This window comes from Phoenix dactylifera, chromosome 4 (assembly GCF_051530095.1).
Source record: "Phoenix dactylifera cultivar Ajwa chromosome 4, Ajwa_hap1_PhDact_Kaust_v1.1, whole genome shotgun sequence".
Lineage (NCBI taxonomy): Eukaryota > Viridiplantae > Streptophyta > Magnoliopsida > Arecales > Arecaceae > Phoenix > Phoenix dactylifera.
In genome coordinates, this window is record NC_143193.1 from 4,018,079 (window position 1) to 4,090,167 (window position 72,089).

Consider the following 72,089-nt stretch of genomic DNA (forward strand, 5'->3'; position numbering starts at 1 on the left):
CGAAAGATGTAAAGATATAAAGTCTTAATTACTATTTCATTTTATGTAACTTTTAGTTTAACAAGTGAAGTATCAGTTGCATTTGCATTTGATATGTCTGGAATGATCGGTTATGGTTAGGGGTGGCAAAATATGACCCGACCCACCAATCCGACCCGTGTTCGACCCGCCATAAACAAGTTTGGATTTGGCCTAAACAGATTCGGGTCGTAAACAGGTCGACCCGTTTAACCTATTTATTAATTGGATCGGATACAGATTTTAGATGTCTGATCCATTTAAACCGTTTAACCCATTTAACTGTTGGGCAGGTTCAACAGGTCTAAACAGGTTAAACGAGTTAAACAGGTTAAACAGGTCTAAACAGGTAAAGCGGATCTAAACAGGTCTAAACAGGTCGGGTTGAGCAGGTTAAACAGGTTGGATTGGGCAGGTTAAATAGGTCTAAACAAGTTAAATGGATCAGGTTGGGCAAACAGGTTAAACAGGTCGGGTCGGGTTAGGTAAACAGGTTACCTATTTATTAAACAGGTTAAACGGATCGGGTCGGGTTACCTGTTTAATAAACAGGTCAGGTTCAGGTTGTAATTTCTGACCTGTTTAATAAACAGGTCGAGTTCATGTTTATGATTTTCTGACCCGACCTGCATGTGATCCGACCCATTTGTGACCCGACCGGACCCGATTGCCACCCCTAGTTATGGTTATGGTCCAAGTTGAATTTAGCCATAGTCGATCCGTCCAAATTGCCAATCCCTAACCTACTCTCTCTCTCTCTATTGCTCTAGGGATGTCATAGGATAGTCCCCAGCTTTTTTTCCAACTAGAAATAATAAAATGTTTGATTCTTCCAATTACACATCAAATGACTACATTCTAGTCTGCTTTTGCAAATTAAACGTCATCATTGCGAGAAGATGATGCCAAGTTTTTCTCTTCATGGTAACTTTAAGATGCATAGAACTGCCGATGAAATCTGTTTGGCATCGACAAGGAAAATATTGACACTTTTTTGGCCTTGACCAACTTTTTTTGTGTCGGTGTAGATTGAGGTGGATGGCTTCAGCCCTAATCAGCTCAGAAGCCCATCAAAACGTACTGATAGTAGCTCGAACCGCACCGCACGACTACAGTCCTAGCCAAAGAGCTGACCAATACGTACCAATAAGAACCGACAGTTTGGGCAACTAGCAACTGTAGCAGCATTATAATCGGCACACAAACAGAGCCGTATGCCGCCCCACATGGAATAATTTTCTCGCCGTAATAGTACTACCGATCGTTATCTGACCATCACTGCATGTCACACTAATCTAGATAACGGCAAAATGGACCACTCCATATAAAGAGATAGTTTCGAAGACCTCTAAACGATAAGCCTAAGCCTATATCATGCTATAGTTTTCGTCTAGAAAATGCCATCCTTAGAAGCGGCTCAATGCATTTGGGGGCCTCCATGCATAAATAAGAAAAGAAACAATAAATTTTTTAAAGTAAAAGATACGTCCTAATATAAATGCGGTTGGAGGCTTCAATATATTTATAGCTATAAAGATACATAGCGTCATTTGAGGCCCCCAAATGCATTGGGAGCCTTAATACATTTTGGATGCTCACTTTAGAATTTATTATAATAAATATATTTGAGAGCCGGGGCTTATGTGTTCGTCTAAGGATTGAGCTGACTTTTACTACTTTGTTAAGAATTTTTTGTTCTACATTGTTTTTTCGCTTTTCTAACAAAAAGGCTTCAATAAATGAATTTCCTGCGCCACTGAGGTGGTAGCCTAGTGGGAGCGCGGCCTTACTTCCAACCAAGTAGTTCCGAGTTCGAGACGTACGGGTGTTGATTAAATTGTGGAGACCGGATGCTCCCTGCTCGGACATGGGGTCTGGAAGGGCGTATTGCTCTGCTGGTAGCCTCGGTGGTGCCAGGTGTGACCTACTCACACGTGGTATTCGTGCCGGAGCCCAGAGGGGTAACCGAGCCGGGCCCACGGCTGGGGAGGGTATGAGTAAAATCGGCCGGGGGTCATTTCTGCCCGCATCGAACATTTTTCTGGCGGGATGGGGGCCAGTGAGAGTTGCTACGCAGGGATGGGCTCCCCCCTTCCTCTTTCTTTAGCAAAAAAAAAAAAAAAAAGAATTTCCTGCGAGCCATCTTCTATATTTCGACTATTTCGATTTTTACCGACCTCAGCAGTCGTATGCGGCAGAAGTTCTGTTGTGCTGTCACTTCCCTACCAAAAGAACAGCTCGAAAGTATAAATCATCCAACTAGCTACTGCTGCGCGTGGGCACGCCAACGTTTTAAAAATGCTCATCTTCATGGAATCATCGTTGAAGCCAATTAAAAAAATAAATTCTTTTATGTTCCTTAGGAGGAAGAAAAGCAAAAGAAAAAATTTGCAAGGAATCCACTAATCATAGCCACCCTCACCTACCACCGACCACCGACCACCAGGGGCGGCCCAAGCCTTAGGCGACCTAGGCGGTCGCCCAAGGCCCCGGCTCGAGAGAAGGCCTCTGCGGCCCCGCGCGACGGCATCGTAGCCTCGTAGGCTACTAGGCTCCTAGCCTTTCAGCTCGGCCTCCCGCTCCTAGCTAGCTACAGTGTCACTGTCTGTAGAGTAGAGGCAAGGCCGCAGGAGCCAACGGCTACCTCGACAAGACGCGGGTGCTCCACTCCCATCGGCCATCGCCCATCATTCCTCTCTGGCTCTCTTTAAAATCCTCATCGTCTCCACTTCTCCTCCACTCCTCAGTCCTCAATCCTCTTCTGTTCTGTACTTCTGTAACTCTGTTCGACTGGGTCTCTGGCTCTCTTTAAAATCCTCATCGTGCTCCCGCGCCTCCGCCAGTCCGCCTCCCAGTCCCCGCCTCCCCGGGCCCCGGCATCCCGCGACGGTCCCCGCCAGCCCGCCTCCCCGGCATCCAGGCGGTCCCACCGCCCGCGACCTCCTCGGCTCCTCGCCTCCCTCCCGGGCCCCCGGCTCCCGTGAGGCCGTGTCGCCGTGACCCCGTCGGCCCGTCCGGCTCAATCCAGCGAGCCGGCGAGCTTGTCTCCTCCACGGCTCCGCCTGAGCGCCTCCCAGTCCCCGGCAGCATCCCGGCGATCCTGCGAGGCTACGACCTCCTCGCCTCCCTCCCGGGCCTCCGGCCCCGGCTCCCGCCTCCCGTGACCAGTGAGGCAGAGGCAGTGCCGCAGGCCGCAGTGACCTCCACCGCTCAACGGCTCCACCTCCTCTCCAGTCGCCTCCCTCCCCGGCCCCGGCTCCTGTGACCATGTCTGGCCGTCACTCCCGTCTCCCGTGAGCTGTGACCTCCTCCGCTCCTCGCTCGCCCCCGGCCCCGGCTCCCGTGAGGCGTGAGGCCGTGACGGCAGACGGCGTGAGGCTCCCTCCCCGGCCCCGGCTCCCGTAGTCCCGTGAGGCCGTGACCCCGGCGGGCCCGTCCATCCCCTCAGTCCCTCCCTCACGTCTGACGGTCTGACTTCTGAGACTGAGCCTGTCACTGCTGTCAGTCTGACACTGTGACGGTGACTCAGTGGGCATACACGGTGTGATTCTTCTAATCCCCTTTTGATTGTGATTCTTCTAATCCCCTTTTAATTATATTTTCAAATTTCAACATCCAGCATTTAATTCCCCTAATTTTGTTGCAATTTCTATAATTTTGTTACAATTTTTCACTTCTATTTTATACTTATTAAAAATTTATTATTATTATTATTATTATTTTAAAAAAGGCCTCATTTAGTGAGTTCGCTCTAGGCCCCCAAATGTATTGGGCCGCCCCTGCCGACCACCGACCACCTACCACCTCTTTATCGAGTAGTCACAACCCATGGGATATATATATATATATATATATATATATATATATATATATATATATATATATATATATATGGAGGAAGGAGAGGGTGCCAAACTAAGAGATCTCGATTAAGGAACCCTGGAAGAACATCAATGGCTATCCCGGCAGGACATGCAATACATCTCTTGCAGAATGATGCCCTTTACAAGGTCGCTTCTCTTTTCTTCTTTTTCTTCTTCATGATTTCTTTTGGGATTTGACTATGTAGTAGAGGAGGAGGAGAAGAAAAGAAAAAAGACACATAGAAGGGAGAAGAGATGCAAGAGAATAGAAAAAGAAAAGAAAAAAAATAAGGAAAAAAAAAAGGAGTTTCTCTTTTCTCCAAATTTTTTCACTTCTGAAGAGATTAAAATAAAGAGAACATTCTTTCTTCATGGAGGGTTTTTTTGCCCCCTTATTTCTAATTAATCTTTTCTCTCTCTCTTTTTGCAGTATATATTGGAGACAAGTGTTTATCCACGAGAGCACGAACAACTTAAGGCATTGAGAGAGGCGACTAAGAAACAAGAGTGGCAAGTTCCAAACCTTTAGATTGCTGAATCTTAACTATTTAATTTTATGGAAACATTAAATTATAAACCAGTGAGATGGCTTGATTACATTGTTATGTAGTTATTTTAGATATCTTTGTGGAAAAAATAAAGAATAATTCAAAGCACGAAATCTGAAAATGTCTTGTGATTTTATCCATGCTATTGATGGATCTCTTCATGGTTGGGCAAGAGGAATTCCTACTGAATTAACATGAAAGAGGGTATTCCAAAGGCAAAGAGTGAGCACCAACAACTCGAGCATTGTCCTAGCTGCTCAGTTACAAATCTAAGGGCCTCACTTACCTTGTCTCTCTGTACAGCTCTTTTTGACCCTTTTTTTTTTGTGGGTACGGTTGGTTCTTTCTCCTTTTGAGGAGTGTTGCGAAGTGGGAACCAGTTCATGTTTATCTTTATTGCAATGTGTTATTAGAGTATACAACATGATTAGGGGTGCAAATAGGTCAGGTTGGTCCGAGCTAATTTGATTTTTTTATTCAGGTTCTAATATTGGACTCAAACCCAACCCAATAGAAGATTGGGGTCGGATTGTGTTGGGTCCACAGCTACAATTTTTGATCAACGGATCATTCGGGTCGGATTCATGTATAATCTGGTCCCAATCTAAAAAATTTGGATTCGGGCAGATTCTGTTCGGATCCGAAAAAATAATTATTACAAATTTGCACATTACCAAGGCATTAATCATGATCGAAGTTGTACTTTGGTGCAACTGTTGATGGCATGATGTCTCCATTAGTGTACCGTCCTCATGAGATTGCAATAACTGTTTAAAGAAAAATAGTTAAGTGTGATCAAATAATACTAATATATATATATATATACACACACACTAAATCTCTTGTTAGTCTCCATTGAAGCGGGTATCAGCTAATAACGTATATAACACATTATATTTTGTCTTCAAACTATTCATTCAAACATGAATAGGAAAACACAAAGACAACTATTTTTGTTGTCGTATATTAAATAACGATTTTGGACAGGGACTTGAAGACATCACCATTATCAGGAGATGCTTGTGCCATCACACACACACACACATTGTCGAGGGTGTGGTCTAGAGCCCCGTTACGCCAAAAGTTGACTGCCTTTTTGCTAACAACATTGTCGTTGCATTGTGAACCATGAACCACTCCCCCTTATATGATGTAGAGATTGTGATTCTATGATCCTGATTGTAACAGCATTGCTGTTGACCATAAGCCTCACCTCATTTTTCATGGGCACCGGAGAGAATTGCCAGAAGAACTATCACATTATAGCAGCTTTCTTTTTGGGTCGGATCGTAGGATTAGAAACCTAAAATTGCCTAAATTTCAAATAGATCGGATCGAGTTGGGTCAGAATTCAGAAAACCTAGACCTGACCCTAAAAATAGAACCAGTCCAATTTTAGAACCAAATCCGGCCCCACGGGTCCTCTAAAATAAGTCGGATCGGGTCTGAACGGGTCGGGTCACGAGTCAACCCAACCCATTTGCAGCCTACAGTATGATGTCAAGTATTCAAAAGCCACCATTAAGTAATTTAAGGGCTTGTTTGGCTATTCCTCTAAGATTGGGCCGTCCATTTAAGTATAACCCTGTATCAACCAAACTCTACCTAGCTCAAATTCTATGGAAAGAAAAAAAAAAACCTTCATAATTTTTTTTTTTCTTTGATCTTTTTTTTTCTTCTTGCAGCCCAAAAACTAGGATTCGGGCTAGGTTTGACTGGTTCCTAAAAAATGGAAGCTAGATGGTTGATGGGTCAACAAGCTCCAATCCTGTAGGAATATCCAAACAGACCATGAGCGTTATTAAAATCCGATGCTCTGATGTGTTAACTTGCTTAAAATAAGATTTACCTGTGATCCAAGAAACACTGGCCTAGCTCTGTTTATCATTCCTGATAACAGTGAGAAATCCCTTTTTTTTAAAACTTTTTTTGTAGAGTATAATAGCCAACGAGATATATTCTTTATTGTATAAAGTGGATCTGAAATTACTATCACATTCGTCCAACATATTAACTATGTCATGATAGTTTGATTTCGCTGTTCTTCATTCATCAGACATTGTTGTGTCTAATAATGACCCTCAAACTAATATTGGACCTTCTTTTGATTTGGTATCCTTAAGTAACATTGCTAGACTAATTTAGCTAATCCAAATCCAGATGATTAGTGAATTCTTTAACTAACTTTTCTGGAGATTTCAATCTTTAACTAGTTATGTGTAACAAATGGTAAATAAGATTAACTATTTAAAGACTGGTTAAAATTGAAACTGCATACATCATAGGACAGCATAGGGAACTTTGACTATATTAAATGAATTGTATGATGATATATCTTATTCTAAGTTGTCAATCTATTAATACTTAACCTTATGTGAGTCAATTATAATTAGCATTTAGACCACCCTCCCAGTCCACTTTTTTTGAATTCTTTTTTTTTTTTTTTTTGATGTCGCAGGCATTTCTGGATGGTGCCTCCGGAGGAATGCCAACATCTTTCTGTACTTCTAAAGCTCATGAATGCAAAGAAGACACTTGAGCTTGGTGTGTTCACAGGTTATTCACTCCTTGCGACAGCACTAGCATTACCGACGGAGGGCAAGGTTTTTCAACTCCTTAGCACATTAAAATAATGTTGTGTTCACTTGTTTCTGTTTACCAGTAATTTCATTACCTATTTTATGCACAGGTATGTGGCCACGGAACATATGATTTTCAGGTTTTAGGCATTTATAATGCCTAGATCATGATCACCCCGAGCAGATTTTTGATTAAAATGATCCATCATTGATTTGGAATCATTAAATATTTACTAAAAATTTAATTTTTAGTTATAGTCTAACTAGAACACATTTCGAAAGAGTCAGACGACATACTACATTAAATTATTGGTAAAAGATATAATTAATACAAAGTCAATGATGGCTCATCCAAGATAAATCACACTACTAGTTCTGATCTAAAAACCTGAAATATCTAGAATAGAAAATATGGATCTTCCATGGACCTTCAGTGCATACACTGACACCTCCTTTAGTCTCTAAGACATTGACACCTATACTTCATATCTGTAATAGGTGCATAAGTAGAAGTAGCTTATTGTTCCAGAATTAGAGCAGGTCTAAAAATAGCTTACTACTCATTCATCATGTGTTTTAGATCTTAAGAATTATTACAAGATGGAGACAAGGTTGCTATTGAGATACTGGTCCTTAGGATATCTCTTACACATTCAACAATTGGCCTCAATTTTATGAATATGTGAAAAATACATGATAGGATGTTTAAATTAGATAGGAGCAAACATTATATTGAATCATTAATAAGCTGCCTCCTTACACACACAACATCCTAGTCCTTGAACAAGAAACACAAAAAAAGGGTACCTACGGTGTCCAATCCATTCTCTAACCACTAATATATTTCTGAAAACACATGTAAGAAATAGATAAAGAAAAGTTAAATTAAATGTGTAATCTTTTAAATGGATATATAACTGATGTTCAATATGTGCTCAATGGCATTGTTTGCAAAACTAAAGTCCAGAGTAAAGCAAAGTGAAGAATGATAAGGAAATTACCTTCCCTTTGTTTTGTATGAGGTTATGGACATCAAAAGCTCTATTACTAGAGATTTTTAATGTATAGTCTAGTCGATATGTATGTTTCTACATACATATTGATATATATATTATATACATGTATGTCTGTGTGTGCGCAACTTATTTTGCATTTAACTGGTTATATTTTGAGTTTATTCAGAAAAGATACATTTAAACAAATTTGCAAAAACTTATGATTAAACAATATTATTGAAGTTATGAATGCATGTCAGAAAACAATGCTCGACCATGAATATCTTTGAAAAACTTGAACTATAAAAATTTGGTGTTTATGATCCTTTATCCTTTTGTTCATACTTTATTGTAGGTCACAGCAATCGACATTAACAGATCATACTTTGAGATAGGACTACCATTTATTCAAAAAGCGGGAGTTGAGGACAAGATTAATTTTATTGAATCAGAAGCTCTCCCTGCTCTTGATAAAATGCTCCAGGAGGTAACTTTCCTCATATATCAAGCATAATATTTTTTGTGGTGTATAGTAATTATCTTTTGCTCTAGCAATAAAAGCAAGAGTTGTGTCTTTAATTAATAAAAAAGAGCCTAACATAGGTTAAGCCACATAGATATCCCTTGCAAAGCTTTGCATGTGTTTGGAGAAACAAAAAATTAACAAAAAAATAAAATAAAAGTGTCCTGGATATAAATCATAAAATATTTGAGTTCGAGAAAAGCAAAAATGTTTTATATGATAAATAGAGCTAAGCCAAAAAAATATAGATTAGCATAATTGCCAAATTTATTAAATCATTTTATGCCCACTTTTAAGGAGAGATCTATCAAAACAAAAGAGACCCATGAAATAAAATCTACATCTTCCTTTTGTTACAAATAGATATGCATGTTTGCATGGGTGAATAGGTATCTTGCTATCTTGCTATTGCTTTTGGATGACTGCCATGAAATGGGATGATTTTTAAGTAGATAGAATTATTATATAAGGGCTAGGACTCTTCTTTACTTTGTTTTTAAAAAAGGGTTAGAACTCTTATTTATGTTAACTTTGAGAAAAGATTATGACTCTTATTGATATCTCACTCTCATTATCTTAAACCAATCCCTTCAGTTGCAGTTAGATAATAGAGAAGACTATGCAATCCAACCAATTAAAATTAAAAAATTTAGAAAAAACATTTGACTCCTAAATTTCTTAGTCTATAGCTCATTCCAGTGTATCTATACTGTGCAAGTCCTAGAATAGGTTAAATCTGATGCATCCTCATTACAAAAGTATCATGGTGTAGCATAATGGTCTTCATAATATAATCTTAAAGGGGTGCTTGAAGTTACAAATACCATAATTTTTTCTATTTTATATATTAATAATGAACCATTTAAATAAAGGCAATTATTTGGCTGTTATTTTATTATCATAACTGTTATACAACAGGGATAATGACTTTTTAGACCATTTTCCATAGTGACTAAACAAAATAACCTGTTATGCATTTGATATTTTTTATTTTGCTAGTTGACCGAAAATAGGTTAACATTTTATATTAGATTAACATCTCACATGCAGCTTGAATCATCCATTTGGAGACTATAACAGGTATAAGATGACATCGGAGTTGGGTAATTAATTAATAATTGGCTTGGACGGATTTGAATTGATGACCTTCAGTAAACTTGGTTTTGATATCTTATCATGTTAATCAATCTTCGATGATATGTAGAACTAGAGTTGGGCAGCCCGGCACGAAGCCGTGCCTGGCACGGCCCATTTAAGGGGGCCGTGCTGGGTCACGGGTTTCTGGCCCGCGGGCCGAGCCCGGCATGGCCCGCTCTTGGCCCGCGGGCCAAGCAAAGCACGGCCCGCGGGCCAGCCCGGCACGGCCCATAAGGGCCTGGGCCGGGCGGGCTTGGCCTGGTTCGGGCCTGGGCCGGGCCAGGCACGGCCTGTCTCCATAAAAATTAATGCTTCATAAATTTTTTTAATAAATTAATAAATATTGAAAACTAAGGATTTATTAATATAAAGCCACCTTAATGGTGGGGGGTTTGGCATAAACCCCTACCAGTTTATTAATTTAAATCAAAATGGTACATGAAGGGAGGTTTGGACCTTGGTCTGACCTCCAGAATACAATAAGAAAGGGCCGAGGTTTGGACCTTGGTCTGACCTCCAGAATACAATAAAAATGTACAATTATAAAAAATTAAGAAATCTTACTAATCATCAGTGATTCAGTGAATCAGTATTCACTCTTCAGTAGTATTTGTATCATCATCATTAGAGGATGTTGTATTATGTCCACCTTTATCTTGAAGTCTTGCCTCAGCATCCAACCAATCTTTGAAGCAGAGAAGCATCTCCACCGTTTCGCCCGTCATCCTACTTCTCTTTTCGTCAAGAACACGCCGACCTGCACTAAAAGCGGATTCCGATGCTACCGTGGACATCGGCACAGCTAAAATATTGCGTGCAATTGCAGACATAACAGGATATTGATTTTTAACACTCTTCCACCAAGATAATACATCTAGATTCTCTATTTGATTTTCATCATATGCAGACTGAAGATCATTTCGTAAATAAAATTCTAGTTCACTACTTAAAGATGAAGAAGATGAAGATAAACTTGAAGCATGTGTGTGTTTTCTCTGTGCAATGAATGAAAAAATAGATGACGAACGAGAACTACTAGAAAAAGAAATAGAGCTTTGTACGGAAAATCTAGATCCACGAATTTTTTCATCATATATAGCATAAATATCATAAAGAAGTTGTTTTACCTCATTTTTAGCAGGTTCAGGATCTTGATTCATATTTTCACAGTATGCATCAAGTAAAATTAGCACGCCATTCAATTTAACTCTTGGATCAAATACAGCAGCTAAGTTATGCATAGGACATATCTTGTCTCAATACTCATTCCATTTAGATTCCATTGGTCAATAATAGGCATTAAAACATCATCATATCTATGTTCTGCAAATTTTTGACTAATTATATATGCTTGTTGTAAAAATGAACATGAAGTTGGATAATAAATACCAGAAAGAACATTGGTAGCATTATAAAAACTAAGCAAAAAATCTTCCAAAATTTTTCCTTTATTCCAATCAGTTTCAGTCCTAATCCACGATCATTAATATATGCACTTAATAAGTTTTTATATGGGTACGCATCATGTATCATGCTATATGTTGAGTTCCAACGAGTAATTACATCAAGTTTAAATTTTTTAAAACGTTTACCATGATTTATACATAGTTCCTTAAATTCTTGAAGTCTTGATCTTGAAGCATGAATAAAAAAAACTGCATTTCTAATTTTTGAAATCACATCTTGAATCATGCCCATGCCAGCTTGAACAGAAAGATTTAAGATATGACATGCACATCTAATATGCAATAAATTTTCATCTAACATGGGATGCAATGAGTCTTTTAATAATGTAACAGCAGAATTATTATTAGATGCATTATCAAAAGTAATAGACATAATTTTATCATTAATATTATATGAACATGCAGTTTGATAAATGACATTTGAAATTTGTTGCCCAGAATGTGAAAAATCAAAAGCACGAAAAGCAAGAATACGTTTATTTAATTGCCAATCATTATCAATATAATGAGCAGTAATGGCATAAAAATAATTACTACCTACAGATGCTGACCAAATATCAGAAGTTAATAAAATTTTTACATTTAAAGTAGAAAGTGTTTCAATTAAACTTTGTCTCATTGCTAAAAAGTTAGTCATAGCTACTCTTCTAAATGTACGCCTACTAGTTCTTTTATAAGCAGGTTGTAGGTTTAATTGAACATATTCTTCAAAATTAAAAGATTCACATAAACTAAAAGGTAATTCATCCTTAACTATCCATTTTACAAGTGCTTTTCTTTGATTTTCATGATTATATGCAAAATTACCTACAAGTAATCCCCCTTGTATATTAAGGGTACTTTGAGTTTGAGCATGAGAATCATGCATCCTATGACTCTCTTGATGTCTTTTTAAATGCCCTATTCCCCCACTACTACTACAACTATAAAGTTTGGCACATTTTTTACATTTAGCTTTCCAGACTCCATCAACCATAACTCTATCAAATTCATTCCATACAGCACTAGTCCTCTTACGAGAAGAGGTTTGATCTTCACTCGGTTCACTAGTTCTAGAGGAACTAGGAACATGGGGTTGGGGATTAGTTTCTTCTCCCTCAGAAACAGGAGGAATGCCAAAATGACTTTTCTCAAAAGATGACATATCTAAATTGATGAATTCAAAAAATAAAAACTAACCACAAGGAGGAATTGAGTAGAGGGTCGAAGGGCAGAGGTAGAGGCAGAGCCGAGATCCTGAGCTTCCTCTTGTGCTCTCAACAGGAGTGACCTTCTCTTCTCAACAGGAACCTCCTCTTGTGTAGCACTTGAATACTTGCTAAATGCAAACTAAAAATTAAATTGCTAGAAGAGCACTTTAGAAGAGAGAAATAATAGTAGTAGAGAAGGAGAGAATAGTTGGTTTGGTGTGGTAAGAATGAGGGAGGAAAGGGCTATTTATAGAAGCCCAAAAAATTTTTTCCCAAAATACCCCTCAATTTAGCCGTTTTTGGACTGTTGGGAGGGGCAATTTTGGAAATTTTCCAAAATAGTTGGAAACGGCTTCATAAGCGGGCCGGGCCAGGCACGGCCCGTTTAGACCTCGGGCCCGGTGGGCCTGGGCCGGGCCGGCCCGGCACGGCCCGATGCCCAAGTCTATGTAGAACTTGTTAGGCTTCTTGTTCCAAAGCCATTTGCATAAGAGCAAAACCAGAGCTTTATTTTTCCAATGAAAATTCTATCATTTCATTCTTTCCATAGGGTCCCCAATAGCAATTATCAATTGGTCCCAAACTGTGTTAATCATTTAGAAACTTGAGTTTGTAATCTTTTGCATGATATAATATGTTGTGAATTAGAGTGTTGCAACTCCAAAATTATATATGCTTATGTGGATGCTTGTTTTTCTAACTATACGTATTTACTCAAATTTAAAGGTTGTTTTCTTTGTAGAATGTTGGCACTTGTCAATATCCTTTGCCGATAATTAAATATATTTTAATTGATCAAAATTTTAAGTCAATAAAGCATACATATGGCATACATCAAGATAGCGACTATCCTACATACTTGCATAATTACGATCAAATTGATAATCTGATATCTTTTTTTGACTTCTGCATGTGTATTTCATGTGTCAAAAGACTAGTAACATAAAAATCATGGAGTAAGCATAGAGCCTCATTGCTGAAATTTAGAATGGTAGCACCACACAAAACAATATATTATTTTACTACTAAATACTCTCTAAATCTATACCGCTGAACTCACTTTTTATATAGACTCTGACACACAGCCATTCCCTTTCCACTTAAACACTACCAAGCCAAGTACCATTATATTCACATGGTAAGCTCTTCACCACTTGTATCTCATTTGTCATTTACTTATCCAAGATTACATTCTGATCTTTATCTAATAAAGAGCTCAAAACATGGCTATATGACACCTCTAGTCTGCGAAGGTTCATATTGATAACAACCTTTCAACCACTGCACAGCCCAAACTAGATGACTTAATTCACCATGCCATTATACCTTACCTACTCTTCCTAAAGAATGAATGTTGCTCTAGCTCAAATGGTGGGATTGGTACACCTCTATATGCTATAATCAAAGGGTATTCTTGAGGTCATGCTACAACCGCCGATCGTTCCTATGACCACATGCCGTATCAACAGAAAACTCATCCACTTAGAAATTCTTTGTGTAATACTCACTCATAAATGAAAAAATGATTGGTGTAAGAATTTTTCACTAATCAGGTGCGATCAGTCTCATCCGTGTAAGAATTTTGAATTCCCCTATGACTCAAGACAAGATCTTCTCAAACTTTTAATCTAAGTTTGAATTAGACTCCCAACATAAAGTTTATTTATTGTCTAAGAGTGCAAAATTAATTTATTTTCTAATCATTTTGTATTTTATTTATTCACTAAGTACTATCTTTACTTAAAGAGTGCATTACAAAAATCTCTCTCAGATTTGGAGTAAATACATTTACACACCCAGTAGTATGAAAAACCTACGCTTACAGCTTACCCCTTTGAGATTTATTTTTATCCAACACTTTAACCTATAACCTAACAGAACATTAGTCAAACTGTTAAATTTAAATGAGATCCAAATATTATGTCAGAAAAAATTTTATCATAGCAAAATAACTTTATGTGACATAACAACCATCCAAAGATTTAAGAAAATGTCTATATCCTCCTCATCATTCAAGGACAATTTTGACTTTTCATATGAGGTAAATGGATTCACTAACATCGTGTTGGGAACCCGCCCATGCCGCTGATATTTCAAAAATTAAATCAGATGGCAGCGGAATCGGCATGCACGGGTTCGACGTTCATCGCATGAACGTTGTTTCGAGACCTTTCGTAATTGGGTAAGAATTAAAACTTTTAAAACTAATAGGAAGATCAAATCTTCACCTTGCGCGGGTAGATGATCACCGCAAATCTGAATTCGTGGTTTTGGAAGAGGGTTCGCTTGAAGCCGTTCAAACGTCCGGCCTCTACGGGTATCCACACGAAGTAGAGGACCGATCAATGTTTCCTTGTCTCCCCGGGGTGCTAGCTCCCTTGCAGAGACTTCCTTCGATGGCTGATCTCCTCTCTTTCTTTCAACTCTTGAAAGTGCTTGAGAGGGGGAAGAAGAAGGATGAAGAAGAGGAAGAAGATGAGCCCCTGCACAGCCTTCTTCTGTTGCTTGCGTTTGATGAAGAAAAGGAAGAGGAGGAGGCCACCAACACTTGGAGGTTTCTTCCCTTGCTTGCGGCTGCAACTAAGAGGGAGGAAGAGGGTGGCCACGGCACAAGAGGAAGAGGACTCCAATGCCCTAGGGTGCCGGCCTCATGGTGCCTTTTATAGCCATCAAGGGCTCCTCCAAAGTAGGAGCCCTAGATGGTTTTCCAAAGAAAGAAGGGGGGCGCCGGCCCCTCTCTTCTTCAATCCGCACCATCCAAGATGAGAGGGGCTCATGCCCCTCTTACTTGGTTAACCTAATCCTCTTCCAAAGAGGATTAGGTGCCTCTCTCATGGTTTAATCCTAATCTAATTAGGATTGGCCAAATTTGGGTTCAATCTATGCTAGTCCTAATCCAATTAGGACTTGAATGAACCATGACTCAATTGAACTCTTCAATCCTAATCCAATTAGGAGTCATGTTGATTCATTAGATTATTAATTAATTTAGACTTAAGGAATTCTAATTCAATTAGGATTTGTTTAATTCTAGTCCTAATCCAATTAGGACTCTAATTTGAATCCAAAGTCCTAATCCGATTAGGACTCTAGGAATCCTACTCCAAGTAGGAATCCAATTTTGATTCAAAACTCCTAATCTCATTAGGATTGAGGAATCCTATTCCAAGTAGGAATCCCAGTCCTACTCCAACTAGGATTCTCAGTCCTAATCCAATTAGAACTCTGGGTATCCTACCCGAAGTAGGATTTCTTGTTTCAAGTCCAATTAATTAATTCCCTTTCCTTCTTCTACTTCTTATCAATCAAATTGATTACTTGTGATTCCTAATCACGATTTCAACCATCGGATCGGTCAATACTTCTAGTGTATGTGACCCCATAGGTTCTATTCTGACTGGTAGTGAGATATATTGTGATCTCTATCTCAATATCATTGAAAACTCCTTTCAATGGGTTGGAACGATTCCAACTCAACTCATTAGGGTTTATCGATTATCAAGATAATCCCTATGAGTCCCACCATCCACCAGTGACACCTAGCAGCATGTAGTGGCTACCCAGCAGAATGGAATGATGAACCTCTAGGTGCAGTTAACGTGTGATACAGTCCTACTATCGTGGATCCCTACAGGACGGAGGTCATGGACAACTCGTCAAACCCCATCGTCTGTCATATGTCAAGATTTATTCGACTTGAGTTCGATAGTGGAAAACTCTTTTTCCACTTTATATTACTGCCCTGGCCAAGGTCTTAGAACTCAGTCTAACAAATCACATAGGATCACTCCTCTTCTATCAAGGTCGATAGATTCCTTATAGGTGCATACCCTACTCCTACAGTGAACTTACTGCAGCCAATCTACACTGCATGGACCCATATGGCTAGAGACCATGTATGTGTGCAGTCAAACTACAATAACCTCACTGTGAGTAGCCGAAGCACCGCAGGTCAAAGGACCAGTCACACTACTGCAACATCAAGCAAGTCACTGACGAGTGGATAGACATCCAAGTGACTTCTTGTCTTGGTCACGCTCAGTACCCTTGTTCTCTAACAAGCACCTGCACTATCACTTCAGTGTCCCTACACTGTGGACTCAAGTCTCGTCCATCCAGAAGGAAAGTGATCTGTGCACTGATCGGATCGATCACCGTCCTCGTGATGATCCATTGATCAGGAGCATTTAGAAATTAATCACCAATGATACATGGCTCAAATTCTCAACTCTTGAGAATATGTATCATCATCTTATTAATTCCTTGGACGATTCATAGACACATAAATAATATGAATGAAAAGATGCCTTTTATTTATTCAATAATAAATAGTCAAGTACAAAATTATGTCCCTAGAATCAACAATGTGTCAGCCAAATTGGCTTCTAGGGCATACATCTAACAATCTCCCACTTGCACTAAAGCCAATTGGTCATATATCTTAGGCCCATCTTCTCAAGGTGGGCTTCAGTCTTTTGCTGACTCAGCTGCTTAGTGAACGGGTCTGCCACGTTATCCGCGGAGTCTACTCTCTGCACCTTTACATATTTCTTCTCCACATAGTCACGTATGAGGTGAAAGCGCCGCTCTATATGCTTAGACTTCTGATGAGACCTTGGCTCCTTAGCAAGGGCTATGGCGCCATTATTATCGCAGTAGAGTGTCATGGCATCTGATGTCATCACATCCAACTCTGCAATGAATTTCTTGAACCAGAATCCTTCCTTAGCAGCTTCAGAGGCGGCGATGTATTCAGCTTCCATAGTAGAATCAGCAATGATCGGTTGTTTAGAACTCTTCCAATTCACCGCACCACCATTGCACAAGAACACATATCCAGATGTTGACTTCCTGTCATCGACATCAGTCATGAAGTCTGAATCTGTGTACCCTTCTACCTTTAACTCTGATGATCCTCCAAAAACCAAGAATAAATCTTTAGTTCTTCTCAAGTACTTAAGAATATTCTTCACAGCTGTCCAGTGTTCTTCACCTGGATTCGACTGATATCTGCTTGTGACACTCACAGCAAGAGCTATATCAGGTCGTGTACATAGCATGGCATACATGAGGCTTCCTATTGCCGATGCATAAGGAATCTTGCTCATGCGTTAAATCTCTTCAGATGTGTTGGGGCACATCTTCTTGGAGAGATGAATTCCATGCCTTAGGGGTAAGAGACCCCTCTTGGAGTTTTCCATGCTGAACCTCTTCAGCACCTCCTCTATGTACATCTTCTGTAAAAGGCCAAGCATCCTTTTAGATCTATCTCTATAGACCTTTATTCCCAAAATATAGGATGCTTCCCCAAGGTCTTTCATGGAGAATTCTTTTGACAACCAGACCTTGACCGAGGTTAGCATGGGAATATCATTCCCTATTAGGAGAATGTCATCTACGTACAGTACGAGAAAAACGACAGCACTCCCACTAACCTTTTTGTAAACACACGGTTCCTCTTCGTTTTTGATGAAATCAAACGTTTTGATTGCGTCATCGAAACGAGTGTTCCAACTCCGAGATGCTTGCTTTAGTCCATAGATGGACCTTTGCAGCTTGCAGACCTTGTGATCTCCATCACTGGAAGTGAAACCCAAAGGCTGTTCCATATAGATATCTTCATCAAGATATCCATTCAGAAAAGCAGTTTTGACATCCATCTGCCAGATTTCATAATCATGAAATGCTGCAATGACAAGCAATGTTCGGATGGATTTTAGCATGGCTACAGGTGAAAAGGTCTCCTGATAGTCAATGCCTTCGCGTTGACTATACTCTTTCGCCACAAGCCTTGCCTTATAGGTCTCTACCTCTCCATCCGAACCTATCTTCCTTTTGTAGATCCATTTGCATCCAATAGGTACAATACCTTCTGGTGGATCTACTAAGGTCCAGACTTGGTTGGAATGCATGGAGTCTAACTCTGACTTCATAGCTTCCAGCCATTTCTCGGAATCGATATCAGATATTACCTCGTTGTAGGTTTTGGGATCCTGTATGTGATCCCTATCTCCCACTAGGAACATTTCCTCGGTATCCTCTTCTAGTATACCTAAGTATCTATCGGGAGGATGGGAGACCCTACTAGATCTACGAGGTGGTTGAGGGACATCGTGTACTGGCTCTTTATGAATGGGTTCTATAGGATCCATGACTCGTTGCTTTTCAGAGACTTTCTCTTCAAGCTCAATTTTCCTCCCACTGCCTCTATCAAGGATAAACTGATTTTCCAAGAAGATGGCATGACGGCTCACAAACACATTGTGATCCTCTGAGATGTAGAAATTGTATCCTAATGACTCTTTAGGATATCCTATAAAACGAGCACTTATGGTCCTAGCCTCTAACTTGTCCGCCTGTAGTCGCTTGACGTGGGCCGGACATCCCCAAATCTTGAGATGACCCAGACTTGGTTTCTTACCATGCCATATCTCATACGGTGTGGTAGGAACGGATTTAGAGGGAACTCTATTCAATAAATAAATCGCTGTGAGTAAGGCATCTCCCCAAAGGAACACAGGTAAATCAGTGAAGCTCATCATGGACCTGACCATATCCAATAGGGTCCGATTCCTCCTCTCTGACACTCCGTTGAGTTGAGGTGTACCCGGAGGTGTCCATTGTGAGACTATGCCGTTTTCTTTGAGATAGTCCCGAAATTCCCCACTAAGGTATTCTCCTCCTCGATCTGATCGAAGAGCCTTAAGAGGTTTTCCAGTTTGTTTTTCTACTTCATTCTTGAACTCTTTGAACTTTTCAAAAGAGTCAGACTTGTGTCTCATAAGATACACATACCCATATCGTGAATAATCATCGGTAAAGGTAATGAAGTAAGAATAACGTCCCCTGGCTGGCACATCGAATGGGCCACATACATCTGTATGTATTAGGGTAAGTATTTCAGTGGTCCTCTCCCCATGTCCTACAAAGGGCAGTCTAGCCATTTTTCCTTGAAGACAGGACTCGCAAACTGGATATGACTTGGAAGTCAATGATCCGAGAAGCCCATCTTTATCCATTTTGTTCATCCTATCCTCTCCAATATGGCCAAGTCTGAGGTGCCACAAATATCTTTGGTTTATCTCATCTCTGGATCTTTTGGATCCTTTGGCACTCACTTCTTGCTCGGTAACATTCACAGATACATCCATATGTAAATGATAGAGACTGTCAATCATAAAACCACGTGCGACTATTTTATTTCTCAAATAAATAGAACAGCAGTCTTTGTCAAATGTAAAAACATGACCTTCCTGTGCTAGACATGAAACAGAAATCAAATTTCTGCTAGCAACAGGTACATAATAGCAGTCTCTAAGTATTAAACTAGATCCAGACGGTAGTCGCAGATGGTAGGTGCCCACAGCCACAGCAGCAACTTTTGCCCCGTTGCCAACCCTAAGGGTTACCGCACCTTCCGCCAGCCTTCTACTTTCCTTTAGACCCTGCATGGTAGTGCACAGATGAGCACTAGAACCAGAATCTATAACCCAACTAGAAGTAGAAGAAACCGTTAGATTAGTTTCAATTATGAGCAAGTCTATACCTTCTGAAGGTGTGTCACCTTTCTTGTTCTTCAGGCTCTCGAGGTATGAAGGACAGTTTCTCTTCCAGTGGCCTTCGACATTGCAGTGGAAACATTTTCCTTTGTCGTTAGCCTTTTTCTTTTGAACTTCCTTCTTTGGCTTCTTGTCTTTCTTCTGCTTCTTAGCAGGCTTCTTTTTCTTCCAAGTAGACTTTCTCTTGGAACCAGAAGTCAACTCAGCAGCAAGGACATTGCCCCTTGAACCTTTCAAGGCTCCCTCAGCAGTTACCAACATGTTGATTAGTTCAGTCTTAGTGCATTCAATCTTATTCATGTAGTAGTTTACTATAAACTGACCAAATGAATCAGGAAGTGACTGTTGGATCAAATCCACTTGCAATTCCTTGTGCATGTCCATACCGAGCTTCTCAAGCTCCTCTAGGTCCTTGATCATGGTCAGACCGTGATCATGGACAGACTGCCCCTCGCGCATCTTCGCTTTGAAGAGCCTCTTGGACACTTCAAAACGAGCTGTGCGACTCTGCTCACCATACAACTCTTGCAGGTGTGCCAGTATGTCCCTAGCAGTCTTTATATTTTCATGCTGGCATTGGAGTTCATTAGACATGGATGCCATCATATAGCATTTTACTCTAATGTCATCATCCAACCACTTTTTATGCAACTCACGCTGAACATCAGTGGGACGTGCTGGTAGTGTGGGGATATCTGAATCGAGTATGTAGCCTATCTTCTCACAGTCCAAAACTATTTTGAGATTTCTAAGCCAGTCTTTGTAATTGGTTCCGGTCAGTCGGTTGGTCTCAAGAATACGGGTCAAAGGGTTTGAAGCTGACATTGTATCTGCAGAGAGTAAAGATTCTAGTTAGACTTTTGTACTTGATCCTAATCTGTTCTAAGGTCTTTTAGAACAAATGTAACTCCCACTATTTTCTCGAATCCCTCACACTCTCCTGGTAGGGAAACAGAAATCCCACACGACTAGGATTTCTAGTGGGTACTGCGGTCCCACCGATTTACATGCCACCTCACCTAACAGTTATTGGTGACACATAGATGGATGAGTGTACAACTCTTGTACAATGCTTCTCAAGCATGTTGCAGTGCAACTTGGTCTCTAAGCCATGAAGACCTCACCTAACAGTTATTGGTCCCATTTCTTAGTTAAGTCAGACCCACCGTATAACCGTAGGAATAAAGTCGTCATTGGGTCCTCACCTAACAGTTATTGGTGCCCAACCCCACCTTTACCCTACAACATCTCATGTCTATAGAGAGGTCCAGCCCCCCGATGCAACTTGACCACTGTGTCCAGCCGAGACAAATCAACATCAGAAAGGCCTTAGCAGCTCTACTATAGTGGAAGACCTATTGACTTAATATTGGTTAATCAGGTCTTAGTGTTTGCAACTTGAGCCCTTCATAAGAGGTAATCGAACAATTGGCCAGGTAAGCAGGTGGGAGGCTCCCCTTACTCAGAGAGTAAGGTCCTAATTAAGTAACCACCTTTCATGCTTTCCTAGACACCAATTAGATCAATTAATCTAATATGACTTGCTCATGTCGGTTCACTCTCGACTTGATTGAGGAGGTTTTGATTTAGGTCTCAATTGGGTTTGCTACATCACATGTAAACCTATCTACCCGACTCGCATTTACATCACATGCAAACGGCACATCACAGGCAGTTATAATCGCAGCATCAAATTAAAGCTAAACTTTAACTAGGTGATGATCATGGATTCTAATTAGGTCGTATTACAAGCACATGCACATCAATCGATCAAGTGGTCTTCAACTCTTGAATTGGTTCCAAGCCTCCTTGATTCGATCCTTGATCAACCCTTGATCCCATCGCCATCAACCGCTTGGATCACCTTTCATCTCATGCCTTTGCTTCAACTTGATCGTTGATGTACATCACATCACAAAAATACAACCAGATGTAAAATAAAAATAAAAATAAATTACATCTCCTTTTAGGAGGCACGCAGGCCTCTCAAAATATCAAATAAGATGCATGCAAGCATCTGAAAAATTACATGACATCGCAGATCACATCGCAGGTCATTACATTTGATACCAAAAGGGTTTGAATCCTATGATCATCACCGTATGCAACAATTATAATTTTCAGATCTGAAAACTAACTGATTATATCATGACATAGGTCGCTGATCATGCTAATCATGATTCTAAACTTTGTAATCCCATTAACAATGCAATTAGAATCATCTTTTTATCACATAAAAATCAGCATGCAAAAAATCAGCACCCCTGAAAAATCTGCATGCAGAATTTTTCAGCATGCATGATCATTCAATTTTCAGATCTAATATGCCTTTAGATATTTAATTCTTACCTTAATCTACGAAGCCTAGGCTCTGATACCACTGTTGGAAACCCGCCCATGCCGCTGATATTTCAAAAATTAAATCAGATGGCAGCGGAATCGGCATGCACGGGTTCGACGTTCATCGCATGAACGTTGTTTCGAGACCTTTCGTAATTGGGTAAGAATTAAAACTTTTAAAACTAATAGGAAGATCAAATCTTCACCTTGCGCGGGTAGATGATCACCGCAAATCTGAATTCGTGGTTTTGGAAGAGGGTTTGCTTGAAGCCGTTCAAACGTCCGGCCTCTACGGGTATCCACACGAAGTAGAGGACCGATCAATGTTTCCTTGTCTCCCCGGGGTGCTAGCTCCCTTGCAGAGACTTCCTTCGATGGCTGATCTCCTCTCTTTCTTTCAACTCTTGAAAGTGCTTGAGAGGGGGAAGAAGAAGGATGAAGAAGAGGAAGAAGATGAGCCCCTGCACAGCCTTCTTCTGTTGCTTGCGTTTGATGAAGAAAAGGAAGAGGAGGAGGCCACCAACACTTGGAGGTTTCTTCCCTTGCTTGCGGCTGCAACTAAGAGGGAGGAAGAGGGTGGCCACGGCACAAGAGGAAGAGGACTCCAATGCCCTAGGGTGCCGGCCTCATGGTGCCTTTTATAGCCATCAAGGGCTCCTCCAAAGTAGGAGCCCTAGATGGTTTTCCAAAGAAAGAAGGGGGGCGCCGGCCCCTCTCTTCTTCAATCCGCACCATCCAAGATGAGAGGGGCTCATGCCCCTCTTACTTGGTTAACCTAATCCTCTTCCAAAGAGGATTAGGTGCCTCTCTCATGGTTTAATCCTAATCTAATTAGGATTGGCCAAATTTGGGTTCAATCTATGCTAGTCCTAATCCAATTAGGACTTGAATGAACCATGACTCAATTGAACTCTTCAATCCTAATCCAATTAGGAGTCATGTTGATTCATTAGATTATTAATTAATTTAGACTTAAGGAATCCTAATTCAATTAGGATTTGTTTAATTCTAGTCCTAATCCAATTAGGACTCTAATTTGAATCCAAAGTCCTAATCCGATTAGGACTCTAGGAATCCTACTCCAAGTAGGAATCCAATTTTGATTCAAAACTCCTAATCTCATTAGGATTGAGGAATCCTATTCCAAGTAGGAATCCCAGTCCTACTCCAACTAGGATTTCCAGTCCTAATCCAATTAGAACTCTGGGTATCCTACCCGAAGTAGGATTTCTTGTTTCAAGTCCAATTAATTAATTCCCTTTCCTTCTTCTACTTCTTATCAATCAAATTGATTACTTGTGATTCCTAATCATGATTTCAACCATCGGATCGGTCAATACTTCTAGTGTGTGTGACCCCATAGGTTCTATTCTGACTGGTAGTGAGATATATTGTGATCTCTATCTCAATATCATTGAAAACTCCTTTCAATGGGTTGGAACGATTCCAACTCAACTCATTAGGGTTTATCGATCATCAAGATAATCCCTATGAGTCCCACCATCCACCAGTGACACCTAGCAGCATGTAGTGGCTACCCAGCAGAATGGAATGATGAACCTCTAGGTGCAGTTAACGTGTGATACAGTCCTACTATCGTGGATCCCTACAGGACGGAGGTCATGGACAACTCGTCAAACCCCATCGTCTGTCATATGTCAAGATTTATTCGACTTGAGTTCGATAGTGGAAAACTCTTTTTCCACTTTATATTACTGCCCTGGCCAAGGTCTTAGAACTCAGTCTAACAAATCACATAGGATCACTCCTCTTCTATCAAGGTCGATAGATTCCTTATAGGTGCATACCCTACTCCTACAGTGAACTTACTGCAGCCAATCTACACTGCATGGACCCATATGGCTAGAGACCATGTATGTGTGCAGTCAAACTACAATAACCTCACTGTGAGTAGCCGAAGCACCGCAGGTCAAAGGACCAGTCACACTACTGCAACATCAAGCAAGTCACTGACGAGTGGATAGACATCCAAGTGACTTCTTGTCTTGGTCACGCTCAGTACCCTTGTTCTCTAACAAGCACCTGCACTATCACTTCAGTGTCCCTACACTGTGGACTCAAGTCTCGTCCATCCAGAAGGAAAGTGATCTGTGCACTGATCGGATCGATCACCGTCCTCGTGATGATCCATTGATCAGGAGCATTTAGAAATTAATCACCAATGATACATGGCTCAAATTCTCAACTCTTGAGAATATGTATCATCATCTTATTAATTCCTTGGACGATTCATAGACACATAAATAATATGAATGAAAAGATGCCTTTTATTTATTCAATAATAAATAGTCAAGTACAAAATTATGTCCCTAGAATCAACAATGTGTCAGCCAAATTGGCTTCTAGGGCATACATCTAACACATCGTTAATGTAACAGGGTGTAAGTGTAAATTTTACAAACTACTGGGTGTAAGTATAATAAACATAAACCTCAGAGGAATTTGTGTGATTTACTCAGTGAAATTATACAAATAATAGCTGAAAATGTAGGGGTTTATTTTGTCAAAGCCTGGATCAAATTACTTTGAAATCATCTTATCTTAGTACCACCACTATACAAAGTAAGCATAGAAATTACCAATCTCTTCGACACTCTTCATATATGCTTCGGGCTTTTGAAAAATATGTTGCTCTCATCTCTTGACAAACAAGCATGTTGCTTCTATTTTGATTTGTATTTTGAATGTAAACCTTTGAAGAACCTAACAAAAGTGGAATGCTTGAATGGAAAACAATATTTTTGTCTAAAACTACAATGCCACCATATGGTTAAACTATCATTAGGTTTTCAAACAAGACAATTTGTAAGTGAAACTCTCTATATAGGAAGTTACTGCGATATGATCATGATAACGAAATTCCACTGACAACTGTAGGTAAAGGAAGATGAGTTGTTTGATTATGCGTTTGTTGATGCTGACAAATTAAACTATGGAGAATACCATGAACGCTTGCTTAAACTCGTGAAGATTGGAGGAGTTATTGTCTATGATGATATTCTTTGGTCTGGTCGTGTGGTTGCTCCGGTGGGTACTCCAATTTCTGAGTTTGATGCCGAAGTCAGAGACTACTTTTTGAAGTTTAATGATTTTCTGGCTACTGACTCCCGGATTGAGATATCACAAGTTTGTGTTGGTAATGGACTCAACATCTGCAGGCGTCTTATCTAATTATGTGGTTTGATTATACTAAAAAACTTAAACTACTATGTGGAGATCGACCCAAGCTTGTGAACCTATGTGGCACCTCTTTATCAGTGATGTGGGGCATCCCATGACATATATCTTAATTTACATTGCATATTTGAGCATACTTTGGTTTTTTTTTTCTCTTGTTCCAACTTAATATCAACTTAATATTTGAGCATACATTGCACCTCTTTTATTCCGGTGGCTACAGTGAGGAATATTGAGCAGATCTTCAGAAACTTTATTTGGGGGAGGAACGGAGGCGGAAGGGGCATCCATCTCATGGCATGGGAGGTGGTATGTCAGCCGACGAGATTTGGTGGTTTGGGGTTGCAGTCCTTGTTGGCGAGACGGGAGGTCTTAGCGGCACGGCACGCCGCTAGAGTTGTGCTAGAGCCTGATAGCATGTGGGCCTCATTGATGAGGGCCAAGTATGGTGGTCTGGTGCCTGGGGCCCGTACGGGGCGTCGCCACTCACCGATCTGGAGGGAGATTTGCGCTAGAGCAGAGTTGGTGCTTCCTGCGATTAGATGGGCTATTGGTGATGGGCGATCCGTTGATGTGTTAGAGGATCGCTGGGTGATGGAGCAGCCTATGAGTAGACTATCGGTCATGGTGGATTCGTCGAGGTTAGTCGGTCTCAGGGTCAGAGATTTGATGGAGCCCGGAGGGGGGCGCTGGAGGGTTGAGTTGATTAGAGAGGCTTTTGGGGAGCAGTTGGCAGAGATGATCTTGGCTCTACCTATTCCTGCTCAGGAGGGGTCGGATAGACTAGTCTGGATGCCGACAGGGCGATCGCAGGTGCGAGCCAGGGATATTTCCATGTTGTTGAGCCGAGAGCCAGCCCGACAGATAGATGGAGGATGGATCTGGAGGATACGGATTCACCCGCGTGTTGCGCTCTTCATATGGAAGGTGGCATGGGGTTGCCTACCGACCAGGAGTGTGTTAGCACGGCGTGGGGTGAGGATTACTCAGTGTTGTGAGGAGTGCACGGAGACTGTGGAGACGATTGATCATGTGATCCTGCAATGCCCCAGAGCTAGGGGAATCTGGAGCCGATCACCATCTTTGCTGCCATACTCAGTCGAGTCGACACAGGATTGGATTCATTGGCTGAGAGTTTTCATGCGGAGGCCCAGTACTGTTGAGGCCGGGATCCAGTGGGCTTATTTGGCCCATTCTATTTGGTTGGACAGGAATGTTGGTATCTTTGAGGGTAGACGGTTACCCCCGAGGGTGGTGGTGGACAGAGCTATGCGGCTTGCCAGAGAGGCTACCACTACTATCGTTAGGTCTCCTTCTGAGATGGCCAGGGACACCTGGGGTACTCTTTCCGCTGTCACAGCGCCCAGGTTCGCCCTAGTTTCTTGGGTACCCCCACCCCTTGGTCATCTCAAAGTGAATTTTGATGGTAGTATGTCGGTGGACGGGGTGTTTGGAGGAGTTGGTTTTATCATCAGAGACCATCTGGGTGGTCTGATAGCTGCTGGTGGCCGCTGTGCGCCGGGACTCACCGTTGTCGGTGCGGAGCTGCGGGCAGCCTGGGAGGGGATATCCTATGCGAGGCGAGTACTTCGTGCTGAGCATATATGCCTTGAGGGGGACTCCTCTGTGGTGATAGAGTGGATTCGGGGAGTGGACACATATGGTGATGGGCACCCTCTGATTAGTGAGATTCGGAGATTGGCGCAGGAGGCGAGTGATTTCCGGGCGTTACATGTTTTCCGAGAGGCAAACAGTGCAGCAGACTGGGTTGCCTCTTTTGTTGCCCGGCATTCTGGAGAGGTCACTTGGACATCTATAGGAGATATTCCTCCTTCCCTGTATGCTTTACTTTCCTTTGATATGGCTGGATGTACTCAAGTTAGAGCTATATGAAATGCCGTTTTTATCAAAAAAAAAAAAAAAAAAAAAAAAAAAAAGCTCAGATTGTTGGAGAATGTGAGTTCAAATACACTAGAAGTAATTATTTATTTAGTCAAGCAGGTTCTCTTTTTGACCCAACCCATTTATCCCTTCAAGTGTGCATTCTAAGATGCATGCTAGAAGATTGATTTACTAAGCCTGATACGATCATAGCTCAAGTTTTTAGGGTAAGCTTTTGTTGTGTACCTTGTTACATTACTAGAAGCTTATATCTCCCCTCTTCTTCTTTTCTTAAGCTTAGAGCATACTCTGATGCTAGCTAGGCCAGTATATGTTATTAACTGCCACCGTATTATTAGTTATTGTCTTAGTGATTCTTGCATTTCTTGGAAGCTTAAGAATTAGAAAATAAATCTCTTATTCAGGTGATAAAGTAGAGTATGGTGCCATTGCCATAATAGTGTAAAGGTTGCTTGATTGAAATAATCGCTTGTTGGCATGGGTGATTGTTATTGGCAGACCCACCTCACTATTTTGAGAACTTGAGTATTGTTCAAATAGCCAACAATCAGTTCTATGACAATGCCTAGTATATAGAAGTACCTTACGGCCATTTTATGATGGACTCTTATACAGAAGTACCTTACGGCTATTTTATTTCGATTGCATAACTTTTTGGATAATTGTAGACAAAGGAAGATAACCTCTTTGATTTTGCTTTAGTGGATGCTGACAAGTTAAATTATGGGAAATACCACGAACGTTTGCTAAAACTTGTCAAAGTTGAAGGAGATATTGCATATGATAATACACTTTGGTCTAGTAGAGTAGTAGTTAGCTGTTCCAGTGAATCCATCCTATCCCGAGGAGTTCATTGAAGTGAGAAACCTTCAAGTGAAGTTTAATGATTTCTTGGCTGCTGATTCTCGCATTGATATATCATAAGTTTGTATTGGTGATGGACTTACCATCTTTTGCTGCATTATCTGATTACCCAGACTTGATCACGTCTCTTTATGCATACTTTATATATGGAAATAGGACATGGAGCTACTTAGATATTGTTCCCTTTGAAATTCTTCAGTATCTACTTGGATTTAATAAAATTTCTACCTATTAAAAAGTGCCTCTTTCTTGATATGCTGGGGTGATGCATATCTTTTCTTTCTTTTTTTTCTTTTTTCTTTTTTTTTCTTTTTGCTAGACCGAGTGATCTATACAACATGTGTACGGATGCACCAAATAAAATCGGAAACAAAATATCATGGAGCTCCCGAGGCAGCTCCCCGTCCCCTGCCTATAGGGTACTACTGGCATGATTACCCACATACGTGGCCACCCAATCTGTAGCCCCGTTGGCTTCTCTAAACACATGCTTCGCCTGGACCACCCCTCCGTCCCTCACCATCATTCAGATATCGCGAATCAAGGAATAGTTGGCAGCACCGACCCTCTGACCCTCCTGGATTCAGCTGATGACCATAGCCGAGTCACCCTCCAAAATGACTGAACTAGCTGAGAGCACACGCTGAGCGTGTCGAAGACCCGCCCAAGCAGCTCTCAGCTCCGCTCCAGGAACCGTGCAGTCAAATAATTGATAGCCTCCCGCCGCTACGACTCTGGAATTCGGGTCCCTAATGACGAAACCCGCTCCACCCTTTGTGCCACCATCCAGCACCGACCCATCAAAATTGACCTTGAGGAAGCTTGGGGGTGGGGGCTCCCAGGTGAAAAACACCGTACGAGAAGTTGTCGAGGCAGAATGGGAACCCCAGATATCCCGAGCTATCAAAAGTCCTTCTAAGGAGGAAACACGACTAATCTCTGCCGCCTGTCCCCGGGCGCTCTCCGCCACGAGCCTTGGTGACATGCTCTGCTCGCTGAAGGTTCGAGCATTCCTTGCCAGCCATATCTCGTATGTTATGCAGGTCGCTCTAACCGCCTCTTGGCGTGTCAATGGGTTGCCCGACCACCAATGGATGGTCTATAAGAACTGGTCCCTTTGAGACCAATCCTCCCATAGCAGCCACGCCGCCTTTGCTCATGTGCACTGAAATAGTGCATGGTTCACCGACTCATTGGCTTTGCATGCCCTGCACTTAGGGGGCATCCTCAATCCCCGTCCGCTAAGTACTGCTCTCGTCGGAAGCCGATCCCATACGACCTTTCATAAGGACAGTGCGACCCTCGATGGAGGCTTAGGCGCCAGACCTAGGCACACTCCGGACCTGGCTCATGCTCCGACCGGAGCACACGGAGCTCCCCCACCCTCACACCGGTCCTACACGACGTGCTCCACACCTGGGTATCCGGACCCGCATACCCCGAAATCGGAAGGGACCGGACCCTCTTAGCTAGGTGTGTCCTAAACATGTGACCCAACCTAGCCTCATCCCAAGCAGTCCTGCCCAGGACAAAGAGGTCACAGATCCGCAGTCCCTCCACTGCCTCAATGTCAACCATGGTCGGCCAGAGTCTCAAGGGTAGGGCACCCACCCATGGGTCGCCAACCACATCAATACTCTGTCCATCGCCTATCAACCATCTAGTATTCTCCCCAACTGTGGGTAAGTATCTTGCAATCTCTCGCTACATAAATGAGCAGCGACACCCACTGCGAATCGCCCCTGCAGTGCCTGTCCGACCGTATCTAGCAGCCATGGTCTGACTCCAGAAACCCTGCGGCTCCAACGTGAATCGAGCTGCATGTCGGGCAATCAGCGCCTCGCGCCGCTCCACAAGAGACAACACACTGACGCCACTCTCCCTCACTGGTAGACAGATACTTTTCCATGCCACTAAGTACATCCCGTGACCCCCTCCATACGACTAGGGGTGATCCGACCCGATTTGGGTTGGGTTCGAGTCGGATTCGGGTCGGGTCCGAGTCCGAGTCGGATTGGATTCGGATCCGAATCGGGTCCATTTTTTTTATGCTTTTGAGGAAGAATTTGGGCAGATCTAATTTGGTCATATCATAATTATGAGGTACTGGGTGACCCATGACTCGAAAGACTTGCAATTGACCTCCACTCAAAACAGAGGACCCATGACGTACTAACTAAGCCGGTCTGCAAGCCAAATTTCATATCACACTATTTTTTATCTGTATGACTGATTGGATGGAACTTGGTGTCTCCCAGCTCCCCTCTCACGAGGGCAAGAAAAATCCCAGACCTTCCAAAATCCAATTCCATTGCAGAAAACTGGCACATGACCATATTCAGTTCAGCGTTCCCTCACTTTCTCCCTTCAAAAGTTAAAAGAAACAAAAACCAAAAAACAGAAGGAAAAAAAAACAGCTACCGAGACACCAGAGGTATCAACAGTGTAATAGAGCGAGAGAGAATCCTGACGGGCCGAAGTTCCTTTGGATTCTGTGAACCTATGCCTGTTGCTATCCTTCCAGGCTTCAACCCAACTCCCCTTAGGCTTTTCCACTTCTCTCTCTCTCTCTCTCTTTGAGTCCATTCGGGTCGGGTCGGGTGGGTCCGTTCGGTAAACCCAGACCCAACCCAGAAAATGATTCGGATCCAATTTTCGGACCCGACCCGGACCCGCGGGTCCTAAAATTCGGGGCGGGTCGGGTCGGGTCACGGGTCGACCCGACCCATTTGCAGCCTTACATACAACCCCCACAGGAAGCTCCGATGTAGCCGCTCGATCCTCATCAGTACTGTTTTCAGAACCACTGCGTTGGCCATGAGGTGGACCAGCATGGAAGCTAGCACTGATCTAATGAGCGTCAATCTACTCATCAAAGAGAGCGAAGATGCCCTCCTGCCCTCCAGTCTGCTTTGAATCCTCTGCACCAGACCAGAGCACTTGGCCACCCGCATGCCCGTAATGTGTACTCCCAGATAGCTCCAGGTCCCATCCTGAACCGGCATCTCTAGTATCCCCCGAATCTCCTATCTAACCCTATGCTCAGTGCTAGGGCTAAAAGAGATTGTTGACTTCTGAAGGTTTACCTTTTGCCCCAACATTACGCAATACTCCGCTAATACTCTCCTAAGGACTCGTGCATCCGCTGCCCGCGCCCTGGCGAGGAGTAGACAATCGTCTGCGAATAGTAAATGTGATATAGACCGAGATCCAGAGGCGGAAACAAAAGCCTCCAGCTCCCAGTTAGCACAAGTACTCCGCAGAGCCAGAGATAGAACATCTAAACCAATGATGAACAAATATGGGGATAAAGGGCATCCCTGTCTAAGCCCCATAGTAGACCTAAAGAAGGAAGAAGGCGTATCGTTGATCAAGATGAAAAACCTCGACCCCCGGACGCACCCCAACACCAACACAATTCAGATCTCATGAAAGCCAAAGCACTCCAAAGCGCGTCGCAAGAAGCTCCACCGAATTCTATCGTAAGCCCGTTCCATGTCTAGCTTGACTGCCATCTTGCTTTATCGCTTAGAGGCACGTCGAAGATCTCACATCATTTCTTGGGCCAGCATAACTTTATCAGAGATATTCCTACCTCCCACAAAAGCACCTTGCTCCTGGTAGATGAGGCCTAGCAGCAGATGCTTCATCTTGCCCACATTATCCTTGCCACAACCTTATAAAGGGTTGTGCACAAGCTGATAGGCCTGAAGTGGCTAGGCTCTCTCGCATCCTGACGCTTCGGTATCAGCGTGACAAAGGTAGCTCTCCAGTCGTCGGGCATCACTGCATGACTGAAGAAGTACCGCACTGCCTCCACCACCGTAACCTGGATGATGCCCCAATATCTCCTAAAGAAGAAAGGTGGAAAGCTGTCTGGCCCTAAAGCTTTGTCCCCTACCAAGGCCTAGACCGCCTCCTGAACTTCCTCCCTTGTCATAGGCCGCACCAGGAGTGCATTCTCCGATACTCCGAGTTGCGTATCTGCCCTTGGGAGCTAGCCGACATCCCCAGAATCCCTATACTCCATCCATCTGGAACGAAAGAAGTCCAACAATACCTGACTGACCTCCGACTCCCCCTCCACTTGCCGATTAGTCCCATCTCGCAGGGAACGAATTATGCTCCTCTGTCTCCTGATAACCGTCGTTCGGTGGAAGAAACTGGTGTTCCGATCTCCCTCTCTAACCCACTGGATCCTAGACTTCTGTCTCCAGAAGATCTCATGCTGGTGTAGTAACGAGTGATGATCAGCAAGTAGCCCACATAGGCGCATCATGTCCACCTCCGGGAGCTCACCCTCCTGATCTTCTTTGGTTTGAAGATCGCTAATGGCGACCTCCACCACTTCCATTTTCCTAAAAATATCTCCCACCATCTCGTAGTTCCAACAGTGGAGCCACCTCTTAGTTAGTTCCAACTTTCGCGATACCCTCTGCATGGCATTGCCGTGCACCAGCAAAGACCACGCCTCCCGAACAATGTCCCAGGATTAAGGGTAAGACAACCACACCTTCTCAAAACGGAAGGAGCTGTGATGGCTGGAGTCTGAGACTGTTGATAACAATAGTGGACAGCGGTCAGAAGCAATACGGAATAAGTGTTTGACATGATAGGTAGGAAATTAGATGATCCAATCAAGGGTCACAGTAGCCCTGTCTATCCGCTCCTAAACCCTAGCCCTGCTAGACTGGTTATTACACCAAGTGAATTGCAGTCCAGAGAAACCTAGATCCATTAAGCCGTTCTGCGATAGAAAATCACGGAACTCTCTTCGGTCTACTGTATCGGTAAAGGGTCATCCTCCTCTCTTTTCACTTGCATTCAGAATACAATTGAAGTCACCTATCACCATGGTCCGAAACCCCTGGGCAACTAGATTTGTAATCTCGTCCCAGAGGACTCTCCTATTCCTATGATTGGTGCTCGCATACACCCCACATAATACCCATGGAGTAGCATTAGGTTCTGTAACAATCATGATAACATGTTGGGGGCAGTTGTGGAAGACATCCACTGTCGCCACCCCCTATTTCCACAACACTAAGATACCCCCTGACAGCCCTTGGGAGTCTATGGCATAGGACTCCCAGTCGGCCTCCAGGCGGCACTGCACTCGACGAAGTCCGTTGCCGGACAACCGCATCTCACAGAGGAAGCAGATCTCTAGGCTGTTGACCTGCACTAATCTCCTAAATAACATCCTAAAAGATGGCTTGCCCGCCCCTTTACAATTTCATGCTAGAATCCTCATAAAGAAAAATCTGAGAGGTCGGCCACAGGCTCATCCACCCCCTGGGCCACCGGGTCCAGCGCTACCTCGGGATACATCCCCCATGCTGACCGTCATCCTCACTCGCTCTAGAAACAGCCCGCATAACTGCCGCTCGGACCCTCTGTACCACCATCGAATGATCCACCGCCGGCCTACTAGTGGTACTTACGACCGCAATCCGGTCATCATTGCTCTCCCTATTGTCCCCTCGAGGTACCACCTCCTAGGGGGCCTGAGCCAGCTACTCTGCCTCGGGGTGGCTAACCATCACTCGGTCCCCCAACCCATTGGCCCCTCCATCCAGGTCACACTCGCCCGGGCCAGACTCCTGCGGAGGGCCTAATGTGACTCCAGAACCCACCCCCTCCACCGGCATGCCTTTCGACGGCGAGTGGCGGCGGGCGACCTTGGTTGGTTTCTGCCAACCGTCGAGGTCCGATGAAGAAGTGACCGGAGGGCTAGCCCGGTCCTCCGGAGAAAGCGGCCGAGGCGAGGGTGACTCGGCCGTAGGCTCGACCATCTTCCCCGGTCGCGACGGCGGTGGCCCCCTCGGGAGCCGGGGTCGGTTCGCCACTAACCAAGGGCCATAGATCGGCCCTTGATTAACCTCCCCAGGTTCCGACTTCGGCCTTGCTTGAGAAACCCCCAAATCCACCCCCCCTCTCCTCCGTCTGCTCCGGCGCCGGCTAGCGGCACGCCACTGCCGAGTGGCCTATCCTGCCGCATCTGGTGCAACAGTCGACGACATTATCAAAGACGAAGGGCTGCCACCACACCCTCGTCTTCCCCCGAATCAGAACCCTCGGAAGAAGGGGCTCGGTAGCATCGATCGCCACCTTCACCCGCGTGAAACCCATGGCTCGCCGTTGCTCGGCGAGCGGCCACCCCGTCAATGGCGAGCGGCCACCCCGCTTGGGTTGCAATCTCTAGTATGGTCACGGCCGACCAGTATTCCGACAGTAGCCAGGGTAGCCGGAGCCATACCACGACCGTCTTCACGGTGACCTCCCTCGACGCAAACTCTGGCACCCACAGCTCCATGGCGAGGAGCTGCCCCACCACCACCCATGGGCCTCCATTGAGTGCCCGGTCGCGGTCCGCCGTCGACCCAAACCTCAGGGATAGGTGGTCATCGGCTAGCGGCACCACCTCCACCTTCCCTACAAGTTTCCCACGGGTGGCCACATCCTTGGCCACCCACTCGGCCGGCACCCAGCAGCCAAGGCTGCGGGCCACCACCGAGAGGCCTTCCCACTCCTGGTGGGCGGCTCGATGGGCACCTTCGACAGCTCCAAGACCGTCAGAAAGCGGCGGCTCAACCGAGCCATGTCCTCGTCCGAGGGCCAGTGAGTCACCCAAGGTCCCAGCCTTGCCGGAGCCCTGGACGTCTCCCCCCGTTCCGCAGGAAGCTTACCTCTGCCTTTGCCCGCCACCGTTGCCGCGTACGTCGAGCCCCCCATCAGCTTTGTCCCCGAAGGGCCCGCCTGCTGATCCATCGACCCATCGAACGTGCACACAGATTGGTTAGAAGAAAACAAACAAAGCGTACTCGGTCGTAGGAAGCCAGAGCTTCCCGATCTTCCGCCACCACTGCCGGCGAGACTGGCCTCTCAGCCCTCCCCAGCGCCCCCGAAGAGTTCGCTGTCTGACGATGGACCCGGCGCCAAACTTCTCCTCCTCGGACCACAGTTGAATCCTGTGCCCCCCCATGGAGCCGTCCGCCGTAGACGGAGAAGAACCTCGCCGAGAGCCACCGACGAGCAGCTAGCCGTTAGGCCTCAAACTCACTTTCTCTCTCCTCAGAGTTTCTCACTCTTGCATATCATTTTGTCTGCACTAATCTTTAAGTAGAAAATACTGCTATTTATATTTCTAAATAAGAATGTACGAATCAAGTATGATGTGCATAAATCATATATAAGAACACATGTTGATGCTTTAAACAATAAAAGCCAAAATGATTTATTTTAGAGATATGTAGGAGTTGCACCCTTTGAAAAAAATATTGGAGTTGCGCCCAACTTAATAGAAAATGATTGCATGCAAGTTTTGTGTGATTACTTGCAGGTTTCTATGAACTGATTCACGCATATAGATAGATATGTTTGTAATCACACTACCAATTCATGCATTTTTGGAACTTATAGCCATCGGCTGCAATATTGTGCTTTTCGTGGAAAAGTAGGCCTTGAACTTCTTAGCAAAGTAATGAGTCCAGAATTTACTAGATCTAAAAATTACTTTTTAACTCTGTTCGATAACTATTACATGCTAAATTTGAATGATGAGATTAATACTCATAAAACATGCCGCTTATTTGCATTCCAAGTTCATAAAGAGTTAACATTTGAAGTAAAATAATTCTGCTATTAAGAATAATGTAATTAGGCTGCATAGCTAAATGTTGTATAATTCAAATATCATTTCATAAAAAGTTGCATCTTAAATTACTCAAAGCTCATGTTGACATCAAGCGCTGGGTGTTCTTCAGAAAATACAAAGAGAATTTTTCTCTTTTTGAATCTGAATCTTGTTTCCATAGAGGCAGGGTGCACCATTCGTTTGTAGATCTTCATGAAACAAAGAGACAAAACAACTTTATTTTTTTGAGGGTGAGAGACTGAATAATTTGTTAAACAATGTAACAACTATCTTGCTGCTCCTGAGGATGGTACAAATTTTTCCTCAAAAGACAAGTGCTAATAGAGTATATTATATATATAAGTACAATTTCAATGGATATTACAGACATAAAGCAAATGTTCCTCATTTTCTAGCTGCTCGAAAAAACCACCCTAACCTCTTATCAGCTCTGCTCTTGGTAGCCTCAACGAGTATGATGACAAATTATGTTTTCCTAATGGTAGCTGCAAGAAAGGCATACTAAAAACTGTGACCAGGCATACGAGATGTGGACAAATATGGTGATGGTCATCCTCTCATCAGAGTCATTCGTAGGCTAATTTAGGAGATGGATGGCTTGCAGGCAGCACATATGTTTCGGAAGGCGAACAAAGCAGCAGACTGGATCGCCTCCTTCGTCGCCCGGCACTCCAGAGAGTTTTTATGGACATCTATAGGAGATATTCCTTCTCCTTTGTACGATTTGCTTTCTCGTGATTTGGCAGGATGTACTCAAGTTAGAGCTATATAAATTGCTACATTTACCAAAAAAAAAAAGAGAGAAATTGTGACTGGTGAGGATGGACTACATGAATTTTAGAATCACATCTTCCGAAAGATGTGAAGATATAAAGTCTTAATTACTATTTCATTTTATGTAACTTTTAGTTTAACAAGTGAAGTATCAGTTGCATTTGCATTTGTTATGTCTGGAATGATCGGTTATGGTTATGGTCCAAGTTGAATTTAGCCCTAGTCGATCCGTCCAAATTGCCAATCCCTAACCTACTCTCTCTCTCTATTGCTCTGGGGATGTCATAGGATAGTCCCCTGCTTTTTTTCCAACTAGAATAATAAAATGTTTGATTCTTCCAATTCCACATCAAATGACTACATTCTAGTTTGCTTTTGCAAACTAAATGTCATCATTGCGAGAAGATGATGTCAAGTTTTTCCCTTCATAGTAACTTTAAGATGCATAGAACTGCCGATGATATCTGTTGGGCATCGACGAGGAAAATATTGACACTTTTTTGGACCAGACCAACTTCTCTTATGTAGCTCGGATCGCACGACTTCAGTCCTAGTCAAAGTGCTGACCAATATGTACCAACAAGGATGGACAGTTTGGGCAACTAGCAACTGTAGCAGCACTATAATTAGCACACGAACAGAGTTACTACCGGCCGTTATCTGACCATCAGTACACGTCATACCAATCTAGATAACAACAAAATAGACCGCCCCATATAAAGAGATAGTTTCGAATACCTCTAAACGATAAGCCTAAGCCTATATCATGCTACAGTTTTCGTCTAGAAAATGCCATCCTTAGAAACGGCTCAATGTATTTGAGGGCCTCCATGCATAAATAAGAAAAGGAACAATAAATTTCTTAAGCAAAAGATACGTCCTAATATAAATACAATTGGAGGCCTGAATGTATTTATAGTTATAAAGATACGTAGCATTTGAGTGAGGCCTCTAACTATTAATGCATTTAGATTCTCATCTTAGAATTTATTATAATAAATATATTTGGAAGCCCGAGCTTAGGTATCCATCTCATTCGCCTAAGAGTAGAGCTGGCTTGCACTACTTTGTTAAGAATTTTTTTGTTCTAAACTGTGTTTTCGCTTTTATGACAAAAACACTTCAATAAATGAATTTCTTGCGAGCCATCTTCTATATTTCGACTATTTCAATTTTTACCGACCTCAGCAGTCGCATGCTGCCGAAGTTCTGTTGTGTTGTCACTTCCCCGATCAAATAAAAATCAGCGGTGCTGTCACTTCCCTACCAAAAAAACAGCTCGAAAGTATAAATTATCTAAGTAGCTACTGCTGCGCGTGAGGCACGCCAACGTTTTAAAAATGCTCATCTTGATGGAATCATCATTGAAGCCAATTACAGAAATGAATTCTTTTATGTTCCTTAGGAGGAAGAGAAGCAAAAAAAAAATAAATTTGCAAGGTATCCATCGGTTGCAAAATGGTGTGGATACCCACTAATCATAGCCACCCTCACCTACCACCTCTCATGGTGATCGAGTAGGCATCAAGAAATATATATATTCTTTTATCTTAGTGGATCAAGTCACAGCCCAGGGGATATATATATATATATATATATATATATATATATATATATATATATATATGGAGGAAGGAGAGGATGCCAAACTAGGAGATCTCCATTAAGGAACCCTGGAAGAACATCAATGGCTATCCCGGCAGGACATGCAATACATCTCTTGCAGAATGATGCCCTTTACAAGGTCGCTTCTCTTTTCTTCTTTTTCTTCTTTATGATTTCTTTTGGGATATGTTGTAGAGGAGGAGGAGAAGAAAAGAAAAAAAAGACAGAGAAGGGAGAAGAGATGCAAGAGAATAGAAAAAGAAAAGAAAAAAAATAAGGAAAAAAAATGGAGTTTCTCTTTTCTCCGAATTTTTTCACTTCTGAAAAGATTAAAATAAAGAGAACATTCTTTCTTTATGGAGGGTTTTTTTGCCCCCTTATTTCTAATTAATCTTCTCTTTCTCTTTTTCCAGTATATATTGGAGACAAGTGTTTATCCACGAGAGCACGAACAACTCAAGGCATTGAGAGAGGCGACTAAGAAACAAGAGTGGCAAGTTCCAAACCTTTAGATTGCTGAATCTTAACTATTTAATTTTATGGAAACATTAAATTATAAAGCAGTGAGATGGCTTGATTACATTGTTATGTAGTTATTTTAGATATCTTTGTGGAAAAAAATAAAGAATAATTCAAAGCACGAAATCTGAAAATATCTTGTGATTTTATCCATGCTATTGATGCATCTCTTCATGGTTGGGCAAGAGGAATTCCTACTGAATTAACATGAAAGAGGGTATTCCAAAGGCAAAGAGTGAGCACCAACAACTCGAGCATTGTCCTAGCTGCTCAGTTACAAATCTAAGGGCCTCACTTACCTTGTCTCTCTGTACAGCTCTTTTTGACCCTTTTTTTTTTGTGGGTACGGTTGGTTCTTTCTCCTTTTGAGGAGTGTTGCGAAGTGGGAACCAGTTCATGTTTATCTTTATTGCAATGTGTTATTAGAGTATACAACATGATTAGGGGTGCAAATAGGTCAGGTTGGTCCGAACTAATTTAATTTTTTTATTCAGGTTCTAATATTGGACTCAAACCCAACCCAATAGAAGATTGGGGTCGGATTGTGTTGGGTCCACAGCTACAATTTTTGATCAACGGATCATTCGGGTCGGATTCATGTATAATCTGGTCCCAATCTAAAAAATTTGGATTCGAGCAGATTCTGTTCGGATCCGAAAAAATAATTATTACAAATTTGCACATTACCAAGGCATTAATCATGATCGAAGTTGTACTTTGGTGCAACTGTTGATGGCATGATGTCTCCATTAGTGTACCGTCCTCATGAGATTGCAATAACTGTTTAAAGAAAAATAGTTAAGTGTGATCAAATAATACTAATATATATATATATATACACACACACTAAATCTCTTGTTAGTCTCCATTGAAGCGGGTATCAGCTAATAACGTATATAACACATTATATTTTGTCTTCAAACTATTCATTCAAACATGAATAGGAAAACACAAAGACAACTATTTTTGTTGTCGTATATTAAATAACGATTTTGGACAGGGACTTGAAGACATCACCATTATCAGGAGATGCTTGTGCCATCACACACACACACACATTGTCGAGGGTGTGGTCTAGAGCCCCGTTACGCCAAAAGTTGACTGCCTTTTTGCTAACAACATTGTCGTTGCATTGTGAACCATGAACCACTCCCCCTTATATGATGTAGAGATTGTGATTCTATGATCCTGATTGTAACAGCATTGCTGTTGACCATAAGCCTCACCTCATTTTTCATGGGCACCGGAGAGAATTGCCAGAAGAACTATCACATTATAGCAGCTTTCTTTTTGGGTCGGATCGTAGGATTAGAAACCTAAAATTGCCTAAATTTCAAATAGATCGGATCGAGTTGGGTCAGAATTCAGAAAACCTAGACCTGACCCTAAAAATAGAACCAGTCCAATTTTAGAACCAAATCCGGCCCCACGGGTCCTCTAAAATAAGTCGGATCGGGTCTGAACGGGTCGGGTCACGAGTCAACCCAACCCATTTGCAGCCTACAGTATGATGTCAAGTATTCAAAAGCCACCATTAAGTAATTTAAGGGCTTGTTTGGCTATTCCTCTAAGATTGGGCCGTCCATTTAAGTATAACCCTGTATCAACCAAACTCTACCTAGCTCAAATTCTATGGAAAGAAAAAAAAAACCTTCATAATTTTTTTTTTCTTTGATCTTTTTTTTCTTCTTGCAGCCCAAAAACTAGGATTCGGGCTAGGTTTGACTGGTTCCTAAAAAATGGAAGCTAGATGGTTGATGGGTCAACAAGCTCCAATCCTGTAGGAATATCCAAACAGACCATGAGCGTTATTAAAATCCGATGCTCTGATGTGTTAACTTGCTTAAAATAAGATTTACCTGTGATCCAAGAAACACTGGCCTAGCTCTGTTTATCATTCCTGATAACAGTGAGAAATCCCTTTTTTTTAAAACTTTTTTTGTAGAGTATAATAGCCAACGAGATATATTCTTTATTGTATAAAGTGGATCTGAAATTACTATCACATTCGTCCAACATATTAACTATGTCATGATAGTTTGATTTCGCTGTTCTTCATTCATCAGACATTGTTGTGTCTAATAATGACCCTCAAACTAATATTGGACCTTCTTTTGATTTGGTATCCTTAAGTAACATTGCTAGACTAATTTAGCTAATCCAAATCCAGATGATTAGTGAATTCTTTAACTAACTTTTCTGGAGATTTCAATCTTTAACTAGTTATGTGTAACAAATGGTAAATAAGATTAACTATTTAAAGACTGGTTAAAATTGAAACTGCATACATCATAGGACAGCATAGGGAACTTTGACTATATTAAATGAATTGTATGATGATATATCTTATTCTAAGTTGTCAATCTATTAATACTTAACCTTATGTGAGTCAATTATAATTAGCATTTAGACCACCCTCCCAGTCCACTTTTTTTGAATTCTTTTTTTTTTTTTTTTTGATGTCGCAGGCATTTCTGGATGGTGCCTCCGGAGGAATGCCAACATCTTTCTGTACTTCTAAAGCTCATGAATGCAAAGAAGACACTTGAGCTTGGTGTGTTCACAGGTTATTCACTCCTTGCGACAGCACTAGCATTACCGACGGAGGGCAAGGTTTTTCAACTCCTTAGCACATTAAAATAATGTTGTGTTCACTTGTTTCTGTTTACCAGTAATTTCATTACCTATTTTATGCACAGGTATGTGGCCACGGAACATATGATTTTCAGGTTTTAGGCATTTATAATGCCTAGATCATGATCACCCCGAGCAGATTTTTGATTAAAATGATCCATCATTGATTTGGAATCATTAAATATTTACTAAAAATTTAATTTTTAGTTATAGTCTAACTAGAACACATTTCGAAAGAGTCAGACGACATACTACATTAAATTATTGGTAAAAGATATAATTAATACAAAGTCAATGATGGCTCATCCAAGATAAATCACACTACTAGTTCTGATCTAAAAACCTGAAATATCTAGAATAGAAAATATGGATCTTCCATGGACCTTCAGTGCATACACTGACACCTCCTTTAGTCTCTAAGACATTGACACCTATACTTCATATCTGTAATAGGTGCATAAGTAGAAGTAGCTTATTGTTCCAGAATTAGAGCAGGTCTAAAAATAGCTTACTACTCATTCATCATGTGTTTTAGATCTTAAGTGTCACGCCCCGGATCCGGATCCGTGACACGGCCGTGCTATTGCCGACTACCACCCGCAATAGCACGCAGCCTCATACCTGGGTAACAGGGTAGTCAAACCAACCAAATCTTTTCATATGAAAGCATTCTTAGTACAACATGCTGGTCAGTACCCAAATACAGAGCTTCTACATAGTTTATGTACACAAAAGTATGCTTGCTTTACCCCAGAAGCCCTGATACCAAATTAACGTGTCTCTGGCAGCTATCAGTGGTAAGGATCTGAAAGAAAAAGTAAATGAACGGATATGAGCTACACGGCTCAGTAAGTAATCCTGCATAATCCTACCGGATCAACCAGTAGACTAAACATGTAAATCAGGGTTTTGAGAAGCTGACATGCATGTTTATCTAATAATCATCACGGCATAATATGTATGCAATTTAAAGAAGATAGCGGTTATAGCAAAATACAACTTTCCATAAGGATATATTCAAAAATCCGTTGTAATACAATGTATGCTTTGGCCAGGCACGTTCATAAATGTCACGGCCCGCCTGCGCAGGGCACGTGACTATTGGGCCCACATGAGGGGGAAACACGGGGCTCCCCTGCCAGATGTTGGCCGGTTCCGGGGCTTCACGCAAGCGTCCTTCACCCCTCACCGATTTTGCTTCTCCCCAAAAACACATCTGCAGGATTTGAAAGCACCCGCCTCATATACCCAATCTCTGATACGAGCCTCATGATCATGCTTCAAATATCATTTTATAAAGTATGCAATTTAAACAAAGCAGTAGTGCAAATCACAAAATTTTCATAATATATGCATATGAAACCGTGCCCCCCGGCATGCCGTGGTCCTTTTTCTCTCGGATGCTACTACGAAGTCCATTCGGCCACTGGCGGGGCCAGCTAGTCATTCTCGGCCACTAGCAAGGCCAGCGAAGTTATTCTCGGCCACTAGCAAGGCCAGCTCAGTTGCATTCGATCAGTAGCATCTTTGAGCCCGTGCCCCCGGCATGCTGTGGTCCATTCTCTCGGATGCTACTACGAAGTCCATTCGGCCACTGGCGGGGCCAGCTAGTCATTCTCGGCCACTAGCAAGGCCAGCGAAGTTATTCTCGGCCACTAGCAAGGCCAGCTCAGTTGCATTCGATCAGTAGCATCTTTGAGCCATTACAGTGCCTCTTGGCTAGCTAAGATTTTACAAACTTACATGCATGATATCAGTATCATCATGTCGCATACATAGCCATAGCTTCTGGAATCATGCAAGTTACTTATGCATTGTAACATATCATGCATGAAACATATATACTTAAAATAAATGCGTAGGAAACATTAATAACATAACATGATCCATAGCAGGATTAGGACAGGTTACTTACATTCTTCACTAATCGTGCATACAATTCAAATTGTATAAAAAATACTGGTTCATCTTATAAAACGTAATACAAGATCTACGATAGGATTAAGACAGATTACTTACATTCTTCACTAATCGTGCATACAATTCAAATTGTATAAAAAACACTGGTTCATCTTATAAAACGTAATACAAGATCTACGATAGGATTAAGACAGATTACTTACTTCAATTCGCTTTCCAAATTGCTCAAGTCCAGGTGACAGATCCTTAATCACCTAAAATCATGTCATAATAACAATATGTTATTTCTTTTTCTACCTGAAATTTAGCCCAAGCCTAATTCCTCTGTATTGGGGTCTTGGCTGGGCTCATAAGTCTTAATTGGCCTTCCAATTGGCCACTAAGCTTAATTCCCAGCTTAATTGGATTTAATTTCGGGTTTAGGGTCACTGTGACCCGTTTGGGCCTGAGTCAGGGTCAATCCGGGATCAATTTGGCCCCCAAATTAATTACATTAGCTTGAATTGGGCTTTAATTGGGCCGATTTCCATTAGTTTGGTCTGTTAGGACCAATTCCAGCTGAATTGGGTTTGGGCCTCATCCAATTTGGGCTTAATTTTGATTAAATTCATAGTCTGGGCTCGTCCAGACTTAGCCCAATTTAATTGGGCTCGGATTCAGGTTCAATTGGGTTCAGATCCCACTCAATCCCTCATCCGGGTTCACCCAACTAGATTGGGTCCGGTTTAATTGGGTTTACTTAACCCATTTCAATTATATATATATATATACACACATATATACATACATATATATATATATATATATATATTTATTTAAGCTTAACGGGTTGCGGGTTCGGATCCGACCCGCAAACCCGTTACCATTTTTCTTTCTCCCCCCTTCCAGAGGCTTCCGCCTCTTCATCTCCCGCTCTCCTCTCTCTCCTCTCTTTTCTCATTCGTCTCCACCGAACCCATGCCTCCGGGCCCTCTCCTCCGGCTCCCCTTCTTCTCCTCCGGCCAGATCTGTGGCCTTCCCCCTCTCGGTCACTCCCTCTCTTTTCCTCTCTCTCTCTCCCTCTTTCTCCCTTCCTCCTCGTTTCCGACCGGAAGCCCTAGCCCTTTCGGCCTTTCATCCCCACCGAACCCTCCGTCTCCTCCCTTTCTTCTCTCGCAGGCGACCGGGGAGACGAGGCTCCCCTCCGATCCACCGACCGAGGCGGAGCTTCCCCCCGGAGCACCGGCGGAAGAAAGGCCGGCCCCCCCCCCCTTCCTCTTCTCCGAAGCGATGCCGGAGAAGAGAAGTGCCGGAAAGTTGGGTCGCGGCTGGATCTCCTCCGGGAGATCCCCCCTGCTCCAACCACGGTGAGGTAAGGCCGGGGTCCAAGGATGAAGCCTCTACGGTCCGGTGAGTCTATTTTATTTTATTCCTCCCTTGGTTCTTCCTTCCGGCACCACCACCCCTTGCCGGAGAAGAGGTGGTGGTCCGGCCGGGGCTGGCGGCCTTGTGGCCACCTCTGTTGCCGGCTCGGCCAGATCCGGCGGCCCGGGCTGCCCCCCGAGCCCTAGCGTAGCCGCAGCCGAGGCTGCGGTGCCCTGCAGGCGGCTCGGCCCGAGTGGTCATCGGGCCTGGCCTTGGGCCGCGGCCGTTCTCAGGCCGGTCCGGGGTCTATGGGTCTGGCCCGTGACCCTTCTCCCTTCTGCCGGTCTACTCCTCTCTGTCCCATAGTTGCAACAGAGGGGAGAATACCCCATAGAGGGTTTCTCCACTCCCTAATATTTTATTAAAAGGGGCCACTTACCTGGATTTATGCTGGTTCCCGTTGGGCAGTTCTTCCCCCGGTAGTCCCTCCTTCCTCTTGGAGCTTCAGGGCTCCTTCGCCTTAGGCTCCAGGGCTTCGGCTCTCTCTCTCGTTCAGTGTTCTTGGGGGTCTGTGACTTAGGGTTGCCGGCAGAGGCTTAAATAAGGGTTTAGAGGATGAGACCCCCCTCTGAGAGGTCCCATCCGCTCCATTCCTCCCCTCTCCGGGACTGGCCGCCGCCTTCCCCCCTTGTCTCCGGTGCGCCGACATCGGCTGCCAGCAGGGGTGAGGGTCACCCTTCCCTGTCGGTCTTATCCCTTCGTTTTCTTTTTTTTTTTTTTTTCTGATAATCATTATAATTATACTGGCTACAGTGAAATTTGGGCCCAACCCTTAACTGGGCCTATTTCTTATTGGGCCTAGTAGGTTGTGGGCCCGGACATTACATTAAGAATTATTACAAGATGGAGACAAGGTTGCTATTGAGATACTGGTCCTTAGGATATCTCTTACACATTCAACAATTGGCCTCAATTTTATGAATATGTGAAAAATACATGATAGGATGTTTAAATTAGATAGGAGCAAACATTATATTGAAACATTAATAAGCTGCCTCCTTACACACACAACATCCTAGTCCTTGAACAAGAAACACAAAAAAAGGGTACCTACGGTGTCCAATCCATTCTCTAACCACTAATATATTTCTGAAAACACATGTAAGAAATAGATAAAGAAAAGTTAAATTAAATGTGTAATCTTTTAAATGGATATATAACTGATGTTCAATATGTGCTCAATGGCATTGTTTGCAAAACTAAAGTCCAGAGTAAAGCAAAGTGAAGAATGAAAAGGAAATTACCTTCCCTTTGTTTTGTATGAGGTTATGGACATCAAAAGCTCTATTACTAGAGATTTTTAATGTATAGTCTAGTCGATATGTATGTTTCTACATACATACTGATATATATATTATATACATGTATGTCTGTGTGTGCGCAACTTATTTTGCATTTAACTGGTTATATTTTGAGTTTATTCAGAAAAGATACATTTAAACAAATTTGCAAAAACTTATGATTAAACAATATTATTGAAGTTATGAATGCATGTCAGAAAACAATGCTCGACCATGAATATCTTTGAAAAACTTGAACTATAAAAATTTGGTGTTTATGATCCTTTATCCTTTTGTTCATACTTTATTGTAGGTCACAGCAATCGACATTAACAGATCATACTTTGAGATAGGACTACCATTTATTCAAAAAGCGGGAGTTGAGGACAAGATTAATTTTATTGAATCAGAAGCTCTCCCTGCTCTTGATAAAATGCTCCAGGAGGTAACTTTCCTCATATATCAAGCATAATATTTTTTGTGGTGTATAGTAATTATCTTTTGCTCTAGCAATAAAAGCAAGAGTTGTGTCTTTAATTAATAAAAAAGAGCCTAACATAGGTTAAGCCACATAGATATCCCTTGCAAAGCTTTGCATGTGTTTGGAGAAACAAAAAATTAACAAAAAAATAAAATAAAAGTGTCCTGGATATAAATCATAAAATATTTGAGTTCGAGAAAAGCAAAAATGTTTTATATGATAAATAGAGCTAAGCCAAAAAAATATAGATTAGCATAATTGCCAAATTTATTAAATCATTTTATGCCCACTTTTAAGGAGAGATCTATCAAAACAAAAGAGACCCATGAAATAAAATCTACATCTTCCTTTTGTTACAAATAGATATGCATGTTTGCATGAGTGAATAGGTATCTTGCTATCTTGCTATTGCTTTTGGATGACTGCCATGAAATGGGATGATTTTTAAGTAGATAGAATTATTATATAAGGGCTAGGACTCTTCTTTACTTTGTTTTTAAAAAGGGTTAGAACTCTTATTTATGTTAACTTTGAGAAAAGATTATGACTCTTATTGATATCTCACTCTCATTATCTTAAACCAATCCCTTCAGTTGCAGTTAGATAATAGAGAAGACTATGCAATCCAACCAATTAAAGTTAAAAAATTTAGAAAAAACAATTGACTCCTAAATTTCTCAGTCTGTAGCTCATTCCAGTGTATCTATACTGTGTAAGTCCTAAAATAGGTTAAATCTGATGCATCCTCATTACAAAAGTATCATGGTGTAGCATAATGGTCTTCATAATATAATCTTAAAGGGGTGCTTGAAGTTACAAATACCATAATTTTTCTATTTTATATATTAATAATGAACCATTTAAATAAAGGCAATTATTTGGCTGTTATTTTATTATCATAGCTGTTATACAACAGGGATAATGACTTTTTAGACCATTTTCCATAGTGACTAAACAAAATAACCTGTTATGCATTTGATATTTTTTATTTTGCTAGTTGACCGAAAATAGGTTAACATTTTATATTAGGTTAACATCTCACATGCAGCTTGAATCATCCATTTGGAGACTATAACAGGTATAAGATGACATCGGAGTTGGGTAATTAATTAATAATTGGCTTGGACGGATTTGAATTGATGACCTTCAGTAAACTTGGTTTTGATATCTTATCATTGTTAATCAATCTTCGATGATATGTAGAACTTGTTAGGCTTCTTGTTCCAAAGCCATTTGCATAAGAGCAAAACCAGAGCTTTATTTTTCCAATGAAAATTCTATCATTTCATTCTTTCCATAGGGTCCCCAATAGCAACTATCAATTGGTCCCAAACTGTGTTAATCATTTAGAAACTTGAGTTTGTAATCTTTTGCATGATATAATATGTTGTGAATTAGAGTGTTGCAACTCCAAAATTATATATGCTTATGTGGATGCTTGTTTTTCTAACTATACGTATTTACTCAAATTTAAAGGTTGTTTTCTTTGTAGAATGTTGGCACTTGTCAATATCCTTTGTCGATAATTAAATATATTTTAATTGATCGAAATTTTAAGTCAATAAAGCATACATATGGCATACATCAAGATATCGACTAGCCTACATACTTGCATAATTATGATCAAATTGATAATCTGATATCTTTTTTTGACTTTTGCATGTGTATTTCATGTGTCAAAAGACTAGTAACATAAAAATCATGGAGGAAGCATAGAGCCTCATTGCTGAAATTTAGAATGGTAGCACCACACAAAATAATATATTATTTTACTACTAAATACTCTCTAAATCTATACTGCTCAACTCACTTTTTATATAGACTCTGACACACAGCCATTCCCTTTCCACTTAAACACTACCAAGCCAAGTACCATTATATTCACATGGTAAGCTCTTCACCACTTGTATCTCATTTGTCATTTACTTATCCAAGATTACATTCCCATCTTTATCCAATAAAGAGCTCAAAACATGGCCATATGACACCTCTAGTCTGCGGAGGTTCATATTGATAACAACCTTTCAACCACTGCACAGCCCAAACTAGATGACTTAATTCACCAAGCCATTATACCTTACCTACTCTTCCTAAAGAATGAATGTTGCTCTGGCTCAAATGGTGGGTTTGGTACACCTCTATATGCTATAATCAAAGGGTACTCTTGAGGTCATGCTACAACCGCCAATCGTTCCTATGACCACATGCCGTACCAACAGAAAACTCATCCACTTGTAAATTCTTTGTGTAATACGCACTCGTAAGTGAAAAAATGATTGGTGTAAGAATTTTTCACTAATCAGATGTGATCAGTCTCATCCGTGTAAGAATTTTGAATTCCCCTATGACTCAAGACAAGATCTTCTCAAACTTTTAATCTAAGTTTGAATTAGACTCCCAACATAAAGTCTATTTATTGTCAAAGAGTGCAAAATTAATTTATTTTCTAATCATTTTGTATTTTATTTATTCACTAAGTACTATCTTTACTTAAAGAGTGCATTACAAAAATCTCTCTCAGATTTGGAGTAAATACATTTACACACCCAGTAGTATGAAAAACCTACGCTTACGGCTTACCCCTTTGAGATTTATTTTTATCCACCACTTTAACCTATAACCTAACAGAACATTAGTCAAACTGTTAACTTTAAATGAGATCCAAATATTATGTCAGAAAAAAATTTATTATAACAAAATAACTTTACGTGACATAACAATGACCCAAAGATTTAAGAAAATGTCTATATCCTCTTCCTTATTCAAGGACAATTTTAAAAAGGAATCGATTTCGTGAAAGATGGGATCAGTAAATGGAAAACTACTGATATTTCATCTTTGTGAGATCATCCACTCCACATCTTGAAAAGTAATTTGCACAGGCCATACTGCATAGTCCATTTCACTTATTTTTTTTCTTCTGAAGATAAGTGCTGAGTATCTTTCATCATTGAATACGGGTATTGTTTTAAATGCCTCAATTATTGGCTTGTTTCTCAGCTTTCTTATCGCCATTTTTTTAATGGGAATAATCAGAAAGTCTATCAATGAGAATTCTTGAATTACTCCTTCTTTCTTCCGCTTTCCCTCAATAGAGATTTTATAAAATAGATTTACATAAGTTTTTCCTTTTGGATTCACTAACATCGTTAATTTAACAGGGTGTAAGTGTAAATTTTACAAACTACTGGGTGTAAGTATAATAAACATAAACCTCAGAGGGATTTGTGTGATTTACTCAGTTAAATTATACAAATAATAGCTGAAAATGTAGGGGTCTATTTTGTCAAGCCTGGATCAAATTACTTTGAAATCATCTTATCTTAATACCACTATACAAAGTAAGCATAAAAATTACCATTCTCTTCGACACTCTTCATATATGCTTCGAGCTTTTGAAAAATATGTTGCCCTCATCTCTTGACAAGCAAGCATGTTGCTTCTATTCTGATTTGTATTTTGAATGTAAACCTTTGAAGAACCTAACAAAAGTGGAATGCTTGAATGGAAAACAATATTTTTGTCTAAAACTACAATGCCACCATATGGTTAAACTATCATTGGGTTTTCAAACAAGACAATTTGTAAGTGAAACTCTCTATATAGGAAGTTACTGCAATATGATCATGATAATGAAATTCCACTGACAACTGTAGGTAAAGGAAGGTGAGTTGTTTGATTATGCATTTGTTGATGCTGACAAATTAAACTATGGAGAATACCATGAACGCTTGCTTAAACTCGTGAAGATTGGAGGAGTTATTGTCTATGATGATATTCTTTGGTCTGGTCGTGTGGTTGCTCCAATGGGTACTCCAATTTCTGAGTTTGATGCCGAAGTCAGAGACTACTTTTTGAAGTTTAATGATTTTCTGGCTACTGACTCCCGGATTGAGATATCACAAGTTTGTGTTGGTAATGGACTCAACATCTGCAGGCGTCTTATTTAATTATGTGGTTTGATTATACTAAAAAACTTAAACTATTGGGTGGAGATCGACCCAAGCTTGTGACGAAAGAGCAGAATGTGAGAGCTCCCTTTGTGCTAATTGCGGAAAAGGCGCGTCTCCGGTTGTAAAAGTAATGACCAGGGTAGGGGGTCGAGTGTTCATGAATTTTGGAAACTTTTTTATTCATGTCAGCATTTCTTATAGAAGTTATTATATCGGCAATAGTGTCCGCCTCCTTTCACATTCGTGAAAGTCGGGGTTCTCAAACGGCGAAGCCTTACTTTGCCTCCTTTCACCAAGGTGAAAGAAGATGTGGCACCTCTTTATCAGTGATGTGGGGCATCCCATGACATATATCTTAATTTACATTGCATATTTGAGCATACTTTGGTTTTTTTTTTCTCTTGTTCCAACTTAATATCAAAGCTCAGATTATTGGAGAATGTGAGTTCAAATACACTAGAAGTAATTATTTATTTAGTCAAGCAGGTTCTCTTTTTGACCCAACCCATTATCCCTTCAAGTGTGCATTCTAAGATGCATGCTACAAGATGGATTTACTAAGCCTAATACGATCATAGCTTAAGTTTTTAGGGTAACTTAGGTTGTTTACGTTGTTGCATTACTAGGAGCTTATCTCGCCTCTTCTTCTTTGCTTAGGCTTAGAGCATACTCTGATGCTAGCTAGGCCAGTATATGTTATTAACTGCCACTGTATTATTAGTTATTGTCTTAGTGATTCTTGCATTTCTTGGAAGCTTAGAAAATAAATCTCTTATTCAGGTGATAAAGTAGAGTATGGTGTCATTGCAATAATGGTGTAATGGTTGCTTGATTGAAATAATCGCTTGTTGACATGGTGATTGTTATTGGCAGACCCACCTCACTACTTTGAGAACTGGAGTATTGTTCGAATAGCCAACAGTTAGTTCTAGATGGTGCCAAGTATATTGAGATTGATTGATATTTTACTTGACATGATTATATTACTCATACTCTCTCTATCATATATCTTCTCAGTAAAACAAATTCTGGATTTCTTTATGACGTTGTGCATAGCATAGAAATTCTCCTTCCATGTGCAAACTTTGATGTTACAGTTATATATATAATGTTGTGCATGATATTTGGCGGTATATTCACCTTGGGGGTGACAATATTCTTTTATGTACATGTGTGCATACGTACGTAGGGGTGCAAACGGATCGGGTCGGACCGGAGGTTGGGTGATCCCGACCCGACTCAGTTCCTTGTTCGGGTCCTAATTTTGGACCCAGACCTGACTCAATAAAAATCGGGTCGGGTCCACAGCAGACCCAACGGGTCATTCAGATCGAGTTGAGTCCATGTATAACTCGATTCCAACCTAAAAAATCAACTATATCCCTCACCTCAGTTTTTTTCCTTGCCACCCTCTCTAAAGCCTAGTTCGGCTGCCTCCCGCTAGGGAGGGCACTGTCCCTCCCTATCATCGACCATCTGCATCTCCTCCGCCCCCCCTCTCCCCCCCACCCCGGTGTCCGCCAGATCCTTTACCGCCTCGCCCCCCGCCACGACCCCCTCTTCAGCCTCCGCCTTAGCTCCACCTTCTGCGTCATCGCCTCCTCTCTGGACGTCGCCTGCGAGCTCTTCAAGACCCACGACACTGCCATCTTCAACCACCCGTAGACCGCCACCACCCACCACTTTGCCTACAATGCCGCCCGCTTCACCTTCGCCCTCTACTGTCCCTACTGGTGCTTCGTCAAGCACTTCCGCATGTTCGAGCTCATCGGCTCTCGAACCATCCGCCACATCTGCCATGTCGAGCTCCTCGACCTCCTGCCCTCCATTCTTGACAAGTCGGCATGTTGTGAGCCAGTAGGAGGATGGTGGCCAGCACGACGTAATCTGGGTCGGAGGGGAGACCTATGCTCGGGAGTTGGTGGAGTAGGTAGCGGAGCTTCTCCCTCTTATCGAAACTTGGAAAGAAAAAATTAAGCCATCATCTCATTTCTTTGTTTGATAGCTATAGTGGACAGTTAAATAAATAAAATAAATATAATTTAGTGAACTTGTGAGTCGTGATATGTCTGAAAGGGAGCACTGACATGCCGCGCTAGGCCACTAGCTATCTTTGGGAGGCTATTGTCTCTCGCTCTACCCATAACCATAAGTACTCTTCTCGCCTGTTTGCCTCGCAAAGTCAAATGGGCATTTATTACATTACTGTATTGAACTCGCACAAGAACGAATTTTTGGAAATTTATTTATTTATTATTTATAATAGTATTTTAATATTTTATATTCCGGTCAGTTCGGTTTGGGTTGGGTCTGAATTCTGTAAATCCAAATCCGATCTGAAAAATAAAACGGGTCCAATTTTAGAATCCGACATAGCCCTACGAATCCTCTAAAATGGATCGGGTCAGATTATGGATCAATCCAACCTATTTACAACCTTACACGTATGTCATATATATATATATATATATATATATATATATATATATATATGCACGCGTGCTTTGAGCTTTTCGTTACTTGCTCATTTTACCAAACATTACTCTTTTCGTCTCTCTGATCCTAATTAACATTGCAAGACTTCCACTTTGGCAACCCGCCCCAACCTTTTGCCCCCACTAGGGCTAGAAATGGGCTTGGCCGAGCCAGGCCACACCCGTACCCGAGCCCGACTCGAAGTCTTTTTTAGGCTTTGGGCCGGGCTTAGCCCCAAATTATTTTCAAAAACCCAAGCCCATGCCCAATTGGGCCATCCCGATGCGACACAGCTTACAGCTGGCCTGAATGTTTGACCACCGCATCACCGATGCCTACTCAGCCAACATGTTTTTGGTGGCCTAGGATGAGACATCTGCTTCCAAGCCCATCTCCCTTGCCCCCTCCTTCCGTTGTTCTCTCCTCATCCCTCACCGCCCAGGCTCCCACGACCCCTCTTTAGGCCGCATCTATGCACCGGCCTCTTTGACCCTACCCTTGCCCAACCACGAGGATGCCATCAACCGGATCTAGTACATTGTCGCCATCAACATTGCACGGATCCAGGCTGCCAGCGGTGGCCAGCGCACTAAGATCAAGGCCTTCACTACCTATCTTTGGGGCAACACCGGCTACGTGATGCTGATGCCTAGTGCATGCCTAAAAAGCTATTGGTGATTAGGAGAGGTGGAGAATGGTGAAGAAGCTTAGAACCCTAACTCTAGAAAGTGATCAGGAATTGGGGGAATAGACTGAATAAGAGAAGCGAACCCAAACATTGCCCTGTGATTAGCGATTAGTGCCCACTCGTTACTCAATTAGCCCATTTTAAACTAGGTTAGGTTCAGGCCTACATTCGGGCTCTAAATCGGGCCTTATCTAGGCTCGAGCTTGGGCAGGGCTTGGGGTCAAGCTAATGATATACCTGAGCTCATGCCTAAAAATAAATAGGCTTTGTCATTAAACCTGAACCCAACCTGAAATTTTTCGGGCTTAGCCCGTAGCCCAACCCAAGGTCGGCCCGTCTCGGTGGGGTTCAGGCCAGCCCGAGCCCATTTCCAACCCTACTCCCCCCAAATCAAAAAAAGGGTAACATCTAAATGCCAGAATATTATGGGCATGTTTATGATTGAAAGGCTTATGGCAGGGGCCTCTTTGAGCTATGGTTTTGCAGTACAATCTCTCTATGCATATATAAGTACGCATGCCTAAGTATGAACATATGTAGGTTTTGTGTGATTAACTCTAGGTTTCTATAATTGCATACATATATCCGCATAGCTATGTTTGTACTAACGCACTTATGTTCCTATGAATTTAGGCTATTACACAGAAATTCGAGTGCTCATGCTCATACATTTACTTGAATCAAGACTTTACTAGGAATATAGATCGTGCTCTCTCAATGATTCTTGAACTCAATTTTCAACCAAGATGCAATCAAAGTGCTGCATGGAGGCCATGTGCTTATATTAGGGAGGTTAAAATTTAAGATGTCAAGACATCAACCTGTAAAGGTCTTATTATGTGCAAGTGGAGTGAACAATTGCTCTAGCTACCAACACACTAAATAGGGCCCTGATTTAAGGTTAAATTACAGCCAATCTAGAGCAAAACATATCTAGTATGTTTGCATTTCCAATGTAATCTTATCAATGTATTGACTAGATGGATCGAACTAAAATCAGACATAATTAGTGATGCTATTGACATAGGCCAGGATTAGGAAAATCCCTTTTCTTGAGCAAGATTCAGAGTAGCATAGCAAAAATTAGAGCTGAAGCAAAAGCAGAAAAGGAAAGGGTAACCAATAGCCATTTCTTGCTATTGGATATTTCTATTGATGCAGCATGCAGGGAATCTATCAAAGTCTTTGAAGGATATCTGTAACTCATTACTTCTCGGAAACCGTTAGCTTCTTATTGAAAGCAGTTGCTCTCGAATTTCTTTGAGTGGCCTTCATTCTAGTAGGTTTCTTTAGGTGAACCAAGCAGCTATTTTTTATTCTCTTCGCCAGCTTTTTTTTCTTTTTCTTTTTTTTTTAACTTTGTCGGCTGCCATCACGTGCGTGTCATGTAAGGTGCCGGTGTACAAAAATAAAAAAAAAATAAAAAATAAATAAATAAAGGAGAATCCTTGCTCCATGGAATTCTTTCCCTATCACTTCTTCCCTCTCTAGCCCGCCTAAAGTGGTGCCTACCCCACCACCATTGTCAGTGGCTACTAATTTAACTGCAACCTCTCATCTCCTCAGATTATCATCCAGATCTCTGACATATCACCATTTTCTGCATTGATTAAGGAGTTTATTGTTGGATGGTCAATAGGGGGTGAAAATTTTAATGATTTTACGATATCATACCTGTTAATGCTCTAAATTTTTGAGCTTAAATTGGCTGAAATAACGTGACAAAATATTGTGTATATCATATAAAGCACTGGTTTATATTTGATATTTTAGCTAAGATAAAAGCCATCCTTTAATCACCAGGCAGCGAGTATCCTTTATGAGATCAAACCCATGCCGCTTCTACTTAATCACACTATCAGAGCATTGCGATCGTGTGATCAACAGGCATGCTTATACCCTGTTAATTATTCTCAATCTATTCATCGCTTGCGCGAACTGATGGTCATTACCATAAGTTTCTGCTTATACCCTGTCATTACCATACTTGTGTGGTTAGTAAAACTTATATTCTTGTGACAGGACAAAACCAAGCGTGTTTCAGCATATGAGTTGCATTAGTTATGCTATCAAAAGTAAATAGTGATTGGTTCTTAATCAAAATGTATAAATATTTGAACTGGCTGTAGGCCAGGTCTAAACCAAGTCTATCATGACCATGACAGAACTTGGTTCGATTTTGCCAAAAAAAAAAATTGAACATGGTCTAAATCATTGGCTCATTAGCCGAGTTAGTTCAAGTTACTTGAAAAGAGAAAATAGGCTATCGAGTTAACCAAAGTAGAAGGCCAGATGGGAAATAAAGAAATCACTGCTACTTTTTGAAGATATTTCTCACGCAATCATTGCTCACATCCATATAATGAAGCATATGACCAAAATGGCTCTTCATTTGTTTCGTCGAGGGGGAAAAGAAAGAAAGGAAAAAAAAAAAAAAAGAGGCTTTAGGTTTGAAAGGTAATCACCAATTTCATGTTCCATGCAAAGACCATTATGGTAAAGAAAGGAGAAATTGTCCCTCTTATCTCTAATATCAACTCTAGTTGACAACTACCTCATGTGCACATAAAGACTAAAATAAGGTAAGATGATAGGTTAATTAAATAAATAATTGACATGAAGGGGTTTCAATGTCATGACCACCAATAACTTAGGTGTTGATATCATCTTGCTTAATTGCTAAATCCTAATGCTTAAAATGATCAGATGTAGTAACTCAGCTCATGACTGCTAGGGGACACTACAGCATAAGCTTTTTTTGGAGCTGACCAGTTTTCCTAGTGAGAAAGCTAGAGTTTTAGATGGGAGAAGTATATGAGAACCTCTATGGGCATATATTTAGTTCTATATTAAGTGTGTTAAATAGATCTTGGATACTTAAGTAGGACTGGAGATCCCAATTGATAACCTTCTAGCTAGTTCTTTTTTTAGATAAGGCCATGGATAATTATAAATTATATTAGAGCCAACCATCCCACAACCTATATAAGTAGGAGTTGCGTCAGAGGCCCTTTTGGAGCTAAACAAGAGCCTGTGTGGCATTTGTACTTGGATCCTTCTCCTGGTAACGACACTAGCCTAAATAGGCTGAGTATATGAGGATCCATGTGTATATATGTTTAGTCCCACATTGTATGTGCGTTGAGATCTTGGATACTTGAGCAAAGCCAAGGATTTCTAATTAATAATAATCTTCTAGCTAGCTCTTTTTAGGAGATACTATAGCATTATATAAGAAATGTCTATGCTAACTAACCAATTGAACTTAGAAGGTTAAATTTTGAGAGAATGAATCGATACCACATATTAGGCTTACTCTTTTTGGGGTGAGGGGAAACATAAGTTGTACATTGTATGCCAATCTCAATAATATAAGTTCAAAAGGATCTTGCTGAGGCCTCTTCCTTGCCCTAAGTCATTCCTTCTCATGTCATTATTGACCATGGTTGAAGTTGTTGCTCCCCATCATCATTGCCAGTAGCCTCCAATTTACCACAATACAATATCCTCCGATCTATTACCATCTACCATGAGTAAGAAACCTATTGATGGAGAGAAAATAGGGATGAAAGAGTTTTGAATATGTAGTTTCATCTCCATTGATCAATATCTCCGGACACATTGGTTTAAATTAGTCAAAACAATAACAATCAAAATACTATATATGTCATATCAATTAGTAGTAATACTTATATGTATTCTACCAATGATCCAACTAAGATGAAACCATGCCTTAGTTATAGGTGAATGAGTACTAACTATAAGGCTCTCCAAACCATAATCATAACAATCCACATTTTGGCCCCTCATTTGCCAAGAAGTCTTAATTAGGGCCATCTCTGATGCTAGGATTCTCTATATCCTTCTTCACAATCTCCTACTATGTTACTTTAGATCTTCTCATCTTTTTCTTATAATTTTCACCACAAACTATATTACTTCTTTTTACTAGAACTTTTTCATATCTTCATTACACATGTCTACTATGTCGTTACACAGCTCCTACAACTTCTCTAATATATTCACTTCTTAATCTATCTTTTCTAGTTGTACCACATATTTATCCTAATATTCTTATTTTTCTCATATTTAATTTATTTTCATGTATTTTAGTTTTTGCCTAGAACTTTGAGCTATACAATATTTTACTATTATTCTACAAATTTTTCTTAAGTCTCTAAGATATGTGCCTATCATATAATATTCTAGTTCCACCTCTTTAGTTTACCCAACCAATATTGATACTATTGCATATATTTTTATCTATCTCTCTATTATTTTATATAGTAGATCTTACAGAAAAAACTGATCATTTTATAGTGATCCCCATCCAGACACATTATTATTGATAACAGTTGCATGTCGGTGGTTTTTTTCCATATACCACTTGAGCAACAAACGATACCACTTGGGCAAGTACTCTACCGTACAAAAGATCCTATTTCTATTGCAAGCTAATCTTCCTAGTGAGCTTAAAGAAGACCAAATCAATTCAGTTCATAATACTATTCAAAATTATAGGCATGCTGGGATTCAAGATAGGATCCTTCATGATATCAATAAGATTATCTGCAGCTTTATCTAGAAGAAGGGTGCACAGAGGAGAGATGTGCATTATATAAATTGGAACAATCTCTAGAATTACATAAATTGGAATAATCTCATCCATCCTAGATCTCATGATGGGCTTAGATGATATTTTGTATTTTGATATTCGGATGCTAGATGCTATTTAATATTTTCAATATGTAGTTGACTGCTTTGAGAGTCTGATTTAATATCTACTGGTATAAAACCATTTTCCATCATGAATAAGTAGGTAATCTGATGCAAAAAATCACCAAATAATATCAAATTGCTCTAAAAATTATTTTATGAGCAAAATAATGAGAAAAATCATTACATATTTTATTGAAATGAAATGAATAGATAGAAAAAAAGAACAGGGTCTCACCAAGTCAGGTCCTGGTTTGGATCACAGGTTGACCCAACCTATTAGGAAGCCTAAGATACAGCAACATCCAAGAACCGACAATGATTAACAAACTAAATCCAACCATCACGTGTCTATCGAATGCCAGAACCTGTTTCAAGTGATGAGAACAACCTGACCTAACCAAATCTTTTGCTTGATCTAAGAGTCTCAGCTATTCCTTAGTACTAAACCAGGTCACAGAAGAACGAAGTGTCACAGCTTTAAAACTTCATGGTAACGGTGTTGGAATTCCCAAGTCTGATTTGCTAATGTCCTGTTTGGACGCTGGAGCATTTCATCTGGCAATAAAAGATGCCTGGCAGATAAGAATTACTAGAGAGAAAATTAGGATCTCACATTTCGAAGCATGTATTAGCTTCTCATCCTAACCTGTGGCAAGCCTGATTAGGATTCATGATTAAAACTTTTACTTGATTGAGGATGGAATGGTATAATCCTAGGTTTTAGCTGAATCCAATGCATGAATTTTGTTACTTCATAACTACTCAAGAAGTATTGTTATTCTATATAATAGGTAGGGGAGGCAAAAATTGAACTGACCCTGACAATTTCTAACATCTAATGCACTAGGCCATCTAACCTCTGGTACATCATGAATGTCTATGGATCTCTGTCACCAATTGAACCTAAATTTCTAAAGGGCTTTCTTTAAGTATCTTATCCAAGCATATATATTGGATAGTTTAGTCTGAAAGAGTAATTCAATCCTTAGAAACCATGAGCAACATATGTGCGACATCGATCAAACCATATCATGAAGACTGATCATATGGTAGAAAAGACAACACATACACAACTACCTATGATGTGGAGCAAAACAATTTGATCGCGGACTCGCTAAGAGCTAGTAAATTGCACTTTTGCTAGCATAACTTTGTGTAGGCGCTAGGCATTGTTTGCCTTTTTAGATTATTTTCACCAATATCGCATTCACATTTTTAATACGACTGACAAAATCGATTACAAGACATCGATCTTTTAACTTTTAATTTTTCACCAGATGGTCATTTACCACGCAACAAGGAGATGGATCAAAAAGTAGCAGTAATATGGTACGTGCCCCTTAGCATGCAAGGGGTTCTCCATCTGGTCCTGTCTAACAACATGCTACTGCATTAAACAGCTGATGTAACACTAACAAAGAGCAAGACTTCAGAGACACAGTTCAAACTCCAACAATGGAAACATAGTCCAAAGTCTCGTGTTCTGTTTCTAGTTGCATAATTGCATATGGCAGCTTCTTGATAGTTACTCCAAGAGCATCTTTGTCCTTGTACCAAGACAAAGTTAGTCTTCCAAGAATAACAACTAGGGTTAGACAAACTAGGATAAAAAGATTTTGCTTCAACAGTCAAGCCCTGAACCCACTTATTCAAAATACTCTCAACCAATTCATCATCTCCTTCATTAAGAATCAACCTTTGATGAAGCCATATATGATGATCAATGTTTACCATCAGTACAACCTCGTCAGGTTTAAACACCCAGGGGACTTAAACTAACATCAAGCATCCTTCCTAAATTGGAAACCAACTGGCTATTGCATTTTTTAATTTCCATCTGTCAGTAATAAATACATCAACTATATTGTCAATCCACATATACAAAACAGTACCATTCTAGTAATACAAATTGGGTCCCCTCAACAGATTAATCTTCCCAATTAAATAAATCATATTTTCCTTGTTGTCTAATTGACACCCAAATTGAACATCAGACCAACATAAGTTCTTATTTTGTTCCTTTAGATGCATGTCCTAAGCCATTCCATCTGGCCCAGCAGTCTACAGAATCTTACCATTACCTCAGATGTTCTAACCATTATTCAAGGCAATCCATGGAGTTGTTACAGTTATATTACTAATATGCTTTGTATGAAGCAGTGGTCCACAATATCCTCATCAAACCCACAAATTAGACAAGCACCATAATTACATCAAATTTTAGATTCCATTTTCAGTGCTGGGATTCTTCACCAAAGCATACTTTTGGATCTTGATAGAGACAGGAAGCACTTTAGATGAATACAAAACAGTCCCTTGAGAGAGAACCTAGGATGCTAATCAATTACTAAACTAGGTGGTTAAAATGGTAAAGTCAAAAGTATTTGTTTTAGCTGTTTCCTTTAAGTATTGAAAAAAACAACACATTCTTTTATTGCATGAACTTGATCTCTCGGCATCTAGTTTCACATAATATCCTATTAAATGTTAACAAAAAAACCTTAAATGAGGACTAAGAATGATGGTCAACAGTTGATGTGTAGCGATGACATAAGGCATTTGAGGGTGAACGGCACTAAAGTTGCATCACTCGAATAATGAAAAATGTTTAATGTTAAAGAAATGTATAAATTAAGATATTGAAAAGGATAATTCTCTTTTTATTATCAAGCAAAAAAGTTCTCATTTCCTTAGCCAAAAAAAAGGGGCCTCCTCTTGCTTGGTACATTATTTATTTCCCCAAAAGCTTTGAGGATATAATAATGATATTCTTCTCAGTAAATAGCTGAACTACCAATTGAGGATACCCATCAAACCTTTCAAGATCTCAGCATTTTTCCCCTACCAACAAGCATTTATGTGGTTTTTACAGGTCTAGGCACTTACGTATCACCTTCCTAATTCCCAATGTCTTCCTAAACCAAGTAATAAAAGCATGATTAAAATCTCTAGTAATTTCATTTTCTTAAAAGATCGGAGAATCATAAATTGTCAAGTATTGTACCCATTAATTGGCTCCTCAATAAATGAAGCTAGGAAAAGAAGAGTGAAACAAAGAGCATTCATTTAAAAGAAACATTAAATGCCTGTAGCCCAAGAAATGTATCCTCACAACCACATGTTTTACTCCATATAATGCAAAAGGCTTAGTATCCAGCCATGCAAGATTGGCATGAAGCCTCTAATCATTCCATTTAAGTGGCTAGGATTACACATGGCCATAGCCCTTTCCCACCCTTTCCTAACAACTCAGAGCTCCCCTATCTTTTTAGACACTCCATCATAATTGACTACAGCCTCTTGCTCAAAACTTTTACTGTCTTTGTCCAGTAACTATGAACTGCACCAGCCAAGAGTAGGGAAACTCTTAAAAATCAAGTTGCATAAATAATAGAGAAAAATCTGTATTTGCCTGCAGGTGACAACTACTCATTCTTCTCTCAATATGCATCACTCTACAAACAAATGCAGCATTAAGTTGAAATAGCATTTAATATGCTTGAGGCCTAGCATACATGAACCATGTCTTTTATAGCCTAAAAATAAACCATTTAAAACAAATGACCTGCTTTTATTATTATTGTTGCCTTGTTGCACACAGGAATCTGTTTACGTGTTTTCAAGGCACACATGTTGCAACAAACTATTTTCATTATACTTAATTATATTGTTCTGACAACATATGTGGATATACGTCTACTTAAGCATCAAATAAGCAAAGAGACAGACTATGATATGAGAACATTATAAATATCTAACATCTAAAACTATAAACTTGCCCCTTGTTATAGGGACTAAGTCTCCTTATTACAAGGCACAGTACCTTGCTCATAGAAAAGGCAGCTCCTTGTTTCCTAAGCAGGTGTCTGATGGAAATTGCAAGGTTCTTGTATTTAAGGATTGATTATAACAATGCAAAATCAAGGCCTAAGTCTGATACCAACCAAAACATGATATTTTTCCTTTTGTTGCATCTTGGTTTATAAGGAATCTAGAACTAGCCTAGGTAATCGTAGCACTAGGTGGTGGTTTGTGAAGTGACATGGATGAAAAAGAACAGGTTTTCATGCATATTTAGTGAAAAGTCATCCGATAACTAAAGAGTAAGCATTGAGGTAAATTAGAATCAAACTCATCTTAGCAGATACATTAGAGGTGCAACTTACAGATATAAACAAGGAGATCTTTGAGGAAAACAACTTCCTTGATATTTATAAAAGATAAATTGTCAAATTTAACAATCATCTTCAATTTCCTATCATACTCAATATCTTTCTGCGAAAAAATAAAAAATTATCTGCACAATACTTCATAATCATGCTGGAAGTTACAGAGATAAAAAGTCAATAATAATTGGTCTGCATGAAAAAAGGAAAACAAAATAAAAATTAACAACGAATATAAGCTCTGAACTTAAGAGCTGACCATGCAGCAAATCAGCACGCAAAAGAAGAAGAAAAAGAAAAGGAAAAAGAAAAGAAAAGACAAATCAGCATGTTTTGGCATGCAAAAGGTATTACTCATTTCCGACAAGCTATAAGCATAACCCCAAATGGCCCAAATACGAGTTCACTGTCTTCATGTAATGTAGCAAAATTCAGAAAGATTCTTCATTGAGAAGTAATATACAAATGTATTATCATTACAGCACATATCAGAAGTCAAGGAGGCAGTATTTATAATTCTGTAACTACATCATAACATAATACAGTAACTCAAAAAGAGCAGAAGATAGACATAAAGTTACCATGCTTACATTCAGTGAGGTACCTGAGTTCCGCAAAGCCAAGACCCTCATAAAAAGTAGAGCTTACCAGAGACGAGAATCCTGTCAGCAACTAAGGCTTTCTCCTTGGATGGTTTGCTGGCCCAGGCAACCCTTCAAACAATTCCAGCAGCAGATTCTCCAAATCCTCAGGAGTGTACTTTATGTACTTTGCTGCATGACGCCCCTCCAGTTGACCTCCAAACCTTCCCATAAATGCGCGGTATGCAGGGATGACCTTTTCCGATATAGATATTCTCAGTTCTTCTCTAAGCTGGGGATCCGGAACCTTCCAAGTTGCCTGGACCCTGTATATTTCTTCAAATGCCAAGTTAAAACTCTTGAACCTTTCCTTGAGAGCCATCTTGGAAACACTATTAGAGCCCCCGCTCCCACTCCCAAATCCATCATCCTTTAGATAAGACAACACTTTGGTCCAGGAAGTTCTGAGGTAGCTCGTGTCGTACTGCCGGATTTGGCCCCGTCTTTTACGTATCCAGTGGTCTCCTAAAAGCCTCCGAAGCTCAGAATCCTTCACTTTCTGAACTATATAAAGTATATTGTTCATCAAAAATATGTACTGCATCGCAGCATCTTCATAAAGTTTCGATTTTTCTTCAAGATTAGACTCCAAATAAGAGATCAACAGCAGGAGACGCCTGCCCAATGGAGTCATACTCCCCAAATACCTGCTATCATCACTCTCACCCCATGCAGAACGATCCTGATCTGCACCACCCTCCATTCCACCGTCTTCCAGAAGCAAATTCAGTGCGTCACTATAATCAACCAGCAGTCTCACATAATTCATCACATACCGTGTCAAGGGATGTATCTCACCGGACTGCATTGGCTTCCGAGATGACTCTCGCTGAACTGCATTCTCAAACTCCAAAAGAGTGCCCCTCACAGCATCTCCCAACCTCCTCAGAATCCCCTCAGCCTCGCCGCATATAAGCTCCCTCGAGTCTGCCGGGAACAAGGCCTGCAGGTCCGGCATCACATCAGCAAGAGCTTCATACATGTCCAGTATCCGGAAAAGCTTCTCCGATGACCGCTGACAGATAGTGATGGCATCCCCAAAGTTGAGCAGCTGCATGACACAACCCTTGGCGGTCTCTGCGAAGCACTGCTCCCTCAGCTCTTCACAGGAAGCGTAGATCTGGTCGCAGAGCCGCCTCTCCTCCATGAGAAGAACCCTGGCGACGATCTTAACAGCCTGAATCCACTTCTTCATCTTGTCATTGAGCATCCGCCACTCCATCCTCTGCACCTCCTCGATGCTCATCCGGTCGACACCGAGAATGATGAGGCACTCGTCGAGAATGTCACGCCGGACTGTGCAGTACACCTGGCGGAGCTCCCTCCCGTACTCGGCCCAGATCATGCGGTCGGCGATCTCTTTCAGGCTGGCAATGGCTTCCGGGCGGATCAGATCTACGCTGCGATCGTCCGAGAGGCTGCTTCCACTCCTGTCCTCGGGACTTCCCTCTTGCTGCTGTGGCTGCTGCTGTTCTTCTTCGACGGAGCCCTCCAAGTCCTCGATGTTCTCGCCGCTGTCGGAGGCGAAGGAGAGCGAGAGGCGGCGGATGGAGCCGTGGAGGCCGTCGGCGTTGAGGGGGACGGTGTTCTGGATCATGAGGTAACGGAACTCCTCCTCGAGGCGGAACATGGCGATCTGGAGCGCGCTCTCGGCGCGGTAGCGGAGGTCGCCGGCGGCGGAGGAGGGGGAGGAGGAGGGGGAAACCTGGGGGCCGGCGGCGAAGGAGATTACCTCGTCGACGGCGGCGAGGAAGTCGGCGATCTCCTCAGGTGGGGCCTCCCAGAGGAGGGAGTCGCAGGAGGAGGGGTCCCAGCGGAGGAGGACCTTCTCGGCGGCGTCGAGGCGGGCCTCGGCCTCGGAGGGCTCCGCATCGCCCGCGTCGCCGGCGGCGGCGGAGTGGGAGTCGTCGGTGGCGGGCGGGAAGAGGTCTTCGTTCATGACGGAGAGGCGGTTGTCGAAGCCGGAGAGGATGCGGATCATGTCCTCGGCGGCGTTCTTGGAGGTGGCGAGGCTCTTGACGATGTGCTGCGCCGCCGCGATCACCTTCTCCTGGCCGTCCACCCTTGCCGCCGCTGCCATGTGCCGCCTCCTCCGCCTCTGCGATCGGATAAACTCCGCCTTGGACTAGGGTTTTGCAGGGGTCCGACAACCGGATCGAAAAAGAGAAAGAGAGAGCGGGGGGCAAGAAAAGATTAGGGTTTGGATTAGGGGTAGGTTGGTGGAAGGGAGAAAGAGGAGAAAGATCGCGGATTCCACCGTCGAAGGAGTGCGATTTCTTTTTTGTCAGGCTTGAATGCTTCTTCGTTACGCCAAGTAGTGCCTCTCCCTCTCTTACCGTTGATTTATAATTTACTCCATGATTTTTACTGCGTTGCGAAAGATTTACCGCCCTTCCTCTCGAGATATATATATATATATATATATATATGCCAAAGTTGACCAAGTACACATCAGGTTAGACATGGGCCCAGGCCAGCCCAAAGTTGTCGACCGAAGCAGGCTGTCGTTGGGCCTGGACTAATAGAGTTTAGGTCAGGTTCAGGCTTTGAAAAATTTTTTTTTTTTTTTTTGGCAACAATTCAAAACCCTACTCAGAAAGAGCAGCACTCACTTTTACAAATTTGCTCCAAAGACTCCGAAAGTAACGCTGCAAGTGGATTCGATTGATCCGTAATTCAACCTGATCCAACCCATTCAGACCCAATCCAACCCTGTTTTAAAGGATCCGTAGAGCCAATTCAAATTCTAAATTAAACTCCTTCTATTTTTTGGATTGAGTTTGAATTTACTAAATTCCGATCTGACCTAATTTGTTTGATTTCTGAGTTAATTTTAGATCTTCTGCTCTATAACACGACCTAATTTGAATTTGGTATACCGTTGGGACCCATAGGGGTGGTTAAGTCGTTTTCTACCCTCCCTACCTGACTCCATGACTCCATCTCTACTCTCTTCACTCCTGACTGAGTCCACATATGCTTCCATATTTGCCTCTTGCTTGATCTCCCAACTTCATCTAACAAAAGTTCATATGTATTTAATGCAGTCTCCACTGAGGAAGGCATAGGCTTCTTTTGTTTTGTTGCAGCTTCAGAGGGTACATAACCCTGTTACAGAAAGGAACAAAAAGGAACAGACACCTGATGAGACACTTCTATCATTAGCTCACTTCTTTCTTTGTATATGAATGTGACAACATAACTGTCTTCAGATAGAGAACTTGGTGTTGATAAGGCTACATGTCCGAACTGTGTTAATCCATGTGCTTGTTTGGAGTCTGTATTTGATTACACTATCAGCAACCAAATATTATGGAATTTTAGGCATATGATTTGCCCAGCAGAATATTTTAAAGTTTAAAATCTCATTTTTGTTGTGGGCGTGTTCATGAATCCTTTATATAAAATTCACTCAAATATTTAATCTTTCAAACAAGTTAAAGGAGATGGTTATTATGGAACCCAATCCGAACCTGGCCTAATTCCAAATTTTTTTGGTTCGGACGGGTTATACATCGATCTAACCCAACCCGAATGATCCGTTAGGTCAAAATTTTTGGTCGTGGACCTGACGCGACCTAACTCAATTCTCTATTGGGTTGGGTCCGAATCCAACATTAAGATCCAAACAAGAAATCAAGTCGGATTGGGTCACTCATACCCCAGTCTGATCCGACCTATTTGCATTCCTACTTGAAAGTCTTGTAGGAATGAAAACGGATCAGATATCAAACTATCCAAATCTATATCTTCCTTTGATTTGGCAAGTACACATGCATATTTGTATTTGTTTTAAATAAATTGGATATAAATTAAATTTTGATAAATACAAGTAAGTCGGGCAGTTAAACTCTATAGCTACCAAATCAAAAATATTGTTGAATGGAAGGTTCATTAAATTCATAACATATTAATATGGTCACTTATTTTCCTTAAAAATTCATAAGAGCTATAAAAATTAAATAAGATTTAAAACAGAATCGGATATTCGGATATAGACAGGATAATTTTCCATCCATATCTATTTTTTATTGGTGGACCCATACATATATAGATATCAGTCAGATGCTCAAATTTGTATCCATTTCAGATATAAAATAGATTCAAACAAAAATTATTCGATCCAATTTCACCCTAAAAATACTGATTTATAAAGGCAGGCCATGGAAGAGAGATAGTTTTAGCCCACTAAAAGCCCATCGGACTGACAAATAAGAGACCCACTAAGTAGCCTCCATGAATCACCAACAATTCTAGAAAGGAGCAAGTGCCTATCTATTTGTATCCTCATACATCTTCTACCTATTCTAATTCACCATTTGATTGTCTCCTCTTAGCCAACAGCATTGATTATGATCAAGTTCATACCTAAATCTAATTTTTCATTCATGCCTTTGATTGTTCTCTTTTCTCTTAATATCATCATCAACAACAAGCAGAACAATGAATAACAACAACAACAACAACAACAATAACTGTTACTAATACTCCCTACGTCTTGACTAAACCCAGCTGAAAGTCTAGTGGTTTTGGCCGAATCACTTGCTGCACCCAACTAGTGGAGAGAATCGAAATCATATGGCTCCACCTCCTTGGAAAGGATCATATATATAACAAGAAATTGAGTGGAATATTGTAGGATTTGATCTTAAGCTCTTAGCCCAGACCATGGTTATTTTAGCACTATCATGGCTATTCCATGGTTATGGAATATATATTCACTGTTGACATATGAATCCACCACTATTTTAACCTAAAAGAAACTCCAAAACCCCTACTATACGTTTTATTGCTGCATTGTGCAGTTGCCTTTAACACTTATAACAACATTTAATGGCTTCTAATGACTAAATAATCTTATTACGAAAATTGCACACTAAATATTATTTTATACAATATTATTACAATTGAAAGCATAGTTCTGAAAATCTAATATAAAAATACAAAATTACATGCATAATAACAGTATCAGACCGCTATGTATATATGGAGTCCACAAAACAATGAAGCACTAAATTCATGAGCTAGAACCAAAATATTTACTCTACTAAATTCTAGATCATCTCATGCTTTTTTGCTGGACCAAGTCACAGAAAGTAGGTCAAGATTTTGGATCCAAGAAAGACCATGAAGAAATCCCTACTAAAGACACCACCTACAGGTACTGATACAGCTCTGGAAGCAACGTCTAGTTCCAGATATGCTCCCTTGATGAGTGACCACTCCAAGGAGTCACAGATCCCTTACCAGATGGAAATCATGGTGTCATTGATGGCTGCAATGGTATCAACTGGGACTAAGGAAGTGAAGGAGAAGAGGAAACGATCTCTGCCTAAACATCTGGAGATTCATCGAGCATCTAGGTTTGAGTCCCCACCTCAAACAAAGGCGTTGGTCTTAGAGGAATCTAGCTGCCAAGGTGCTAATATTTCAAAGCAGCAAAGTTCTTGTAAAGAGGTCAGGAAGCTAGTTGGAGTGGCTGTAGCAAGTCAATTGGCTACACAAGAAGGAGCTGCTACTGATCAAGCTGGCCATCTAGAGCCAATGGTGGAAGCTGCCCAGACTACTGATCAAGAAAATAATTAAAACTCATAAAACCTATTTCATGCAACTGCAGCATAAGCTTGGATACATCTCAGCTCATGAAGGTGGGTCCAAGCACATTTCAGAAAAGAAATCCTCGACTAATAGTAGAGTTGCGAAGTCGGATGTCAGTCTATTTTTGACATCTAGCACAGTTGATCAATCGCATCAAATAGTATCTAAATCATGAATATTTTAACATGCATGGAATTATATGGGAGCAGCAAAAGCCCCCTCTGTAAATTATACTAGATCTCTAATTCAGCAAAATAATTCTGATATTTGTTGCTTTTTGGGAGACTAGACTTTCTGAACAAACTCTAAATTGAGTTCACAGGTTCATGGGACAGGTGTGGAACAGCTATATGATTTCTTATCTGGGCCTTTCTAGAGGTATAATTGTGACCTGGTGCAAGGAAATGGGTAGTATCAATTTCACACATGTAAATAGGTAGGTGGCATTTGGAATGATATCTTAGGACCATAAGCCTACATGGATCTTGGGGGCTGCCTTAGCTAGTACTTTGTAGGCTTGAGCATAGAGGACTATGGGTGGAAGCAAGGTCAGTTATGTCCTTGGAATTGCCATTAATTCTCATAGGGGACTTTAATTGCATAGTGAATGCTGAAGATAACAAGGGGGATGCCTTTTCATGTGGATCGGAATATCCGAGAGTTTAGGTTTTTCCTTCGTCGGACTGGTCTCATTGATCTAGGATTTCAAGGACTAAATTTCACTTGATGCAACAACAGACTACGTCTGGCTAGAGTTTGGGAAAGACTGGACCGTGCCTTTGCTTCAGATCACTAGCTAAGCCTTTTCTCATAATCTAAAGTTTCTCATCTTACCATATTTGCTTCGACCATTGCCCTATTATGTTATCTGTATCGAACAGTAATTCTCGAGGAGCCGTGCTCTTTAGTTTTAAGAAAATGTGGTCGTACACAGAAGGTATTCATGATGTCGTGTGACAAGCATGAAGCATGGCATTATGAAGGCAACACCAGAAGAGCTATCACATGGTAGAAGAGTCACATTGGTAATATATTTAGAAGGGAGAAGCAATTATATGATCAAATCTATCAACTACAAATGTTGAAAGGGCAGCAAGCTGGACTTACATAGCAACAACACTTGCATCTCCTGCCACTTCTACAGGTATACCATAAAAATCTCTACCTGCAAGAGATGTTTTGAAGACAAAAATCTCGAGCCACTTGGTTGAAGAAAGGGGATATGAACATATGATTTTTTTCATAGGTCCACCATTCTCCACTGATTGGCAGAATAGAATATCAATGTTATAGAATCATCATGGAGATAAGGTAGAAGATCAAAATTGAATTTGCAATCTATTACCTCACTATGTTCAACAACAATAGGCAAGTCAACTTGATGTGGAGGAAATGGATCTTCCTATGATTTCATCGATGGTCTCAGATGATCAAAATGATAATTTAACAAAATCCATGACAGTGGATGAAATCAAAGAAGCCATTAAAAGTATGAACCTATACAAGGCTCCTAGGCAGGATGGTTTTCCGATGTTCTTCTTTCAACATTTTTGGTATTTAATCAAACAAGAGGTAATTCAAGCCATTCAATATTTTTTTGGCCTTGCTATGATGCCCGAGTCATGGAAAAGAACCTACATCACCCTCATGCTGTGATGCCTGGCCACTCGAAGTTCTACCCAAACTCAAATCCATAGACTTCTTTCAACGAAAGAAAATAAAGGGGTTTGGAAATATCTCGGAATTCCCTTGTCAAGAAGACCTCTAAGCTTGGCGGATTTTATCTTTCTTAAGAAAAGGATGGCAGCTAGGATTGCAAACCGGCAATGGAAGGCTCTATCACTGGCACTACAAAAAAACTTGCTTTTTCCCGGCGCTTTTTAAAACCTATACTGACGCTTATAAGCTTCGGTAATTTTTCCACCGATGTTTTTTAAAACTTCGCAAAAGCATCATCTATCCCTCTCTATTGCTTATCATGCATTCATGTGCCCATGGTTATGCTTAATAAGTTCGAAAAAAATATCGGGCTTTTCTTTGGGAACATTCTATAGAACAAAGGGGCCTCCATCTTATTGCATGGGAAACTGTATGTGTACCAAAGAATCAAGGAGGGATTGGAATACCTTCACTAGATAGTAGAAGGAAAGCCTTTTTATGTAAGCTAGCTGCCCAAATCGTTACTAAGTCCAATTCCCTTTGGGCCAAAGTAGTTTCAGCTAAGTATTGTTTTACTAGATCTTGGTCATCATCCTATATTAAACAACGATATTGTTCTACCATTTAGAAGAAATCTGTGATTGTGGGCCTATTATCTACGATCGATTTCCCTTAAAGATATATACATTTAAAGTGCCTATGAGGGTCAAATTCTTTTGGTAGAAATTGTTATGAAATAAATTACCATGTAAAGATGTGTTAATTAGAAAGGGAATCACTGGTGATGAGCATATGTATTGTGAGTTATGTGGTTATTGGATGCTCTTTTGCTTCGAGTTGTTGGCGGCAGTTGAAATGTGCCTGGTCTTGTGAATATTCTGTGAGGATCCGTGCGGGCTAATACCTTCCAACTAGCTATTTTGGGTGAAGTTCTGGATTGTTACATCTTCTGTCTGCAGCTGAGTAAAGGAGTACTGATCTTAGCTAGCAATTGTAGCTTGGCTGATTTGGACAGCTCAAGATGAGAGGATCCTTCAAAAATATCACATAGTCCCCTGCCTAGTTAGTAAGAAGTGCCTATTCCTATCTTTTGCACTTAGATACATACTGCAGAATCTCTAACTTATTTTCAAGACTCCGTTGAGGAACTGAGATAGCTGTCAGCTGCTTAACAATGGCAGCTCATCTAATCACAGTATGTTCTGGCTGCCCCCTCCTTTGGAACCTTAAAAGTAAATTGTGACGCTGCTGTAACAACAAACAAAGCAACTGCTGGATTTATAATTCGTGACGACCATAGTACATCATACCAGCTCGAATCGGACATATACCGTAACATACTGGTTTGGTACCGGTAATTGGTACGGATGTCGGTGTGCCAAAAAAAATTCGTATCATACTATATCGATACTGTGCTAGTGTAGCACCGATACGGAATCCGGTACCGAGACGGCGAATCTTGGTGACAACAAGAGCTACTTTATAAGAGCTGGTGGCAAGGCTTTGCTGTCCTATTCAATTCCTTATGTCTCGTTGTTTGGATGGAGGCTTCATACTACTGTAATTAATTTTAAAGCTCCAGAAGTGTGGCTGGAATGTAACTCTATAATTGTAATATCTTGGATTGCTAATTTTCTGAAGGCACTGTGGCATTAGTTTGATCTATTATCTTCGATTTCTCATATCATACTTTAGTTATTCTACATACATATAGCCTGAAGGCATTGTCATATC

General features: G+C 41.1%; 3 protein-coding genes across 3 annotated transcripts; 2 read left to right on the forward strand and 1 right to left on the reverse strand.

The window, feature by feature from the left end:
- Nucleotides 1-3,873: 3,873 nt before the first annotated feature.
- Nucleotides 3,874-25,550, forward strand: LOC149753608 (norbelladine 4'-O-methyltransferase-like). The gene is made up of 5 exons (XM_089930052.1): nt 3,874-4,028; nt 4,312-4,391; nt 6,888-7,032; nt 8,359-8,490; nt 25,117-25,550. The coding sequence occupies exons 1-5, from the start codon at nt 3,972-3,974 to the stop codon at nt 25,408-25,410; spliced, it is 708 nt and encodes a 235-aa protein (XP_089786178.1). The 5' UTR covers nt 3,874-3,971; the 3' UTR covers nt 25,411-25,550.
- A 12,648-nt stretch (nt 25,551-38,198) lies between these two features.
- Nucleotides 38,199-50,789, forward strand: LOC103701551 (norbelladine 4'-O-methyltransferase-like). Its single transcript, XM_089930053.1, has 5 exons — nt 38,199-38,357; nt 38,632-38,711; nt 41,206-41,350; nt 46,289-46,420; nt 50,113-50,789. The coding sequence occupies exons 1-5, from the start codon at nt 38,301-38,303 to the stop codon at nt 50,404-50,406; spliced, it is 708 nt and encodes a 235-aa protein (XP_089786179.1). The 5' UTR covers nt 38,199-38,300; the 3' UTR covers nt 50,407-50,789.
- A 12,090-nt stretch (nt 50,790-62,879) lies between these two features.
- Nucleotides 62,880-65,471, reverse strand: EXO70F1 (exocyst subunit exo70 family protein F1). The gene has a single exon (XM_008783666.6). It carries the CDS (start codon nt 65,176-65,178, stop codon nt 63,130-63,132), a length of 2,049 nt encoding a protein of 682 aa, XP_008781888.2. The 5' UTR covers nt 65,179-65,471; the 3' UTR covers nt 62,880-63,129.
- Nucleotides 65,472-72,089: the final 6,618 nt, after the last annotated feature.

Excerpts from the sequence above, each read along its gene's own strand:
- LOC103701551 (XM_089930053.1), top strand. The coding sequence starts at position 38,301 with ATGGCTATCCCGGCAGGACATGCAATACATCTCTTGCAGAATGATGCC. Across the intron at positions 38,712-41,205 it reads GCGACTAAGAAACAAGAGTG|GCATTTCTGGATGGTGCCTC; the intron begins GCAAGTTCCAAA and ends TTGATGTCGCAG. Across the intron at positions 41,351-46,288 it reads CATTACCGACGGAGGGCAAG|GTCACAGCAATCGACATTAA; the intron begins GTTTTTCAACTC and ends ACTTTATTGTAG.
- LOC149753608 (XM_089930052.1), top strand. The coding sequence starts at position 3,972 with ATGGCTATCCCGGCAGGACATGCAATACATCTCTTGCAGAATGATGCC. Across the intron at positions 4,392-6,887 it reads GCGACTAAGAAACAAGAGTG|GCATTTCTGGATGGTGCCTC; the intron begins GCAAGTTCCAAA and ends TTGATGTCGCAG. Across the intron at positions 7,033-8,358 it reads CATTACCGACGGAGGGCAAG|GTCACAGCAATCGACATTAA; the intron begins GTTTTTCAACTC and ends ACTTTATTGTAG.
- EXO70F1 (XM_008783666.6), bottom strand. The coding sequence starts at position 65,178 with ATGGCAGCGGCGGCAAGGGTGGACGGCCAGGAGAAGGTGATCGCGGCG.